The 62,514-nt window shown below is 48.2% G+C and overlaps 3 protein-coding genes and 1 long non-coding RNA gene across 10 annotated transcripts; all 4 read left to right on the top strand.

Moving 5' to 3' along the window:
• Positions 1 to 1,778: 1,778 nt before the first annotated feature.
• Positions 1,779 to 13,748, top strand: SUPT5H (SPT5 homolog, DSIF elongation factor subunit). Of its 7 annotated transcripts, none has more exons than XM_074218966.1 (30): positions 1,779 to 1,936; positions 2,680 to 2,784; positions 3,552 to 3,717; positions 4,220 to 4,285; positions 5,079 to 5,090; positions 5,597 to 5,666; positions 5,885 to 5,953; positions 6,049 to 6,114; positions 6,463 to 6,493; positions 6,592 to 6,660; positions 7,348 to 7,599; positions 8,088 to 8,177; positions 8,279 to 8,349; positions 9,011 to 9,116; positions 9,670 to 9,763; positions 9,851 to 9,987; positions 10,078 to 10,233; positions 10,325 to 10,471; positions 10,547 to 10,693; positions 10,779 to 10,904; positions 11,087 to 11,171; positions 11,268 to 11,381; positions 11,481 to 11,583; positions 11,703 to 11,830; positions 11,968 to 12,073; positions 12,174 to 12,332; positions 12,541 to 12,703; positions 12,825 to 13,028; positions 13,150 to 13,245; positions 13,389 to 13,748. In XM_074218966.1, exons 2-30 carry the CDS (start codon positions 2,701 to 2,703, stop codon positions 13,530 to 13,532), a joined length of 3,261 nt encoding a protein of 1,086 aa, XP_074075067.1. In that variant the 5' UTR covers positions 1,779 to 1,936; positions 2,680 to 2,700; the 3' UTR covers positions 13,533 to 13,748. The 7 variants fall into 7 exon arrangements, with proteins under 7 accessions (XP_074075067.1, XP_074075062.1, XP_074075069.1 ...); XM_074218961.1 differs by having other exon boundaries at positions 1,780 to 1,936; positions 3,549 to 3,717; XM_074218963.1 differs by lacking the exon at positions 1,779 to 1,936 and adding an exon at positions 2,107 to 2,270 and having other exon boundaries at positions 3,549 to 3,717.
• A 529-nt stretch (positions 13,749 to 14,277) lies between these two features.
• On the top strand, positions 14,278 to 21,152 carry TIMM50 (translocase of inner mitochondrial membrane 50). Its single transcript, XM_074218970.1, has 11 exons — positions 14,278 to 14,481; positions 16,439 to 16,595; positions 16,837 to 16,868; positions 17,120 to 17,141; positions 17,934 to 17,992; positions 18,297 to 18,416; positions 18,851 to 18,955; positions 19,051 to 19,149; positions 19,343 to 19,499; positions 19,713 to 19,819; positions 19,954 to 21,152. The coding sequence occupies exons 1-11, from the start codon at positions 14,320 to 14,322 to the stop codon at positions 20,053 to 20,055; spliced, it is 1,122 nt and encodes a 373-aa protein (XP_074075071.1). The 5' UTR covers positions 14,278 to 14,319; the 3' UTR covers positions 20,056 to 21,152.
• Positions 21,153 to 26,141: 4,989 nt separating this feature from the next.
• Positions 26,142 to 35,027, top strand: DLL3 (delta like canonical Notch ligand 3). Its single transcript, XM_074217292.1, has 10 exons — positions 26,142 to 26,210; positions 26,298 to 26,582; positions 27,625 to 27,706; positions 28,115 to 28,372; positions 29,211 to 29,455; positions 31,317 to 31,536; positions 32,145 to 32,856; positions 33,424 to 33,508; positions 33,753 to 33,964; positions 34,967 to 35,027. Exons 1-10 carry the CDS (start codon positions 26,142 to 26,144, stop codon positions 35,025 to 35,027), a joined length of 2,229 nt encoding a protein of 742 aa, XP_074073393.1.
• A 12-nt stretch (positions 35,028 to 35,039) lies between these two features.
• LOC141491762 (uncharacterized) lies at positions 35,040 to 37,159 on the top strand. Its single transcript, XR_012469755.1, has 5 exons — positions 35,040 to 35,204; positions 35,933 to 35,957; positions 36,202 to 36,255; positions 36,368 to 36,442; positions 36,764 to 37,159. It is a non-coding gene; the product is annotated as an uncharacterized LOC141491762 (long non-coding RNA).
• Positions 37,160 to 62,514: the final 25,355 nt, after the last annotated feature.

The following is a 62,514-nucleotide window of genomic DNA, read 5'->3' as shown; positions in this document are numbered from 1 at the left end:
TTTTTTTTTTTTTTTTGCATTTATTTATTTGGTTTTTGACAAGGTAATGGGGTTAAGTAACTTGCCCAAGATCACACAGATAAGTATTAAGTGTCTGAGGCTGTATTTGAACTCAGGTCCTCCAGACTCCACCACCTAGCTGCCCTTGATAGCTCTATTTTCTTCATTTGAAAATGGCCTTTTCATATTCGTTGACCATTTATCAATTGGGGAACAACTTGTATACTTAAATTTGACTCCATTCTCTATATATTTTAGAAATGAGACCTTTGTCAGAAACACTAGCTGTAAAAATTGTTTCCCAGATCACTGCCTGCCTTCTAATCTAGGTTGCATTGGTTTTATTTGAAAACAGCCACTTCTCAATGGAAAAAAAATCCAAGTTATCAACAAGCATATTTTTTTGTAAAAAGAAATGCCCTCAATTATAATTAAGGGATTGATGTAACTCTAGGGTTCCAATTCACACCCATCAACAGATTCGTAAAGGTGACCAATGTTGAAGGAGCTTTAGGAAAATGGGGATACTTATGGTACAGCTGTCCAGGCAAAAAAGGATCCAAGTCCTTAAAGTCACTAAGCCATACCTGCATAAGATTAGCCCCAGGGTACCAATACTAGGATCCCCCCAAAGAGATCAAAGGAAGAGGAAAAGAACCTTTACAGGCATCTCAATGTAAGCCATAACAAATGATGAAACTGAGGATTTCAGAGAAAAGATTGGAGGAGGGATGAAGAATGAAGTAAACAGATGATATATAACAACTTATACAATAATAAAAGCAGCCTAGGGACCTATACTTTTTTTTTTTTAGGTTTCTGCAAGGCAAATGGAGCTATGTGGCTTGCCCAAGGCCACACAGCTAGGTAATTATTAAGTATCTGAGGTCACATTTGAACTCAGGTCCTCCTGACTCCAGGGCCAGTGCGCCACCTAGTCTCCCCAACCTATTCCTTTGATAGATTGACCAACCCCATGGCAGGGAATTCAGGGCTTGGATAATGAAATGATATATTCTATGTTTTTTCTTGATGCAATCAAGGACCATAGAGAAAAGATATGAGTGTAGATTTGAACTCAGACCCTTTTGACTTCAGGATTGTGCTTCCTAGAGACATACATTTTTTTATAAGAACCTGGTAGAACTTTGTTTTGCTTGAATATGAAAATTTGTTACAAAATTTTTTCCCAAGGAGTGAAGGGTAAGAAAAATGTAAGTTTTAAGTATTAAAAAAAATCTATAAATAAAAATAAAAAAATAAAAATAAAAATATAGACGAAATGTCAAACATGACAACAACAAAAATCTCCCCAAAGGCAGTGGCTAACTGGAAAGGGGGCAGCTGCAAGGAGAGGAAAGATGCTCCGATTTTGTTAGAGAACCCCAGTTCAAATCCTGGCCGAACTCACCCTTTGCCTCAGTTTCCTCTTTTGTAAAATGTGGGGGAAGACATGACTGGTGTTACTTCCCTGGGTCAGAGGGTCGAGACTAGGGCCGCTCCCCAGCGTTAGGCGAGGAAGGGGAACTCGCTGCCTAGCCATGAGGGACCCCCAGTGGAGGGCGGGGCTCTCTGTGACGTCACAGCCCCGCCCACCCGGCTCCAAGGCCCCGCGGCGCTCCTCCCTCCCCCGTCTTTCCCCGCCTCTCTCCCGCGTCACATCCGGTTCCTTTGCCTCTCCTAAGATGGCGCCGCCCGGCCGGAAGTTGGGCTCCTTCGCCGCCTTTCCCAAGGTGGCGGCCGCGGTTCCGGTTCTCGCGAACTCTCGAGAGACTAAGCCGTCCCAGTCGCCTCGGCCGTCGCCGCCGCCGCCGCCGCCGCCGCCGCTTCGTCTGACGTCGCGTCCGCCGGGGCCGGGGCCGGGGCCGGAGCCGCGGGACCCGAGAGGAGGCGACGCCGACCCGCCCGGGGCGCGGGGCCCAGCGGATCCGCGCGTGTGCGTGTGGCGGGGCGGCCCGGGGGCGGGGGGCGCACGTGGGGTCGTGTCAGTGTTGTGGGGGGTCCGCGCCGGCGCCGCCCGTGCGGACGTGGCGGGGGAGGGGGAGAGGTGGGGGTTCTCTCCCTCCCCCTCCCCCTCCCGCCTTCCATCCCCTCCCCCACTCTCCCGCCCCCCAGCACCCCCCAATGTGCCGATGGGGCCCCGGCCTCCCCGCTGTGGCCTTCCAGCTGTTTGCAGCGGCTTCCATCCCCTGGGCCTCGGAGCGCCCCCTCCCCAGGCCCTGCTGATTGGCTGGCTTCTCAGCATCCCCTCCCCCGAAATCGCTTTATTTGTATGTTTCTGCCCTCCCTGCCCCTCCCCCTGCCTCCTCGGGTTGGGGGCGAATTTTCCTGATTCAGACTGTTTAGTTTGGGATTCTCGGGGTCTAGAATCGGTCCAGAAGCCTCTAATAGGGGCCTGAAAAGTCTGTCCCTCGCTGAGGCCGAAGGCAGTGGGGGGCGCCTGGGTGCTTCCGAAGTGCTCGGACCCGGGGTCCCTCTGGAAATGGTTTGTGGCCTTTCTGTGTTGGGAGAGAGAAGGGACTCGAGGCCCTCGGAAAAGGAGGGAGACTGGCGGCTGGCACGAAAAGGAATGGGGCGGGAGATGTGAAGGAGATGGGGCCATTGGGGGAATCCTTTGTTTTGCTGCCTGGAGTGGGGGAGCCCTTGGCCTTGACTCCAGCCCCATCTCCCCTTCTTTAGCCTGACCTAAAGACCTAGAAAATGTCTGACAGTGAGGACAGCAACTTTTCGGAGGAGGAGGAGGAGGACAGCGAGCACAGCAGTGAGGAGGCCGAGGAGGTTGAGGTGAGTGCTGAAGCAGTGTGGGAGGGGGCGTCCCGGGCTGGGCAGGTGCCCCTGGGGGGCCTCGCCCTCTTCCCAGGGCACCGCCTCAGAACCAGCTCTCAGACCCCCTCTGCTGGCTGCGTGGGGCTCTGCTGTGCTCATCCGGGTCCTTGGTTCCCAAGTTCCAAGGGAAACTTGGAAAATCTCCCTTCCTGGGCTGCAGCCCTATTGCCCAATCCTCAGATTTGAGCATTCCCAATATTGTCTGTCCTTGTGGCTGGTAGAGGAGACCAGTTGGAGTCTGACTGTAGATCTTCGAGGCATTCCTAGGGCCTTGGCTTGAGGGCTCTCTCTGCCCTTCCTCACAGTGGGACCTTGGCCTAGTCACTGCCCTTTTGGGTCTCACTCCCCTCATATGTCAAATAAAGGGGTTGGCCCAGATGCTCTTTTTTTAGTTGGTTTTTTTTTTTTTACAAGGCACTGGGGTTAAGTGGCTTGCCCAAGACCACACAGCTAGGCAGTTATTATTAAATATCAGGTCAGTTTTGAACTCAGGTCCTCCTGACTCCAGGGCTGCTGCTCTATCCACTGCACCACCTAGCCACCCCCAGATGCTCTTTGAAGAGCCTTCCAACTCTGTGGTTCTGTGAACCCCAGCTAGTTTGTTCACTCTTGAACCTCTCCACCTTCACTGACATTGGTCTGAGGAATACGGATACGTTTAGTGGGGGCTTCTGGGGATGGCTTTTCTTCTGGCTCCCCAACTGTCACCTCCATCCATCCAGCAGGTAGAGGAGGAGCGACGGAGTGTGGCGGGCAGTGAAAAGGAAGAAGAACCTGAAGAAGAAGAAGAGGAGGAAGAAGAAGAGGAATATGATGAAGAAGAAGAAGAAGAAGATGATGACCGTCCACCAAAAAAGCCAAGACATGGGGGCTTCATCTTGGATGAAGCTGGTGAGTGGGCCTGCACAGGAGAAAAATGATTGACTTAGTCTCTTGGATTGCTGCCAGGCAGTCTGGACAATGTTGAATTTTGCAGTTAGGAGTATCATTTTGGGAAAATGTGTTGGTGAACACCCCCCCCAAACTTGGCTTTTTCTGGGGCCTTTTTCCTACCCCTTTTTCTAAGGTTGATGTTCTTAGCCTGGGATCCACAAACTTGTTATTAAAACTGTCTGATAATTATTTTTTGGCATAATTGGTTTTCTTAGTAATTTTGTATGTTTAACATTAAGAATATGAGTGTCCCTAGACTGCCTGAGAGATCCATAGCACCAAAATGGCTCAGAAGTCTCATATTCTGAGAATTCAGAGTTAGGAGGAAGCCCCTCTTGTTGTGACTTGTACCCTGTCTCCCATATTGGACTGGACTTAATAGGAGAGAGGAGGGTCTGGTGGGTGGGCTATGCACTTCAACATCCCAGTTTCAGTCTCCTTTCTTCTGGGGCCTTTTCAGATGTGGATGATGAGTATGAAGATGAAGACCAGTGGGAAGATGGAGCTGAGGACATTCTAGAGAAGGGTAAGTGGCAAAAAGAGGCCAAGCCTCCTGTGTTCCCCCAGTTCTGTCTGGTCTGGAGAATTTGGGGAGTCCTTTGGTTTAGCAAAGGGCTGGGTCTGGTGAATGGGATGGAGTGATCATGATTTGGCCTCTACTTTCATGAACAGGATTGAGGAAGAAGGGAAGGGAAAGGGGTGAAGGGAGCAGGAAGGCGAGTATATCTGAGATTCTAAGATAGGGTCTTCATGGGGACGGGGATGGCCCTATCTCCCCTCCAGTCTGCTTCCTCCTTCTCTGTCACCTGGCTTCTTTCTGTTGCTGCCTGAGAGAACGGTTCTTGTAGCTTTTTCTTTTAGGCACTTGAATGGGGGGCCTTAGGGAGTAGGTATATTGGGGGTCTTTGGGAGTACTGGGACCCTTCCCCACAAACCTTTTCTCCTAGAGAGGTTTCTTTTGGGGAGTTGGGGTGGGCTGGGATACCTGGCCTCTCTGGGTTTCTCTTTTCTGACTGTGCCCTTAGGCCCACCCCAAGCTACCTCCCCTCAGTACCCCTTCCCCTGTTTTTTCGTGCTGTGCAATTCATACATTTCGGCTTTCCCTGTGCCTCGCCTTCAATTTTGATTTTGTCCTTCCTATGTTCCTTCACCCATTATTCCTGGTCCCTTCCCTGGCCTGATCCCACCCCACCTTGGTTGATTTTGCTGATATAATTTGGCTCATACTGTGTCTGCTCACCACCTCCACCACCACTACCACCACCACCACTACCACCACCACCACCACCACCACCACCACCTCCTCTTCCTCCGAGTAGAAGAGATTGAAGGTAAGAGTCAGGGGTGTTTTACCCCCCAACCCTTCCCCTTCCTCTTGCTGCCCCCCCACCCTATAGTGCAGCCTCCTAGTAGCAAGGGAGGGAGGAGAGTTCTGTGTCCTAGTTTGTGGGGGCTCATCAGTGCTGGGGAAAGGCTGTTTGATTTTTAGGTCACTGGGTTTTTTCTCTGTGTATTTTTTGAGGGTTGTGTGTTAACAACCATGGTCCAGCTTGCTAGCCTATGGGTGTTTGCTCTAGACACCCACTGGCTAGAGATTGGGGCCGGCTAGGCTTGAGGCAGGGGCGGAGACATTTCTAGCCTGGATTATCATCCAGGTTTTCATTACCCCCTTTCCCCAAACAGAGTCTCTGTCCTTTGCCCTTCTCATTCTCACTGCTGAGCTCAGCATTCATTTGCTTGGGGTGCAGGTAGTTGTGCCCCATCTCCCCCCATCTCTCACTCACTGTTTGCCAGTGTCCTGAGCTTCTGTCACACTGGCTTTTCATCTTTCTTACAGCTTCCAACATTGACAATGTTGTTCTGGATGAGGACCGCTCTGGGGCTCGACGCCTCCAAAATCTCTGGAGGTAATTTGAGTCCTGGGGGGCGGGGGGGCACTATTAGAAAAAGAGGTTAGAATTTGTAGTCAGGATTCATTTCCTGCTATCCATTCCCAGGCCAAATGATATCTCTAATCCCTAACTTCCTTATCTGCCAAATGTAGCCAAGCCCCCCTTCCAGCTAGTCTAACCCTGTGAATTCATTTATAACCCTTGTTTCTTCCTCCCAATCTTGTTCAACACAGGGATCAGAGAGAGGAGGAGCTTGGCGAGTATTACATGAAGAAATACGCTAAGTCATCTGTAGGAGAAACGTAAGCATGTTGAGACTGCAGGTTGGGGGTCAGAGGTCAGGGGTGGACCTGGACTTGGAGAGTGTTCAAGTTTGACCTCTTTCCTCTCCTCATAGTGTATATGGAGGGTCTGATGAACTCTCAGATGACATCACTCAACAGCAGCTGCTGCCTGGAGTCAAGTAGGTCGAGTTGGAGGGAAGGGATGTTGTAAAGGGATTCTTGGGGATCCTGGGTAGAGGCAAGTAAAAGAGAAGCCAGCCCGAGGAGCCTGGAGGGTCTAGCCCAGGGTGGGGGCTGGTCATAGGGATCTTTGGGATGCCTACCTTGGGACTCAGAAGGACCCTTCCATGGATCAATGACTGAAAGTTCTGGGTGTGGTGGGCCGCTCTGGGAAGGGTGAAAAAAAGGGATGTTTTTGGAGTTGGTCAAGTGGGAAAGAGGAGCTGCAGATGTAGCAGAGCAAACTTTGCTATCTCCCCCTTTTGGGGAGAGAGCCCAGGAATGTTTTCTTCCCTCTCTTTTCTCAGGGACCCCAATCTGTGGACTGTGAAATGCAAGGTGAGTCTTTTGGACTAGGGGATTCAGGGATTAGGGAGAAGCCCTGCTTGCTTTTATTTGTCTACCGCATCTTACCCTGGACTGTCTTTCTTTCCCAGATTGGGGAGGAACGAGCCACAGCAATTGCCCTCATGAGAAAGTTCATTGCCTACCAGTTCACTGACACAGTAAGTGGAGGCTACTGGGGACGACTGGAGGTGTAAGGAGGGGATGGTCAGTAATGGAGAATGAGGTGGTCAGTGAGCCAGTTCTTTTGGTTCTGTCCATCCTTCTTTATGTTGCCTCATGGAAGGGGAAACTGGATTGGGGTGCAGGAGTAAGGGCCCTTCCTTGACAGAAAGTCCCCTTTGACTCTCCTAAGTTAGGGCTGAGAGTGAACACTCAGGCCTTGGTGGGTGATGCCAAGGACAAGGCCCATGAGAGCCTAGGAGTCATTTCTGTAGTGGAATGTCTCGAACATGTCCTGCTGAACATTGAGAAGATGTTTCTGCCTGGGAATGCCTTCTCTGTCCCCATCAGACAGTAGATCTGCTGTCCTGTCTTTCTGTGAGGTATCTGAGGCAGTTTATTCAAATCTTGCTTCTTTTCAGAGGACTATGCCCTTTACAGAGGGCAGTTGTGAGTTTTCTGAGTGTCCACTCTGTGCTGATGATTAGCTAAACTGATGATTTTGTAGCTGTCAGGGCTGAAGGGGGTCTTGAGTAAGTAGTAAAGGGTTGAGGGGAGCAACAGGATGAGAGGGTGAGGGGATGACCCTTGGAGAAGGTCCTCTGGCCTGGGCAGGCAAGAGCAGCTCCCTCCTGGGGTCCTGAGCTGAGATGGAGTCATCTGCCCGCCATGTTTCCTCTCTGCAGCCATTGCAGATCAAGTCCGTGGTGGCCCCAGAACATGTCAAGGGCTACATCTATGTGGAGGCCTACAAGCAGACCCACGTGAAACAGGCCATTGAGGGGGTGGGCAACCTGCGCCTGGGCTACTGGAACCAGCAGATGGTGCCCATCAAGGAAATGACAGATGTGCTCAAGGTGGTCAAGGAGGTCACCAATCTTAAACCCAAGTCCTGGGTCCGTCTCAAGAGGGGCATCTACAAGGATGATATTGCCCAGGTAGCTGAGACTGGGGAGGGCTCTCCTGGGAGCTCTACCTGAACTTGGGTGGGTGCATGACAGTGTGGGCTTCAATCAGAAGACAGTAAACACTTTGTGGATGGCCCTGTGTCAGGTTTTGGATGTGTAAAGTCAGTGACTTTATGTTCTGCTGGTGTGTGCATGTATGTGTGGGGCACTATGCTTAGATGATAGGCAGTTTCTGCCCAGCCATGCTACTGTTTTCTTGGACTTGGGTAAATACTGACTTCAAGTTTGAAACTCTTTACATCCTTCCTTTGGTTCATGTGCCTACTGCAGGAATCATTAGCACATTTTACAGATTGGAAAACTGAGGCTCACTGAGGTTATTTGCCCAGAGTCCCAGAACTTTCAGGTGTTGGAGGCTAGAAGTCCAAAAGTGAGGATGCTGGGCTTGATACTTTCTGGGGCTTCTGAGACTGGGATGGAAGCCCTGGCATTGATCGCTTCCCCCCCCATCCCTCCAGGTGGATTATGTAGAGCCTAGCCAGAATACCATCTCCCTCAAGATGATTCCTCGGATTGACTATGACCGCATCAAAGCCCGAATGAGCCTGGTAAGGAGTTCCGCTGAGGAGAGGGTGACCGGGGTCAGGCCCAAGGTTCCTCTCCAGTCAGAATTGATAGTCATCATCCCTTCTCTCCTGCATCCTCACAGAAAGACTGGTTTGCCAAGAGGAAAAAGTTCAAGAGACCCCCACAACGATTGTTTGATGCTGAAAAGATACGGTAAACTTCCCCCTCTGGGACCTGTTTGAGGTGCCCCCCCCCCCCCACCTCAGGGCAGTGATCCAGTGTAGATCACTTCAGAGGCTGGCAGTCATGACCCAAACCTGCCTGAGAATTTCCTCTGGCTCAGGGGGCTCTTCACTGTTTTGTAGCTCGGACTCTGGGGTGGCCTGGGGCGGCCATGTTTATAAATGTGTAGAATAATTTTGGAACCTTAAAATCCAGCCCTCAACAGTTTTAAAGAGGAACTGATTTCCTTGTCTCAGTATTTAAGAACTCTTACTCTGGAACCTGCTTCCCAAGGAGGCATCCAGCCCTGCTTAAAGAAGTGCTGGGACGGGTGCTCATTACCTCCTGAGGCAGCTGGTCCAAGACTGCCCACCTGCCCCTTAGGGGGTCACGCCCCGGGTGCCGTGGGACATACAGTAGAGGCCGCTTAGGGAAGGGGGAGAGATGAGATTTGACCAGATCCCCTGAGAGTTGAGCAGAGAGCCCCAGGCTGACATAGGGAGACTGTCTACTTGGACAGAGCCTGGGAAGGCTTGGTGGGGTCTGCAGAAGAGAGGCCCGAGTGTGGAGGCCCATCTCTGCCTTGGTGGGGACTGTTCTGCTCGGGAGCCTCCCCTCAAACTTCGCTCCTCTCCTCGTCTGTCCACTTTAGTTCCCTGGGAGGAGATGTTGCCTCTGATGGTGATTTCCTGATCTTTGAGGGGAACCGCTACAGCCGGAAAGGCTTCCTGTTCAAGAGCTTTGCCATGTCGGCAGTGGTGAGTGTTTCCTGATTGAAGTGTTCTTCCTCCCTCAAACCTGGGCATTCTCAGGGCATGAGATGCTGCCAGGGCCATGTGCTCTATCTTGAGAGCCTGCTGATTGGCATCCGTGGTTAGGCCAGCAAGCACTTAGTAAGCGCCTCTTGGATGCCAGACATTGTGCTCTCTGCTGGCAAGCTGCCCAGGAGCTGGCAGTCTGAATGTGCTATCTTACCTTTCACCTGGAATATTCTAAACCACAGCTAGACTGCTGAGGCCCACTCACCTTTGTAAAACCTCACTTTTCTCTCCAATTTGTACCTTTTCCCCTGCCCCCACTCCATTCATTTGCCCAAGTCAAGGAAGGACTTCTCAGCACTTTCTTTCTTTGCACCTCTCTCCCCTGGGAGGGAGCTGTGAGGAATAAAGACTGCCTTTGCCCCAAAATGATTCAAGAGCATTTGTGGGATCACATCTTTTTTGGGGGGAGGCAGACCCCTCTTAACTGTGGCTGCCCATGTACATGCTCCTTGATGACCTGTCCCCCCCATCTTGTTTCTCTTCTCTTTAGATCACAGAGGGTGTGAAGCCCACACTGTCAGAGCTGGAAAAATTTGAGGACCAGCCAGAGGGAATTGACCTTGAGGTGGTGACCGAGAGCACAGGTACAAGCCCCACCCCCCTACCCTCAGGAGTGCTGGGCACCCCTGTTCCTCCCTGCTTCCCTCTCATTCCCTTCACCTTGTCTCTAGGGAAAGAACGGGAACACAACTTCCAGCCTGGGGACAATGTGGAAGTGTGCGAAGGTGAGCTGATCAACCTTCAGGGCAAGATCCTGAGTGTGGATGGCAACAAGATCACCATTATGCCCAAGCACGAGGACCTCAAGGTGGGCTTTCTGTCTCCTGGGGGGGGGGGATGGGGGGGCTTCCAAGGAGAGAACTTAGGCTCCTAATGGGCCTTTTGCCAAATCTCCTAGGACATGCTGGAGTTCCCGGCCCAGGAGCTGCGGAAATACTTCAAGATGGGGGACCACGTGAAAGTGATTGCTGGGAGATTTGAGGGTGACACAGGGCTCATCGTGCGTGTGGAAGAAAACTTTGTGATCCTTTTCTCTGATCTGACCATGCATGAGGTAGGGGCTGTGCCAGGGGTCCTCCTCTTCTTTTCATCTCTCCTCTTCATCCATCTCTCCTCTTCATCTCTCATCTTCTCTTCCTGCACAGCTAAAAGTACTTCCTAGGGACCTGCAGCTGTGCTCAGAGACAGCCTCAGGGGTGGATGTGGGCGGCCAGCACGAATGGGGTGAGCTGGTGCAGCTGGACCCCCAGACCGTGGGAGTTATTGTTCGTCTGGAGCGAGAGACCTTCCAGGTGAGTGAGGGAAGGCAGAAGGGGTATGCCTGGGGTGTTCCTTGGGTGCTCACTCTGGTTCTCCGACCCTGGTAGGTCCTGAACATGTATGGGAAGGTAGTTACGCTTCGGCATCAGGCAGTGACTCGCAAGAAGGACAATCGCTTTGCTGTGGCCTTGGATTCTGAGCAGAACAATATTCACGTCAAAGACATTGTGAAAGTCATTGATGGCCCCCATTCGGTGAGGACGGGCTAGGGTGCTTCTGAGGGGAGGGGGAGAGGAGTGGCGAGAAGAAGGGGTCATTCACTCTTTTCTCTCTCCCTAGGGCAGAGAGGGAGAGATCAGGCATCTATTCCGAGGATTTGCATTTCTCCACTGCAAGAAGCTGGTGGAAAATGGCGGCATGTTTGTCTGCAAGACCCGCCATTTGGTGTTGGCTGGGGGCTCCAAAGTAGGTCGGGTGGCAGGCTGGCTGAGGGGGGTGGTGGTGGTGGCCAGAGAGACCCTCTCTGAGGAGTCATAGCAATAGCCCCCATTTCAGAGGTCTTTTAAAGTGCAGAGCTTTGGGGATGGGAGGAAGATGGGGTTGGCACCCTCTCTCATTCCTCCGACCTTTCTCATTATCTCTCCTAGCCTCGAGATGTCACAAACTTCACTGTGGGAGGCTTTGCACCTATGAGCCCTCGAATTAGCAGCCCCATGCACCCCAGCGCCGGAGGTGAGCAGGGGAGCCAGACCCAGCAGTCTAGGGGTGCGGGGGCTGGGGAGAGAGCTCACGTGGGTCTCCCACACGCCTGTCTTCCTGTTTTTCTAGGTCAACGGGGAGGGTTTGGGAGTCCTGGTGCTGGTGGCATGAGCCGGGGCCGAGGCCGAAGAGACAATGACCTGATTGGGCAGACTGTGCGTATCTCACAGGGTCCCTATAAAGGTAAGTCTTGGGTGGTGTGGGGAGTGGGTAGAGGAGGTGGGCTCTTGAAGATGTAGAGTGTAGACAGCCCCCAACTCTTCCTATACCTTCCTCACCTAGGCTATATTGGGGTAGTGAAGGACGCCACTGAGTCCACGGCCCGTGTAGAGCTTCACTCGACCTGCCAGACCATTTCTGTGGATCGCCAGCGGCTCACCACCGTGTCAGTAGGGGAGAAGAAGCAGGAGGGGCTGGGGCTGTGTTGTATTTTCCTGGACTCTGGACTCTGTGTCCATCCACTGCCCATCTCTTCTCATCCTGCCCTCTCATGTTTACCCACAGTGGCTCCAGGCGTCCTGGGGGCATGACTTCGGCCTATGGACGTACCCCAATGTATGGGTCTCAGACACCCATGTATGTCCAGGGCTCCCGTACCCCCATGTACAGCTCACAGACCCCTCTGCATGATGGTGAGTCTCATCTTGGGCTTCAGGGCTGAGGAATTGGGAAAGCGGGTGTCTGTGTGGGGACAGGATCACCTCTGGCAAAGGGTTGAGGGCAGGCCAAATGGAGCCAGGGATCTGATGGACCCTCTCCTCCTATGCAGGCAGCCGCACTCCACATTATGGTTCCCAGACCCCCCTTCACGATGGCAGCCGTACACCAGCCCAAAGTGGTGCCTGGGACCCCAACAACCCCAACACACCATCCAGGTGAGGAGTGCCAGGGGAAGAGTCTGAAAGGGAAGGCCATTGACAGTGAATTATGGGGCAACCATAATTACCATTCATCCTTTATTTTCCTCTCCTGCAGGGCAGAGGAAGAATATGAGTATGCCTTTGATGATGAGCCCACCCCATCCCCACAGGCCTATGGTGGGACACCGAATCCCCAAACCCCAGGGTATCCAGATCCTTCGTCTCCACAGGTCAATGCCCAGTACAACCCACAGACTCCTGGAACTCCTGCCATGTAAGTGACAACCAGGCTGCCCCCTCAGGTGTCTCCCCTTCCCTTCCTGGCCCTTTTCTAGAGGTTGTAAGGCAGGGGCATCAGACAGTCTGGGGCTCCTTTTCTATTGGAGTTTGAAGCACCTGGTGGAAGGGGGCAGAGAGCTAACTCCTAGCCCCGGGCCTCTCTTTCCCTGCCCCAAGTGAGCTGTACATCCTTGTTTTCCCAGGTACAACACGGACCAGTTTTCCCCCTATGCAGCCCCCTCGCCACAAGGCTCCTACCAGCCCAGTCCCCAGAGTTACCACCAGGTGGCACCGAGTCCTGCCGGCTACCAGAATACCCACTCGCCTGCCAGCTACCACCCCACCCCCTCGCCCATGGCTTACCAGGTGCTGACCCTCCAGAGACCTGGGAGGGGGAGGGGCTGGAGTGGAATGGACAGGCCAAGAACATGACTGGAGGATGCCCACCCATTATCTTAAAGGCCCCTTCTTGGCTTTCTCCCTCTAGGCTAGTCCTAGCCCTAGTCCTGTGGGCTATAGTCCAATGACCCCGGGGGCACCTTCGCCCGGTGGCTACAACCCTCATACGCCAGGCTCAGGTATCGAGCAGAATTCCAGTGACTGGGTGACCACGGACATCCAGGTGAAAGTGCGAGACACCTACTTGGACAGCCAAGTGGTTGGTCAGACGGGCGTCATCCGAAGCGTCACAGTAAGTACCGGGGTCGTGGGCAGAAGGGCCTTGGTGAAGTGGCTCAGGAGGAGGGAGGTTGGGCCTTGTGGGGAGGGCCTGGAAGGGACCTGATTTTTGGATGTGTTATCCCCACCCCCAGGGAGGTATGTGTTCTGTGTATCTGAAAGACAGCGAGAAGGTGGTCAGCATCTCCAGTGAACACCTGGAGCCCATCACTCCTACCAAGAGCAACAAGGTGAGGGGGTCTTAGGGCAGTCCCCTGAGGTGGGCAGCCAGGGGCAGAGGAAGGCGCTAAAGGGAGGTTCCTTGCCAAAGAAGGGCGCCCCTGTCCCTCTAGCACCTAAACCAAGGTGGGACCCGACCCCTTCTCTTCTCCAGGTGAAGGTGATCCTAGGGGAGGACCGTGAGGCCACGGGGGACCTGCTGAGTATCGACGGGGAGGACGGCATCGTGCGGATGGACCTGGACGAGCAGCTCAAAATCCTCAATCTCCGGTTTCTAGGGAAGCTCTTGGAAGCCTAGCGGGGAGCCGGAGAGGCCCCCCACCGTGCGCCCCAGCCAGGCGCAAAGCTGGGGCCCGGGAGACCCTCGGCTGCTTTATTTTTGTTGGTTCCTTTTTGAGAATTCTCTGCTGCCCAAAGGCAGGACGGGGCTGGCCAGAGGGTCTCCCCGGCCCGGCCCGGCGCCCCCCATCTTGCTGTCCGTGGTCTTTGAATAAAAGATTGTTTGATCAGTGAAGCCTTTCTCTTTCTCTTGGCGCTGAGGGGGGGAGGGTGGTCGCGGCCAGCCCCCCCTTCCTGGCCTTGGCCGCCCAGGGGCGCCGGCCCTTAGGGGAGGGTCCCCACCCGGCAGGGCCGGTGCTCTCCAGGCCGGCCCTCGTCCATCCGCCCGGCGATGCAGACCCTCCCCGCGGCCCGCCCGCGTGGACACGCCGGCCCCGGAGCCCGGCGCGGACCCCCTCCCTCGGGCCTTGTGGTGGCGCGCGCCCGCGCGCAGCTCTTTTGACCCTCTCTGGCTCCCGTCGTGCCCGGCTCCGGCCTCGGAGCGCGCAGGTGTTTGGGGGCGGAGGCAGTGAGCGGCCGAGCCTGGGGGAGGGGAGAGATGTGGGAAACGGAGTCCTCTGATTGGCCGAAGCCGCAGGCCTCCCCGGAGTCCATTGGCTGCTCTCGGAAGGGGCGGGGAAGAGGGAAGCGTTGATTCTTCATTGGTCAAAGGCGAGGCCCCTTTCCCTGCGCTCATTGGTCGATCTCCGTGGGAGGGGACCGAACGGGGCGGGGCATAGCCGTGGCGGCGGTAGCGTCCGAGCAAGATGGCGGCGTCGGCGGTGGCGGTGGCGGTGGCGCTGCCCTCACGCCTGCGGGGCGGGCACTGGCTGAGGCTGCGGTGGCGGCTGCGGCCCCAGCCCGGGCTCGTGCCCCTGCCCAGGCCTATGTGCGCGCGGATGGAGGCCTCGCCGCGCGGCCCGACACAGGTGAGCACTGCGCGTGCGCGCGGGGGGCGCGCGGGAGGGGGCAGGTGTGGCGCGAGGCCGGGCCGGGGCTTCCAGGTGCCCCGGGTTCTAGGCGCCCCGGCCCCGCCCCGGCCCCGCCCCGAGCCCCCCGGCCCCCACGTGGAACCCCGCCCCCGGAGCCGCGTTCCCGTCTGGGCGTCCCGGCCCCGGCGACCCCCAGTGTCCCCCTGTCCCGGCCCCGGCGACCCCCAGTGTCCCCCTGTCCCGGCCCCGGCGACCCCCAGTGTCCCCCTGTCCCGGCCCCGGCGACCCTCCCCGTGTCTTGTGACCGGCGACCCCCAACGTCCCCCATGCCCGACCCCGGCGTGCCCCTCCCCTGTGCCCCCAGTCCAGGGTCCCACACTTCTACACCCCCGCCCTGCGCCCCCCACAGCCCAGCGCCCTCTAGGACTCCATAAACTTCCTTCAGAGACCCCAGCGTCCAGATCGAGCCTTGAACTTCTCAAGGGCCCAGCCCTCTGGCCCCCCCAGGTCCGCCAGCCTTCTGGGGGCACCCCCCCTCCCCAGACAAACCTCGGACTCAGCAGTGGCTCTTGTTATTGCTGGAGGGGAGCCGTGGCACATCTGTGCCAGCCGAGGTGGCACATCTGTGCCAGCCGAGGTGGCACGTGCAGAGAATAGTGTCCCCGGGAAGTCATCTTGGGGGGCATCAGGAACTAAGTCAGGAGGAAGGCGTTAAGATGAGGCCCGGAGCCTGGAGGGTGGAGGATGGAATGCCTCCCGGGCAGAGCCTAGGCAAAGGTTGGAGGCCGGAGACCAAGGACAAGCCAGTGGGGACCCTACGAGGCTGTTGGGGAGTCGTTGCTGTGCGATGCTCCTTTGTATTTGTCCTAGGGTGACCTTGGCTGGATTGGGGCGAAGAGAAGGAGGGACCATAGGAGCCCCCAGGCCCAGCCCTGGTGTCCTTCAGGGCCAGGACTGTGACTATGTGATGGGAGCCGGGCCCCAGAAAGCCTGGTCTTCTGCTGTTGTCATGCCCGGCTGCTGGGGGGCGCCAGAGCGCCTGCAGCCCGCAGGGGTGGCCCTGGTCCAGTCATTTGCCCTCCTCTCGGCACCCTCCAGGGTGGCTGTGGAGCCCCCAGCTGGGCCCGGGTGCGAAGAGCCCTGGGAGTGTGGGCCAGGAAGGTGCCATTGAACATGGGCTTGTTTCTGCCTGGTTTTAAATTACGCTTCTCGGGTTTTTACATTGTCTTCTTTGTAGACGTCTCCTTCCCTTGTGCCCCACCCATTGTCTTGTCCCTTGGAAGGAAGAATTAGAAAAGAAAGGGGAGCAGGCCCCACACTCCCACCCTGCCTGCTGCCCCCCCATGTGCATTCTCTCCAGGGTCTGGCCAAGCTTCCCATCATCCCTTGGAGTCGCTTTCAGTGAAGCTGGTGCACCGGGTCCGCTGCCCCATGTCATCTCCAATGGGACCCCCTGGACTCAGGCCGGGTTGGGGAGGAGGGAGAGCCTCCGCGCTCCTTGTGTTTAGTTCTTTGCTTTTGGGGGCACGTTTGGAGCCTTCCTTTCTGTCAGGGGCCTCCTTGGCGTTTGGGCCTGGCCCACCACCTTTGGGTCATGGTCCCTTTGGTTCTTTTTAGCATCACTCCAAATTACTTTCTGCATTGGGGGGTCTGGATTCCAGGCATCTGGCTCTGTCACCCCTGTGTGTCTCCTTCTTGGGTCACGCCCCACCACAGGCCACCAGGGGGCCGTGCTGGCGGCAGGCCTCTGTTCCTCCAGGACCCCCGGGCCCCGGCCCCCAGTCCTGGACTTCTCAAGTCTTGGTTTTTCAGAGTTAGCACAGCACAAGGCTGTTTGTCCTGGTGTCCCCACCAGGAGCCGGGATGCAGATCCCTGGCAAACTGTAGGGGCTTACTGAATGGGTACTGGCCGATCCCTGCCCCCGGGTCTGAGCCTGGTCTGTCTCTTCTGCAGAGTCATATGCAAGACCTGCCTTTGCCCACACATCGAAAGTCCCAGCAGCAGCAGCAGCAGCAGCAGCATCAGGGCCCCAGCTATGCCAAGAAGCTGGCCATCTGGGTGGCAGGCCTTCTTGGGGCTGGGGGGACCGTGAGCATAATTTATGTCTTTGGTAAGAGCCCCATCCCCCAAACCTGCTACCAGACTGGGGCTCCTCCCCACCTTTGCCTGGCAGCAGCTGCCAACTTTGGACAAATCTATACCCAGGCTGCCCTTGTGGCCTCAGCTGTGGCCACTTCCTTGGCTCCCAGGGTACAGTGGGAGGAGGGACCCCAGTCCTGCCCCCTCTTTGGGCCTGGGAGGGGGGAAGAAGAGGACAGGCATCTCTTGACCCTCCCACCTCTTTGTCTCAGGAAACAACTCTGTGGATGAAAATGGTGAGAAGGTAAGTGGGGGATGCACAGGTGTCAGGACTGTCCCTCCCTCTGGCTTTGAAGTGTCTGGCCTCTACCTCTCTTCTCTGGGGTGTGGGAAGGGCCAGCTCTGAGGTGTCAAGCCACCCCCCCCCTCCAGTCCCTTTGATGTCCTCCCCCCAGGGGGAGAAGAGGATTCTGGAATCCCCCTCATCTCTTCCTGGCGCTTGGGGATCCTCCCCAGCACCCCCCTCACCCAGCTCTCTCTATGTCTTCTCCTCAGATTCCAGACGAATTTGACAATGGTGAGTGCCCTGGTGGGAAGGAGGGGGGAGGGGGAGCGTGGGTTCTGAGTCCTGAGGTGGGGGGTGGGGACTCCCCCTTCCCCTTCTTCCTTTGATTCCCTTGTCCGGGAGCCCCTCCCCCAGCCCATCTGGTAGCTAAACCCCTCCCCCTGAGTGTTTGGGGCAGCTGCAGGGTCTGGCCTGGGGGTAGACAAAGGCCCCTTCCCATCCTTCTCTTCTCTGGCTGTCCTCCTCTTGGGGGGGCGGCTTCTGGAAGGAGCAGATGGTTGAGGCAAGCCCAGTGGATGGGGGAAGGAAATTGAGAGGTTTGGGGGAGGGACTGGCTACATGCTTTCTTGTCTTTTCTCTAGCCCCCCCCCCATGGAATCTCAGCGCCTTGTAGGCCCAGGTGTCTGACACCCTCAGCCTTTCTAGGATCCCCCTGATTCTCTAACCCCCCCCCCACCTTTCCCCATTCTAAGAGCAGGTGTCTGGGCCCTGTGGAGAGTAGAGGCATCTGATTGCCCCACACTGCCCCAGGCCTGTCCCCAGGGGCTCTCTGGGCTCTTGAAGGGAGCAGAACCTGGGCTGAGGGTGGGAGGAAAGTTTGATTCTGCCAGCCCTGAGAGAAGGGGATGCTTTTGGTCCTGCTTTGCTCGTTACTTTGCCAGGTTCCACTGAGGGTATGTGTGTATGTCAGGGAGAGTTAGCCTGGTGTCTGGGCAAGGTCTCTGGGTCGGGGCAGAAAATAGGGGGAACAATGATGCTTCTCAGGGACTGGCAGACAAGGTCCTTTCCCTCATTCCCTCCCAGATCCTGTGTTGGTTCAACAGCTCCGGCGAACGTACAAATATTTTAAGGATTATCGACAGGTGGGATGGTCCCCAGATTCCTTTTCTAGGCTCCCTACCCATCTAAATCCCAGAGATGTCTTTGAAGCCCACTTGGGTTCTTCCTCAGTCTCCCTCCCCTTCCCCAGAGACCTCCTGGAAGCCTCTCAGATAGGGATCCCCCAGACTCCTTTCTGCCCTCAGACCTGTCATATCATTTTCCTCTTGCCCTCCCCCTGTGTTGTTTCCATTTCTCAGAGATACCCTCACCACCCTGTAAAGATGTCCTGAGAAGTAGTCTTCTCTCAGACACCCCCAGATCTCTCAGTGACTCCCCCTTCCACAGATGATCATTGAACCTACCAGCCCCTGCCTCCTCCCGGACCCTCTTCGAGAGCCATATTACCAACCCCCATACACGCTTGTCCTGGAACTGACGGGTGTCCTGCTGCACCCAGAGTGGTCGGTGCGTTGGGCTGGGGGGCCCGAGGGGGCCATCTGGGGAGAAGGAAGGGAGGAAGTGTAGCAAGGTCTGGGAAGCGCTGCCCCAGAGCCCAGTTTTGGGGGCAGCATTCCTTTGTGGAGGCAGTGTTTCCTCCTAGATGGGGACCTGCGTGACCAGGGCCTCCTCAAAAATCCCAGCGACTCAGACCAAAAGGAGGATGGATTTTTTGGCCAGAACAAACCTCAAGACCAAATTAATCTGTTGATTGTTAAGCACATATTAAGTGCCTCCTGTGTCCTGGCCCGTGGAGTGTGTTCTGTAGTAGTGCCAAAGAGACCACCCCACGGACAAGGTCCCATGGGGACTTGGGGAGACAGTGGGGAGGTGCAGCTGGTGCAGCAGATAGGCTCCCCTGGGACCCTCTTTTCATCTGACGGGCTCCCCTCCCCCTGCAGCTAGCCACAGGCTGGCGGTTCAAGAAGCGCCCAGGCATCGAGACGCTCTTCCAGCAGCTGGCCCCCCTTTATGAGATTGTGATCTTCACCTCAGAGACTGGCATGGTTTGATGGGGACCGTGGGGGTGGAAATGGACAACTGGGGTTGGCCTTGGGAAGGCCAGAGAAGACAAGATACTGACCTCCTTGTTCCTTCCCAGACAGCATTTCCCCTCATTGACAGTGTGGACCCCCATGGCTTTATCTCCTACCGCCTTTTCCGAGATGCAACACGTTACATGGATGGACACCACATCAAGGTACTGCTAAGGGTGAAGGGTGAAGGAGGGTGGTGGCGAGGGAGACTCAAGAAAGAGACTGGCCCTCTCAGCTGAGACTGGGGGTAGGCTTTGGGAGTAGCTCAGAGGGCTGGTGGAGGGGAGGGGGTGTATGTGCACGTGTGTGAGTGTGTGAGGATGAATCCTCCAGGGAGCTCTTGCTTTCCCCTCCCAGGACATCTCATGCCTGAACAGAGACCCAGCTCGAGTGGTGGTGGTTGACTGTAAGAAGGAGGCCTTCCGGCTTCAGCCTAACAATGGGGTGGCCCTGCGACCCTGGGATGGGAACTCTGACGATCGGACGCTGCTCGACCTGTCTGCTTTCCTCAAGAGTGAGCTGTGCCACCTGCCCCTCGGCTTTCTCCATTGGGTCTTGCTTTCTGAGCTGGGACATTCAGACCTTTGATTCTGGCCACGAGGCTTCAGAGGTCTACCTCGATTTCCTCATCTGCAAACTAAGGGTGTTGAACTGAGTGACTTTTGGGCAGCTCCCAGCTTAAACCTCCTGGAGCCCTGAGCCTGTCTTCCCTCTTTCCTTCCCTTAGCCATTGCCCTGAATGGAGTAGAAGACGTCCGGACAGTCCTGGAGAACTATGCCTTAGAGGACGACCCACTGGAGGCCTTCAAACAGCGGCAGTCTCGATTGGAGCAGGTCTGTGTCTCCTGGGCATGCAGATCCATGGAGGAGGGAAACCACGGAAGACTTCCTGGAGGAAGTTGGGGGAGGGCTGGGGAGGGGAGCCTGGTCTCCAGAGGCCTCACCTTGTTCTCCCCCCACCCCCCCAGGAGGAGCAGCAGCGCAAGGCTGACCTGGCCAAGACCACCAAACAGAGTCTTTTCTTTAGTTCTCTCACCAGTCGCCTCTGGCCCCGCTCCAAGCAGCCCTGACCACCTCTGTCATGGTCTCCCTGGTCAACCTAACAATAAAGTCCGTCCTATAGCCAACTTGTCTGCCGGATTCTCGTCGTTGGGGGTGGGGTGGGGAGGGGGGAGGGGAGGAAGACAGAAGATGATCCTCAGTGAAGGCTGGAGACCAGGAGATGGGAGATCTCAAACCGGCCCAGCATGATCAGGAGTCACTGGGCTCAAATTGCTTTCCCTTTTCTGGCTGACCCTCCCCAGGCCTGAAGGTCCTTTCCAGCCCAGAGACACCCTGATTGTGTCCAGGGAAGGTCTTTAATCATTTATGTGCCATGGCCCTTTGGATGATGAGCTGTTGGGCAGGCTCCGGGTGGGTGCTCTCCGGCGACAGAGAGAGGGGCGGCCCCCGAGAGACCCAGCCAGAACGTTGACTCCAGTGGAAGCCAGGAGAAGAAGGAATTGGGTAAGAAGCTTGGACAGAGGAGGCAAAGTGACCTCTGCAGTTGAAGTGGTTGGCTTCAATTCCCAGAGGTCCACGGCCAAGTGAATGAAACTACAACTTCAGCCTCGTGGGACACCAGGGAAGCTCTCCCAGACCACCTGCTTTACTCTGAATTACTCATTACCCTGGCCAAAAAGAGGGAAGCTCCATTAATGACTGCAAAATCCATAAATGCCCAGAGAATTGGCCTTCGAAGGTACACTCAGCTGAACACTGGGCAGAACCAGAGACAATAGATGACCAATATCTCAAAATATATCACAATAAAAACCAAATTAATAGTAGCTCTAATGTAAAAGGCTTTATCATGAGGAAAAAAATAGACAATGGAAGGCGCTACCTTTCAAGTCTGATTTTGGAGAGAATTCATATCCAAAGAAGGGATAGAGCCAATCATCTGTAGAATGAGGAGTGGGGAGTGGGGGCTGAGATAGATGGTCTGTGTGCTTCCTTCCAGCTTTATCTCTGACCCCGTAAATAAGAAAAAAGAAACTGTCCATTGGGGAACCAACTACACCAACTTTCTCTGCTAAAGGTCTGGAATCCAAGATTTATAGCAAATTGATACAAATAGGTAAGACTTACGAGTCCTTTCCTAATAAATGATGAAGAATGTGAATGATTTCCATTTGTTTTTTTCTAAATTACGTGTAAATTTTCAACTTCCATTTTTTTTGTAGTTTTCTCCCTCCCACCCTAAAATAGCAAGTAACCTGCTGTAGGTTATCCATGTAGAATTGTGTTGCACACATTTCTATATTATTCATGCTATGAAAGAAGAGTCAGAACAAAAAGCTAAAACTGCTATGTGGATAAGACAAAAAAAATTTTTTTTTAAGTGAAAATAGTATACTTTGATCTGTGATCAGATTCCAGAGTTCTTTCTCTGGGTGTGGATGGTATTGTCCATCACAAGTCTTTAGAACTCTCTTTGATCACTGTATTGCTGAGAAGAGCTGTCTTTCATAGTGGATCATCGCACAATGTTACCGTAAATGTGTCCAACATTCTGCTGCTCACCTCAGCATCGTGAACAATTTTTGGGAAACAAAATATGTCAAAATCAACCTTAAGAAAGGTGCTCCAGGGTTGCTAGGTGGCGCAGTGGCTAGAGCACTGGCTCTGGAGTCAGGAGGACCTGAGTTCAAATCTGACCTCAGACACTTAATAATGACCTAGCCGTGTGGCCTTGGGCAAACCACTTAACCCCATTGCCTTGAAAAGTCTTTAAAAAAAAAAAAAGGTGCTCCAGGGAGGCCAAGTGGTGCAGTGTATAGAGCACTGGCCCTGGAGCCAGGAGGACCTGAGTTCAAAACCAGCCTAAGACATTTAATAATTGCCTAGCTGTGTGACCTTGGGCAAGTCACTTAACCCTATTGCCTTAAATAAGAAAATAAAAAAGGTGCTTCACATCATTATTCATAAGAGAAACGTACTTGAAAATAACCTAGGTTTCACTTCATACTCAGTAATTAGCAAAATGATAAAGATTGGACCAAGATAATGTTGGAGGAGCTGTGGGAAGATAGGCATCCTAAGACGCTATCTGTGGAACTGTGAACTGATATGCCCACTCCTAAAAACAATCAGGAATTATGCTAAGAAAATGATGATCTATGAATCCAGGAGGCCAAAGACAGAACAGTTTCTGTCTATACAAAACAATTGTGGTAGCCAAGAAACTGAAAACGGGGGGTGGTGGTGGTGGCTATGAATGGGGAGGTTGCTGGACAGGATCATAGATTTACAGCAGGAAGGGATTTTAGAACCATTAAACCAAACCCCCCACCCCAACTTTACAAATGAAGAAACTGAGGCATGGAAAGGATGGTGAAATGATTTGTCCAGGGTCACACTGTTGGTTAATTTGTGGTAGGATTTAAAGTCAGACGCTCTTGATGCCCAAGTTGTGTGCCTGGCAAATTTCTGCATATGAATGTATGGAATTTTTTTGTTCCCTAAGATAGAACAAATAGAAATCAGAGAAACCCAGGACGATTTGTTGGAACCTGACAAGAATATACTCATCAACTCCTAATTATATAAAAAGCAAACAAAAAAAATGACAGAACCTGTGGAATGGTCGATTGACTCTAGATGACTAATGATTCCCTCTTCTCAGTAAAGATGGGGTGGACTAGAGGGAGGGAGAAAGGAAGGAACTAACGAAACAAGTATTTATGAATAAGTGCTTACTGTGGGCCAGGCAGAATTTTTTCTTTTTGTTTTTGCAAGGCAATGGGCCTAAGTGACTTGCCCAAGTCCTGTAGGTAGCTAATTATGAAGTGAGGTCAAATTCAAACTCCAGGACCAGTGCTCTATTCATTGTGCCACCTAGCTGCCCCAGGTCAGGCAGACACTGCCAAGCATGTGCTAAGCTGATCATCACATCTGATCCTCACAACCACCCAGCGAGGTAGAGGCACGTACCCCCATTTTACAGCTGAGGGAACTGAGCACCGGGAATCAAACACTTAGTAAATGTTGAGGGCTGGATTTGAACTCAGGTCCACCTGACTCCTGGGCTGGTGCTCTATCCAGTGTACTTAGCTGTGGGCATGTGTATTCTGGAAATGGCATGGCTTGGGGAAGGGAAAAGAGAAAAAACTTGTGACAGGATTTTTTGAAAGAATCCTGGATTTTAAATCAGGGTTTGAGTTCAATTAAAAGCTGGCTACGACCTGGTCTACTCCCTGTCTGTCTCTGATGGTCAAAGTGAAGGTGAGACATTGCTGCCAGCTAGAGTCAGTGCCTTTTCCTGATAATGCAGTATGATCCTGGAGAGGACTCTGCTATCCATTGACCTCCTTCAAGGATAGATCATCTCATTCTGTCTCCAAACTGGTTTGGAGAACATTAGTCCTGAACATATCAGGACTAATAAAAGATAGTATGGGGTGGGGGTGGGGGGAGAAGAGGCCTGGAGTCAGATCCTGGTCCTGCCAGGATGCTCTGACTGGGATGTTGGGCTAAGTCACTGGATCTCTCAGCCTCTATTTCCTCACCTGTAAAATGAGGCTATGAGAATGGATGACCCTTCTGATTATGAGCTTTTCAAGTACGGTCCATTGTTCTGGCTTTCTTTGTATTCCTGGTGCTTACTATAGCAGCAACTGGCACCTTCTTGGTGTTTAATTGACCTTTGGGGTCCTTCTACCTTTAGCTCTAGAAACACAATGAGGTTAAAGGGTGAGGCATTGGCAATAGGGCACAAGGATAATCAACAGGTCTGTTTGGCACAACAGCTTTGTGTTACGGAGGATCCTTGGGTGGAGGGAGATTTTGCAAATGACTGATGTTGAAAAGAAAGGAAGAGACAGCAAGAGAGAAAGAGAGAGAAAGGAAGGAAGAGGAGGGTAGGAAGAAAGAGAATGAGGGAGGAAAGAAAGAAAGAAAGAAAGAAAGAAAGAAAGAAAGAAAGAAAGAAAGAAAGAAAGAAAGAAAGAAAGAAAAAAAAGGAGGAAGGGAGGGAGGGAGGAAGGAAGAAAAATAAAGACAAAGACTGAACTGAGAAAAAGGGTTGGAGATGGAAGAGAGAAAATGGAGAGATGTAAAGTATGGAGATGAAAATATGGAGAAGAATCCACAGACCGAGAGAGCACTAGACAGAGCCACAAGCTGGAGACATTTGGAAAGAGGAAACCAGAATTATAATGGAGTTTAAGGAGACTGACTGATTTGAGGGGATTGAAATATGTCCAGTTCTGGAGGTCTATCATGGCAGACCTAGGGAATTAGGAATATTTCGCTTGGAGGACTGTTGACTTGGGGGATAGATATAGCTGCTGTTTCCAACATCTACAAGATCCCTTTTGGGGAGAGGGTTAAGGTGTCTTCAGTAAGGGTTGCAGAGTAACCATGGAGCCATTCCACAGGAAACAAGTTTCAGCACCCTGTAAGAAAGGACTTCCTATCTCTGGACTCAACTTTGGGACAGGCAGCTTGGCAAGGTGGGGAGCTCCCTGTTGGAGGAATGACTGCAGAGGTCCCTTCCCAGTCATGCTACTGTGGTGGGGTCCCTGCCCGAGATAGCCACTGGATCAGACGGCTCCAAACAGCCCTCTCTGAGACCCTCGGATGCTCAGTGTATAGTGGTGGTCATGCGGGAGAGGAGAGAGCTTGGAAGGGGAGGCCATTCTGGGGCGGGGTTCAGTCCTTAGGAAGCTGAGTTAGCTGACCAGTGCCCTCCCTGACCAGTTGGTACCCGGGTCCTGCCAGCATTAACACCGCAGACATTTCCTGTCCGTTTGCTCCTCACACCTCCCCTGGAGCAAATGGAGACACCCCTCCCCCTTGTCATAAAGCCGGAGGGGGGGAGACCAAAGTAGGAAGGGGGGCCTCCGGGAAAGGAAGGGGCTGGCTGGGCTTGGGCAGCCTGGGAGGCAGATGGCCGGATTTACATACAGCTGGTAAGCCCCAGCCTGGTGGCAGGCTGGCCTCTGCTCTGGGAGTGGGGGGAGAACTCCATCCGCCCTACCCCCGCCCCAAACGTTGCTCAGAAACACCAAAGATTGTGACTGGGACTGCCCAGGGAGGGGGCCGGACCCCCCAGCTTGAGGGATCTGTGGTTGGGTTGGGGCAGGGAGTTGGTGGGGAACAATGGTCAATGGAGCCCCATGCAAGCAGCCACAGGCACAAAACGGCCATGTTGGTCACACAAGCCCCCCAACACAACCCCCTGTGACAAACATACACAAAGCCCCACAATCACTCTCAGGGCTCCGGGTTCCTGAAAGTCTGTGATCTCATTTTGGGGTGGGCACCCTCTCCAAGGTCTCAGCTCTTTCCTACCTGCCCTTCTTGGGAGCCTCTCCTCCCTGGGCTCCCATCGGTGCCCTCTCTGGATGCACGGGGCAAGCTATGACCTCGGAGCACTTGGCATGAGAGCAGTGACTCAGGAACAAGGAGACAAGGTAATGTCAAATAGGAGCACAACTAGGGCTGCCCACCAGGCCACACAACCACAAACTGAGTTTGCAGGTCGACCATCATTCAGTCTCACACACACATACGCTCACCCACACACCATACCATATACACACACCATGCAGACACACACCACCCACACTACACACATCAGACCCACACCACACACACACACACCCCCACATCACACACACCACACACATCACACACCACACACATGCAAATCACACATCACACACCACACACACCACACACACACACCACACACATCACACACACACACCACACACACCACACACATCTCACACACATCACACACATCACACACACCACACACACACCATGCACACACCACACACACCACACACATCACACACACCACACACACACCACGCACACACACCACACACCACACACACCACACACATCACACACCACACACATACACCACACACATCACACACACCACACACATCACACACCACACACCACACACATCACACACACATCACACACATCGCACACACCACACACACACCACACACCACACACACCACACACACATCACACACACACAGGCGCATTCCCCCTCCCCCCCAGGCTGGGCCGGGGTCTCCCGGGGCGGGGCCTCGCCTGGCCTTATAAAGCTGCCCTGGCCAGCCGGGCGCCTCAGCCCCTCCGCGCCATGGCCTCCTGGCGGCCGCCGAGCGCCCGGCTCCTGGCCGCGCTGGTCTCTCTACTCTGCCTTCCCAAGGTGGGAGCATTGGGGAGCCCCGGGGGGAGGCAGGAGGGTGGGCTTCTCGGCACTGTCTGACCTCTTGTGCCCCCATTGCTCCCCAAGGTCCGCTGCGCCGGGGTCTTCGAGCTGCAGATCCACTCTCTCCGCCCGGGACCCGGGTCCCCGGCTTCTCCGGACTCCCCGTGTGGCACCCAGGGGGCCTGCCGTCTCCTCTTTCGTGTCTGCCTAAAACCGGCGCTGCCCGACCGGAGCCCGGAGCTTCCGTGTGTGCTGGGGACTGCGCTCCTTAGCCCGGGGACCCCCGATTCCGGGGACCCCACCGATCCCGGGCCACATCTCTCCCTGGCTGACGGTCTCATCCGGATCCCCTTCCGTACAGCCTGGCCGGTGAGGAGCCCCCTGAGCCAACACAACTCTCCCTCCTCAGGGCCTTCTAGAACCCAGAACCCCATTTCCCGACTGTGGAAAGACCCCACCGGACCCTCTAGTCTTCCGCTCCCACCCGGTTCTAGAGAATCACGTCCCCAGATGTCCAGGAACGCCGCTCCGCTGCTTTAGTCCCCTTCCATCCAGAGTAACCCCCAGAGGAGGGGGGAGATCCATCCCCAGAACTGGGAGGCCCCCATTTCTAAAACACAGCCGTTCTGAAGGACAGCCCTCTCAACCCCCCCCCCCAGATTCTGATTCAGTAACTTCTGATTCTGGGCCCTCCGTGCCCAGACCAGCAGCACCCCCCTCCCCTCCTAACAGAGACCCACCCTCTGGTACCCCCCCACGCCCAGACCAGCAGCACCCCCCTCCCCTCCTAACAGAGACCCACCCTCTGGTACCCCCCCACGCCCAGACCAGCAGCACCCCCCTCCCCTCCTGAGACCCACCCTCTGGTACCCCCCATGCTCAGACCAGCAGCACCCCCCTCCCCTCCTGAGACCCACCCTCTGGTACCCCCCTCCGTGCCCAGACCAGCAGCACCCCCCTCCCCTCCTAACAGAGACCCACCCTCTGGTACCCTCCATGCCCTCTAGACATTCTACCTTTGAAGACCTCAGCCGCTTGACCATGGGGCTCCTTTCCTAATGGCCTCCTGGTGTGTGTGTGGGGGCTAACCAGACACAGCCTCCTTTCCCCAGTTCTGACACTTGCCCAGGGTTCGTGCTCTCACCCCAGCCTTCTCTCCCGACTCCAGGGACTTCTCAGACCCTCCCTCTACCGACAACACTTTCTTTCCCCAGACTCATATGAACTCCACCAAATTTTACGTTCTAGAAAAGCGATCTAGAAAATCCATCCTTCCTTCCCTTGCTCCAGTGCCTCTCTCCCCATAATGGGCACCTTTCCTGGCAACCTGATGCCCCCTTCCCTTCCTCATCGCCCATGCCCTGCTCTCACCCCCGCTGACTCCCGTGTCCCTTCTGCTCCCCTGCTCCAGGGGACTTTCTCTCTAATCATCGAATCCTGGAGGGAGGCACTTGAAACCAGGAGCAAGGAAGAGTCGGGGGAGAAGGTTCCAGGTGAGGGCCTGGGCGGGAGGGGGAGATGAAAGGGAAAGGAGGGTCCCTTTACCGGTGGGGGAGGGCTCACTGGGATGTGGGTGAAGCTAGATTGGAGGGGGTGGTTATTCTCTCCAAGGGGTGGGGGGAAACATAGTACAAGAACTCTTGTATCTGGGAGTGGGGGGGCAGTGAAGGGGGCGAGCAGGAAGAGCTGGGGGGTCCAAACCCTGCGGATCTGGTGTGCATCCGAGGGCTCCATTATCAAGGGGCCCCTGAATCACAGGTAGGAGGACAGTGGGCAGGGTGTGCTGTACCTTAAGGACTCCACTGGGTTCCCAACTCAAGGTGGGGTGCAGGCTTGAGGTGGGGGGTGCTGCTGGTCCATCCACAGCTCCCAGTTCCCACCCGGATTCCTCTCCCTTGCAGGGCCGGATCGGAGTCTGTTAAGCCGATTGGCTGGGCGGCACAGGTTGGCAGTGGGCAGCCCCTGGGCCCGGGATGCTCGGCAGGCCGGGGGCTGGGAGCTCCTCTTCTCCTACCGCGTCCGCTGCGAGCCTCATTACTACGGGCCTGCCTGCGCCCGTCTCTGCCGCCCCCGGGACGACCCCCTTGGCCACTTCCACTGCGGGGCCAATGGGGAGCGCGTGTGCAAGGACGGCTGGGCTGGAGACATGTGCGCCCGGCGTGAGTGGGCCGGCTGGGCTGGGGGCCGGGGGAAGCGTCAGCTAGTGAGATGGGGGCAGGTGACCCAGGACTCTACTCGCCCACTCAGGGGCAGGCCTATTCTCTTTTCCCCAGAATTATGTAGGCCCTCAGCCCCAAATACTTCCACTGTAGCGTTCCAGCCTTCCCCAACCCTTTCCTCTGCCCAGACTCGTGAGAAACCCCTGGGATGGGACCCCTCCAGACACCATTTCCAGGACTGGGGTAGGGTGGAGGCGGTGGCAGCCAGTGGAACTTGGGACTTACCAAGCGTTCTCCCCGCCCCTTTTGTGTCTCCCCCACTATGTTCTTTTTTCTCTATTGCCTAACACTGTGTGTTCCACCTGAAACATTTCTCTTGTAACCTCCCTCTGCCTATCCCTGTGAATCTCTCCCTTCCTTATCTTCCCCACCAACTCTTCTGCCAAGGTCTCCACCAATGGCTTACCTCTACCACATCTCCCATAACTCTGGCTTTTCCCCATCTTTCCCACAATCTCCATATCCCTCATATCTTCTACAATTCTCTCCCAAACTGCATGTTTCTCCCCTATTCTTGTGTCCCCCGCTATCTGCCTCATACTTTGTTGGCTTTCCACCCTCTTTTCCTCACCACTTCTATCCTCCACTCCCCCAATTCTCTTGTTTCTCACCATATCTCTGCCTCCTCCATTCTCTGTGCCCTTTTTCTTCTGGGCTTCCTCACTGTATCTGTGTCTCCTCCATCCTTCACTCTCTCTGCTGGGGTCCCTCACCATATCTGACTCCTCCATCCTTCACTCTCTCGTTTGCTGGGGTCCCACACCTCTTCCCCCCACAGCCATTTGTCAGGAAGGCTGCAGTGTTGAGCACGGTTCCTGTGAGAGGCCAGGTGAGTGCCACTGCCAGACAGGCTGGACTGGCCCCCTTTGCACCATCCGAGACCACGGCAGTGACTGCTCCAGCCTCCAGCCATGTGCCGATGGAGCCACATGTTCTAACCTCCCAGGATTCTCCAGTCGCCGATGCCTCTTCCCAAGTGGACTGTGCGATGGGCACCCGTGTTCCAATGGCGGCAGCTGCAGTGTTAGTACCGATCTGGGAGCTCTACCTTTGCCCTGACTTCTGGCTCTCCCTGACCTCTGATCTTCCATCAGGGACCCTCTTTCCCATATGCTTTAAAATCCAAATACTTCCTTGATGGGGCAGCAGGGTATACTACAGCCAGAGTAGGGAAAACCTGGGTTCAAAAATGGTGTCTGATCCTTGCCAATTGTGTGACTAGCAAATGGCTTCCCTTTTAACCGTCTTCGCTGCTCTATCTATTGGATGGGGGTGTAGAAACTGTTTTGGAAACTGTAAAGTCACCTTTCCCAGTAGTCCACATGGATTATTTTCCCCACTTGACAGATGAGAAAATTGAGGCTCAGTGAGGGGAAGTCACTTGAGGTAACACAGCTTGTTAGTGGGAGAGTCAGTACCTGAACCCAGTTTGCCTGACTGGCACTTGTGATGTCATCAAGATGATCCCTGGTGTCAATCCATCTGCAAATTGTCACTGAGTCCTCTGATTAGTCTGGGACTGGATTGGACCTAGGGCCAAGCCTTGGATTAGGGGAGGGGCCATGGCCATGGAAAGGAAGGGATGTGCAGGAGGCAAAGTTTGTAAAAGACCTTGGTACTGGGGTGTGGAGGACCTGGCAAAGGGAGAGTCACGTCACCTCCTTTTGAGCCTGTCTGTTCATCTGTAAAATGGGGAGAGGGAGGCCACCATCCTATAATTCATCCCAAGTAGTAGTCTCTCCCAAGACATCCTCAGAAACCAGACAAGAGGACAGACACATGGAAGTGATCCCAGGACTCAGAGTGAGAAGTGTGCTTTGACTCTGTTCAACTTAGCAAACACTTATTAGACACTTGCTGGATGCAAGTCACTGTGCTATGCTCCAGGGAGACAAAGACAAAATCCAAAGTCCCTGCCCTCAAGGAGCTCACACTTGAGAGACACATACAAGCTGTATAGGAATAAATCTAATAGGAGAAAGTTGAACAGGGGAAAAGCACTAGAGAGGAATGTGGGAAACGAGGTGCCTCAGCTGGGCCTTGACAGAAGACAAAATCTAGAGCAGATGAGGTAAGAGGGAATAAGTGCGTAAGTATGGGAGTAGGTTGGAATGCCAAGATTGGGAAGACTGAGACGCTCAGTTCAGTTGGAACTGACCCTAAAGATAGCCTGAAGGGAGCATCTATAAAGATGCCTTGAGGGTAGCAAATAGAAAGATGGCATGAAGGGCAGGATCTAAAAAAATGCAAAATAGGGCAGTATTTAAAAAGATACTGTGAAGGGGGGTATCTAGAATGATACCATGAAGGGAAGTATCTAGAAAGAGGCCTCAAAGGGCAGCATCTAGAAAGATTGTACCATGGTATCTATCTAGATACCATGAAGGGTAGTAACCAGAAAGATGTGAAGGGCAGTATCTAGATAGAAATCACGAAGGACAGCACCTCGAAAGATACTGTGAATCAGAGTATCAAGAAAAGGTGCTGTGAAGGGCAGGTTGGAAAAGACATGGAACCTGGCAGGTTCCTAGAGACAAGAGGAAGTCACTGAAGGTTTCTGAGTAGAGAAGTGTCATCCCTGATCAGAGCTGTGCTTTAGGACGATTATTCTGACAAAAGAAATGTAAAAGATGGAATAAAGAAGGGGAGAGGCAGGAAACCGGAAGCTCAGTTGTGAGGTTATTGTACCACTTCCGAATATGATGGCCAGATTTAGTTCAGTGGCCACAGGGGCAAGGGGATGGATCATCCCGGAATCTTTCCAATCCCTCATTTTACAGAAGAGGAAACTGAGGCTCAGAGAAGGCTTGCGCAGAGCAAGTGGCAAGACCAAGATTTGAATGATGACCTCTGATTCTTGACCCTCCCCCCCTTCTGTTTCCAGGAGGTGGCAGGGGACTTTGAGTGTACATGTCCACGGGGCTTCTATGGAAAGCGGTGTGAGGTCATTGGAATGACCTGTGCTGATGGGCCTTGCTTCAACGGCGGTACTTGTGTAAATGGTGGAGTCCCCGCTGGCTACACTTGCCGCTGCCCACAAGGCTTCCATGGGTCCAACTGTGAGAAGAAGATGGATCGCTGTAGCCTACAGCCTTGCCGCAATGGTGAGCTTGGGGAGGGCAAAGATGGGGGATTCAGAGGGGACCTTCAAGAGCCTGCAGATTACTCCTTTCATTTAACAGGAGGGGAAATCGAGGTCCAGAGATGAATGACTCATAGGCTTAAATCTAGAAATAATGTAGTCCGGGGCTCTCCTTTCTCCGATCAGAAAACCGAGTCCCAGAGGGTCCTCAGTTGAGCAAATTTCCCAAGAGAGTAGGAGACAAGACTGGGGTGAAACCAGGTTCCCTGACTTCTAGTCTTCCCATTGCACCATGGGGACAGGGAGGAGATACAGGAACATCAGTGAGGCTCACTCATAGGACCTAGAACCCAAAGTTCTTTGCCCTTTCCTTTACTGGGGAGTAAGATGAGGGAGACCAAGGAACAGAGAGGAGCAAGGAAATCCCTAGAGAAAGCCGCAGATTTCAGGGGGCTGGAGGAAAAGGAAAGCAGAGAGGACCAGACGGGCTGAGATTCTTTGGAAGAGAGACACTGAGGCTCCAGGCTCTCAGTGCCCTGCCTTGGTGCGCATCCCCAGAAGGGAGGGCACTGAGGCTAGGGGAGTTCGGACAAGAGTGGAGGTGATGCCGGGGCTCTCTCTCCCTCGCAGGGGGCCTCTGCTTGGACTTGGGGCGCGCCCTGCTGTGCCGCTGCAGGCCGGGTTACGGGGGGCCGCGCTGTGAGCGGGACTTGGACGACTGCGCGGGGCGGCCCTGCGCCAACGGGGGCACGTGCGTGGACGGCGCGCACAGCTTCCGCTGCTCCTGCACGCTGGGTTTTGGGGGGCGCGACTGTCGCGAGCGCGCCGACCCCTGCGATCCCCAGCCCTGCGCCCACGGGGGCCGCTGCTACGCGCACTTCTCCGGCCACGTGTGCTCCTGCGCGCCCGGCTACATGGGCGCCCGCTGCGAGTTCCCCGTGAATCCTGGCCCCACGGAGGCCGACGGCTCGGACCCCCCGCCGGCTCCCGCCCCGCCCCCTCCCGGGCCCCAGCGGGGGCCCCCCGAAGCCGCCCGGCGCAGGCACGGCCCTCTGCCCCCGGCCTTGGGGCTCCCCTTCGCTCTGGTGCTCCTGCTGGCCGTGGTGCTGGGAGGAGCCGCCCTCCTGCTTAGAGCCCGGGCCCGACGGCGCAGTCCTGGGCCGCGGCCCCTTCCCTCCTCCCCGGACCCTGCCCCCCCAACCCCTCCTCCTGTCGTCGCACTCAACAACCTCCGTGCTCCCGAGAGCGGCTCCCTGGTCTCCACTTTTCAGGGTCCGGGGAGCTTCAAAGCACCCAAGCACGACCGGACGCAGCGACTGCTGGACCACCCGTCGGGGATGAGGTGAGGTCCCAGAGAACAAAGGCCATTCAGTGTCCCCCGCTTCTGCCCATTCCATCGTCTGAGGGACGCGGGGCCGACTGATTGGTTCTCTAATCTGAGATCCGACAGTCCATTGGTTTTTTGGTTGTTTTTTTTTCCTTTTTTTAATTTATCTAAGGCAGTGGGGTTAAGTGACTTGCCCAAGGTCACACAGCTAGGCAATTATTAAGTATCTGAGACTGGATTTGAACCCAGGGACTCCTGACTCCAGGGCCGGTGTTCTATCCACTGTGCCACTTAGCTGCCCCAGTGGATTTTTTTCTTTGCTGGAGGAATGGAAGAGGCTGGTGCCCAGGGTTTGAGAATAAGGGGAGCAAAAAGGTTTCAGGTTTAAATTGAAGAACTGGGGCAACTGGCTTAGGAGCCTGTGTCTGGCGCCCCGAAAACAGAGCTAATCGTCCCTTCGAGTTTCCAGCGAGACAACCCACTTTATTTCTGAACCATTTCTCAGTCGTGGTGTTGGGGCGTGGGGCAGGGTGGGGGTGGAGGTGGGGGGGTTCCTCTCTCCAGCCCCATTTCCTTCTCCAGCAGGGCTGAAGATTGGTGTCTTCCCGAAGACAGCGACTCCGGAACTATCTATGTCATCCCAGACTGTTCACTCTACGGTAGAGAGGTGATTCTCCTCCCTTTGAGCCTCCACCTCCCGATCTGTCCTTACTGAAAATCTAGGATCTTCCTTTTTTGCTTCCCTTAATCTCTGGTTTCCCCCTTCGAGGAGTACGTGAGGGGGGAGGACTTCTACCCAGACTCTTATTGCTCTATTGGGTCTTGGGAAGGTTCCTTCATCGATGGTCCTATCTTCTCGTTTTCCTTCTAGGTCTGAATCCGTCCTTTCCTGGCCTTCTCCCTCTCTCCAGATTCCTCGAAGAAGAGACTCTAAGCATATTTATTATCTGATGCTGTTTCTGGAGACATTTCCCCTTATACATTGGGGTGGGGGGGGACTGAAGCGTACAGCAGACAGGAAGGTTGCTGCATTAATTCTCATTGTGGCTCAGGATGCCTATTCCCGAACAACCCAGAAGATCTGTACTGGGGAAGGCAAGGAGCTCATCTCCAACTCTGAATTGTGTAAAAAAAAAAATATTTCCAACAGTTCTTCCTCATCTCTGCTGATGCATCTATGAATGATGGTTATTTTACTCTGTGGGTGACCCCAGGACCCAGCTAGGGTTCTCTGCTATGGGCTTGGAAGAGGCATGGAGGCCAGCCTCAGTCAAGGTTAACTCCCAGAATGATCTTAGGAGGTTTGGAAGAGGGCTGACAAAGGATTTAGACACCCAGCCACCTCCCTTCTGCCAGCCACATTGGTTCTAGGAGAATCTTTTTGGGTGGTGGCACAGGGCCATGGGGAAAAGGCTGCAGTTTTCTACAGCCCCAGACAAGGACTGGTGTTCCTATGCAAACTGGTTGGAGGCAAGGTCACCCAGAGATATGTAGGAAGAACAAGCCATCTGCTCAAAGTCCACCAGCCCTCCCACTTCCCCTGATACTACCTTCTCTCCTTATCCCCAGAAGGACTGGGTTCTAGGTCTCACTGGGAGGAAGGAACCATTGGTGTCCAAAACTCCCCTTCTCCAGTGGCTGGCCTCAGACTTGAGGAAGAGAGGTTGCATTTGGATTCTAGGAATAATAATAAATGATTTTATGAAGTTATGAAATGACCTGCTAGTTGCTATATGGAGGATGGGGTTTCTCAGACTACCTGGGGGGAATTTAGGTATCTCTGAGTGTGTGTGTGTGTGTGTGTGTGTGTGTGTGTGTGTGTGTGTGTGTGTGTCAAAGTAATGCTGTAGGACAGCAGTCGAGTGTTGAATACTGCCGCTTCCATTTACTACCTGGGTGACCTCGACCAAGTACTTCACCTCTCTGGGGCCTCAGTTTCTTAACCCGTAAAATAGAAAGCTTGAACTAGGTGTCTAAGGGACTTTCTAATTCTCCATCCATGATCCAACGATTCCGAGAAGTCTTTCCCCGTTTGCCAGTGACAGTCCTCCATAAGGACAAGGGGCTGGTTGGGAAGACCTTTTTCCAGGGCGCCTCCCTACGCCTCACGTTTGGGTGATTACAGGTGTGTCCGAAAGCAATGTAACAGTTCTCTCACGCTGCCGAATTCGATTTCGGAACGGTAGTTGCTGGGCAGGTGACCGCCTCCGCCCAGAGGTATTAGAGGGGCGCCGCGGCCCGTTGGAGCCCATGGAAACTGATCCCTGCGCCCCCGGGGAGCCGCCCCCCTCACTAGTCTTACCAGACCAGCTCAGCGAGAGTCCCGATCAGACCTCTCAAATTCAGATTCGGGTCATTTTCTGGTAAAGGAGGCCTCAGGCCCCATCCCCTACCCCTACTCTAGAGCAATGGCAGCGAGCTGGGGTCACGGCTCCCCAGGAGGATTCTCCCTATCTTTATGAGATAGTGTCTGGGAGGATGCTCTTAGAGTCTCTTGGTGTTTAACCTGCCCCACTGGGGTTTGCCCTTCTCTGAGAAGAGAGACCTTGGGTTATGGCTAGAGATGAGACGGAATCCCACTTCTGATTCTTGCTGGCTGTCCTATCTCTCAGAGGCACAGTTAGTTCCCTCTTTTCTAAGATGAGAATTTTATCCGTAGCATTTGCTTCACATGTTGTGAGGATTAAATCCAATAATATGTATTCAGAGTGATTTGCAAATTTATCGTTTTTAGTTATTAGGAAGGGCAATAGAATGACATATAAACGAGTCTTGTTTTTGTTTTCTTTTTATCTCCCCCCCTTCTTCTTTGACATCTTTATCCCTGTCTGTCTTTTTCATTGGACCTCACTGTTTCCTGTTTCTCTTTCTCTCTCCATATTCCTTTCTTTTTCTATCAATGTCTTCTTTGGCTTTGTTCATCTCTTCATCTCATGTATTTCTATCTCTGGTTATTGTATCTCTTCTTTTATATCCTCCATCTCTCCTAATTTCTGGTGTCTCTTTTCATACATCTGATTTCTCTTTGGGTGGGATACTTCTCTCTGTCTCTACCTTTTTGTCGTTGAATTTGTCTCTGTATCTCTTCTAGCAACTCCTGAAGTTATCATTTTAGGGTGAGTAACTTTTTTCTTGGATAGTGTTCTTTGATGAAGGTGTGTGTGTGTGTGTGTGTGTGTGTGTGTGTGTGTGTATGGTGTGTGTATGTATGTGTGTGTGTGTGTGTGTGTGTGTGTGTATGAAAGAAAGAGAGAGAGAGAGAGAGGTGATGAGGATTTACACCTGTAGTCCTTTGGAGGAGGCAGAGATTTCCAACCTGGGGTGCCAACCCTTGAGTGACTTCCTTTTCTTCATCTCTAGTTCAACCGCCTGAAAAAGCAGCTGAATGGGATTTTCCCAGAACGGCTAATCTTTGTGAGTAGATCCTTCCCAGGCAGGATGGAGGGCACTTCATTCCCCTTCTACTATGGTCCCGGCCTAGATGACTCCATGCACATAAGCCTTTCACCATGTCCCTCTGACCTAGGTTGAAGAACTGGTTTCCCAGCCCTCTGAGCTTTTCGAGGTCTTTGTAGCAGGCAAGCTGGTGCATTCTAAAAAGGTGAGATTGGACCTGAAAAGTTCCCTGGCTTGGGAATCAAGGGTATGGGTCTGAGTTCCAGCTTGGTCACAAAGCATGACCCCTCAGGACAAGTCCTTTTCTCTGGGACTCTATTTCCTAATCTGGAAAATGATTATGGTAATATATTCCCTAATTGCCCCATTGGCAATTAAAAAGCTTAAATGGGAAATTTGGGAATTATTTTTGTTTCAGGCTGAAGGGAAACAGCTGGGAATGGTGAGAAGCATAGCCAGGGACTGGGGCAGAAGCTGGGGAAGACTGGTTGAGGGACACTTTGGGTTGTTCCTTTCGGTTCCTCAGGGAGGAGATGGCTATTTGGATGGCTACTTCAATGAATCAAAATTGCTCAAAGTCGTGGCTCAGATCCGGGATATGCTGAAAGACCTGTAACTTCACAGCTGGAACAATACAGATGAGGATGTAAGGCTTCACCCACCCTGTAATGGGAGGGTTTGGCTCAGACTCTGGGGAATGGGGATGAAACAGGAGAGCTCAAGCTTGGAATTTTAACTCCTAATCACCTTCCTCCCAGTTTAATTTATTCCACCTCCCTCTGCTCAAATCTGGGGCAACCTCCTCTCTCCCTCCTGCTTCAGTTTAATGATAGGAAAGATGGAAAATGACCCCGAAGCTGAATCCTTCCTTGATGGATGCTGGGCACCATGGGAGAGAGCTTTAACAACAATGCGCACCTTTTATCTTGTCTGTCTTTATTGAAAATGGGTAGGGAAACAGTATTTGGGGATAGTGGTGGATGGGGAACAGGATATGGGGGTCAGAGGGCCTGGCACAGATCCCAGCTCTATTCATTTATTGTGAGCCAGGAGATTTCTTCTGTGGACCTCAATTTCCTTATCTGTCACAAGGGGGTTAGCCTATATACCCTCTAGTCCCTTACAGATGTTAATGCTCTGAGACCCATGAAGCTTGGAAGCTAATCAGGAAGGATGTTTTATGGGAATGAAGGATCTTGCTAGGAGGCTCAAGCAACAAATCATCTTCCTGGGAGGGTTTGGGAGCCTGACCTTGAGACCAGGATGTTGCTGCTGCCTCAGTCCCTGGGATGATGCTGGTGCTGAGGAGGACAATACCCACCTCCATGATCCAGACAGGCAGGAGCCTAAACTCAACCCTTGGATTCCTTGTGCCATAACTCAACAAAGAGTAAACATTAAAAAAAAGTTTCTATGAACTCGATTAAATACAAAATGGGAATGAGGAGGATGAGAATAAGTCCAGGAATGATAACCGTAGCGCAGAGGGTCTTCACTTTTTCGTCCTGAAACATAATTTTTCCTAGGCAGCAAGGTGATACCGTAGTGCACGGAGCAATAGGTCTGGAATCAAGAAGACTCTTCATCATGAGTTTAAATCTGACCTCAGACACTGTTTAACTGTGTGACATTGGGCAAGTCATTTCATCCCGTTCTGTTTCCTCATCTGTAAAATGGGCTGGAAAAGGAAATGGCAAACTTCTCCAGTATCTCTGCCAAGAAAAGCCCAGATGGGGTCAGGAAGAAGAATCAGACATGACTGAATAACAACAAAAAATGACCCTCTGAGACTAGTCAATATTAGTAAATCTGGTGATATAACACTGCTTCTGGGGGAACTTCTGGTCAAATGGTAACAAACTCAAGTAGAAATGGAGGATGGTGAACAAGGATCCCTGTAAGACACACATTGGCTTAAAAACCAACATATTAACATTATCTATGTCCCCTTGTATTTTTATCTTGTTAAATATTTGCTAATTATATTTCTTTATGGGACAATGGGTTAGTGACTTGCCCAAGATCACACAGCTAATAAGTATCAAATACAGATTTGAACTCAGGTCCTCCTGATTCACTGCACTGTCGTTCCCATTTACTGCACCATTTAGCTGTCCTTCCCATTTACATTTTAATCTGGTTCACTACATGTATACTTCTACTCTGGTCTCCCCAAAATCTTTCTGTCATTTCCCAGTTGGGATGGTTCTGTCCTCTACAGGAGATTTGGATTGCTCACAAGGAAATTTCTTCAGTTGTCCAATCAGCTTTCTGTTGACTGTCTCTAGACACTTTACTTGGTTCCATTAAGTTTAATGGTAGGCTTTATCCCAATTTCCTATTGTGGGGCCAACACAAAGGGCCCTCCAAATCTTGTTGTCATTGGTCATATTTTGGTCTGATCTCAAAGAATTCTTTTCTCTGTGTTCCCATTGCCAGTCCACAAGAAACAGGAACATATGAACAGCTCATAATCACAGAGCTGATTGTTAAATTTTCAGTGTTTGTACTTAAACCTTGGAAATTGGCAAATGCCATAAATTAGAGCTTCGTGTATTATTTTGCTGATTGTCTTAGACTTAAAATGTTGCAGGAAACATTATAGTTTTACTGCTGAAACACAAGGAGGATTTTCTACCAAATCTTGATGATGGTGCTTCTATTATCCATAGAAATAGAAGCATGGAGGTTTTTTACCATTTATTTTTACCATTTATACCATTTAATTATTTTATGACTATTGAACCAAAGTGAAAACCAAGTCGATTTTACACTCTTTTCCCTTTTCTGGATCAAGACAAAAATCTGTCCTCTCCTTCTCAAAGTTGAGTCTATTTGTCCATTTTTGGTGAATCTTTGAATTCTTGAATTAAGAGAATGTCATCCTTCTGTTTTGTTCCTAGAAATTCTAACTACTTTCAACACTGTCCTAAATTTAATGTCATCCATTCCCAGGAAATCATGCAGATTCTTCTCAAATTATTCAATATGTGTGAAAATCACTTGGAGCCTTCTTTGGAACTAATGTGTCAATAAATTTAAAGGTGTAGTGTAGGATTGAGTGGGTGGGATCAAGACCTTGACCGTTGGTTTTGTTTCCTTCTGTGCTACACTGACTTATCTCAGATGGTTCAAGAAGATGATTTAGGGAAGCATTGCTATTTTCTGAATCTCTTAACATTAGAGATGTAAAGGTTGGAAGTTGACTGCAGGGAATTACCACTGCCATGTTTGTGGTAGCTCTCAGTGAACTTTGTTTACATTTAGTGATGTGGTGTCAGTTGGAGAATGAATCTGTTAGGCTAAAGGCAGGAACCGGCTCTATCTGTCTGTCTCTCATCCATGTTCTTTCTGTCTGAAGTTATATATATATATATATATATATATATATATATATATATATATATATATATATATATATATATATATACATATATATACAAACTACTGTGCTCTGCCATTGTGCTCTGATTGTGCTTTCTGATTCCAGACCCAGGCCAGAATGGACCCTAGTACACCAGGAGATACAAGAAATTAGACAAGGTCTAATCAATGTGTTTGGAGAAATTTGTTGAGATTGGGCTCTTGGAATACAATAGAAAGAGCTTTGGACATGGATTAAAACATTCAATCATCTTCCGAAACCCCATTTGCCTCCTAGACTCAAGATTTGGGTTCAAATTCAATCCCTGTGAGACCATAAGCAAGTTACTTCTCTAATCGTCTTCTCTAAAATGAGGAGGTTGCCCTACATGGTCTCTGAGGTCTCCTGTAGATCTATGATTCTATGATTTTCACTTGAGAGCCTCAGGGAGGGCTGCTTAGAGTATGTGGCACCTGAATAAAGGGGCCTTGGTTTAATTTTTGGATCCTCTATGTCTGTCATGGTTCTGATGCAAAGCAGGAGCTAAATCTATGTTGAACTTGAATCAAGTATTGAAACTTCCCATAGAAGTAAATGATTAGCCTGGGGTTATAGCAGGTAAGAAGGGGAAGGGTTGAAATTGTAACCTAGTTCCTCTGATGCCAAATCCAGTGATCTGCACTGTTTTCCTCCAAATCTGAAACTAAGAATCTTGATCAAATCCACTCTCTCATTGTCCTTGGATAGGGTGTGTCAACTTCCCTTGTGTGCTTTCACATAACAATTCAGTAGCTTTCCAGACCAAAGTGCCTCTCCTGGTCTATTACCCCTCCATTTTATTTCCTTCCTTTGAATGTAAACTCCTTCAGGAATTTGCTCTGCTCTTATAATTTTAATCCCAAACTCAGAAAATGCATTTTCCTTCATTGTTTTAAAAAATTCAATTTTCAATTCCAAATTCTCTCCCTTTCTCTCCCCTATTGAGAAGACAAGAAAAACAAAACATGTTATAAATGTGCTTAATCAAGTAAAACAAAGTCTCATATTATCCATGTCAAAAAACAAGGAAAAGAAAATATATTTTGATCTGTATTATGAGTCTATCAGTTTTATTTCTGGAAGTTGGTAGGATGTTTCATCATGAGACCTTGGAATTATAATTGGAAATTGTGATGATTGCTACTTCTGTTTTTGTTTTTATTTTCAGTTCCTAATTTCCTCCATCCTGCCTCCTCTCCCACCCAAGAAGGCAAGAAACATATCTATTGTACATATGAAGTCAAGCAAAATATATTTTGCCATTATCCATGTTGTGAAATAAAAAAGGGGAAAGGGAAAAAAAAACTGCTTCAGGCTGTATTTAGGATTCATCAGTTCTCCATGGGTTCTTTGGAACTGGCATGGATTATTTGTCTTGGTCAGGGTTACTAAGCCTTTCATAATTGATTATTATACAGTTTTGCTTTATTATGTGCAATGTTCTTGGTTCTGCTCACTTCTTGTTGCATTTACTTATATGTCTTCCCAGGTTTTTCTGTAACCACCCATTATTTCTTATGGCACAGTAGTAGTATTTCAACACAATCACATACTGCAACTTTTTTAGCAATTCCTTTATTGATAGACATTCCCTCAGTTTCTAGTTCTTTGCCACCACAGAAGGAACTGCTAGAAATATTTGGGCACTTTTGAGTCTTTTCTTGTTTTCTTTTCTCTTTTTTGGGGTATAGACCTAGTAGTGGTATTGCTGTATCAAAGGGTATGCACTCATTACCTTTTAGTCATAGTTCCAAATTGTTCTCCAGAATGCTTGGACCAATTCACAACTTCTCCAACAATGTATTAGTGCTTTCCACATCCCCTCTAACATTTGACATTTTCCCTTTTTCTATCATGTTAGTTAATCTGATGGGTATGAGGTGGTATCTCAGAATTGTTTTAATTGACATTTCTCTAATTATTAGTGATTTGGAGAATTTTCATTTGACTATTGATGAAATTAATTTTATCTGCTGAAAACTGACCATATTCTTTGACCATTTATCAGATGGGAAATGACTCTTTTTACCAATTTGACTCAGTTCCCTAAATATTTAAGAAATGAAACCTTTATCTCTTTAAATTTCTATAAAATTTCCCCTCCCCCCCCCAGTTTCCTTCTGATTCTGGCTGAATTGGTTTTGTTTGTGCAAATTTTAAAAAAAATTTATTATAATTGAAATGATCCATTTTACTTCCTATGATTCTATCTTTTATTTAGTTATGAAGAGTTCCTAAATCGTTCAAAGTGGACTATCTTTACAATATTGCTGTTATTTTATAAATTGCTCTCCTGGTTCTGCTCACTTCATTTTCTATCAATTCATGCAAGTCTTCCTAGGTCTTTCTGAAGCCATCTCTTGCATCACTCTTACAGCAATGTATTATTCCATTATACTCTCATACTGTAACTTGTTTAATCATTCTCCTATTGATGGACAGCCCTTCAGTTTCCAACTCTTTTACTATTACATAAAGAGCTACTCTAAGTGTTTCTGAATATTCTGGTCTCCTGCTCCTTTTTTTTTTTATCTCTTTGAGGGGTGGGGTGTGAATAAATCGAAGAGCTATACTGCTAGGTCAAAAGTTATGTATAGTATACAGCTTTTGAGGCATAGTTCCAATTTGTTTTCCAAAATGGTTAGACCAGTTTATACTAGTGAAATAAAGAGAAATAGGGCAGGATAACAGAAACACATTATATAATACCTCAACGATAGTGCTGAATTTTCTCCTTGTCTATTAGCATCATTCTCTTTATAAGGAAGGAGTGGGAAACAAAGAGAATAAAAAGTATAAAAGAATAGGATGGAGGAAAATAGAAAATTAACAGTTATAATTCTATATGTGATTGATATAAACTCAAAGTGGATGAAGAAAAAAAGAAACACTTGAAATAGAAAGTTACATAGTTAAAATGAAGGGCAGAGATAGTAATCATTCTCAGACAAAGCAGTATAAAAGATAGACAATTACAGGAGATAAGCAGGGAAACTACTTTTTGCTGAAAGGTACTATGGTTGGTTGATTCTTGTCCTTTGTTATCAAAGAAGGCCAAAATGACATCACAGTGTTTGAGACAAATGACACGACATTGGCTGATCAGACTAATATGAGGTCGGAAGCTCTACCACAGGTTGGACACAAATGGTCCATGTGAACACTTGGGGTGGGTACTCTAAACTTAGAGATGTCATGTTTCCTTTGAGCTGCTTCAGGTCAAAGGCTGGGCAGTCTTGTGTCAGTGTCTCCCACACCATACAATTAATTCTAATTCTTTAATGAAACCTTCAGGGTGTCTCAATATAGCTTCTTCTGACTCCCTTGTGAGCATTTGCTCTGTATGAGTTCTCCATAAAAGACCTCTTGGCAAGCGTATGTCTGGCATTCTAACAACATATCCAGTCCATCATAGTCACACTCTCTGTAGTAATGTTTTGGCATTGTGGCTTGAGAAAGGACCTCAGTGTCTAGTATCTTCTCCTGCCAGGTGATCTTCAGAATCTCCCTAAGACAATTTAAATGGAAGCGATTCCATTTCCTGACATGGCGCTGATAGACTGTCCAGGTTTCACAGGCATACAGCAATGACATCAACACAACAGCTCTGTAGACCTCCAATTTGGTAGTCAGTTTAATCCTTACTAGCAAAGGTATTATGGATAATACAAATAGTAATATTAAACATTTAGTCACCAAATGCCATAACATCTAAAAACTTAAAGGAAAAGTTTGATGAGTTATAGAGAGAAGTATGAGTGGGAAACTTCAATTTAGCCCTCTAGTCTAAATAAGTCTAACCAAATTACCAATGTGAAAAAAATAGCTAAGATTTATATAGTGCCTACAATGTATCAGATAATTTACAATTATTTCACTAGATCCTCATGAAAGCCATGGGATAGAGGTTATTATCCCCATTTTTACAGTTGAGGAAATTGAAACAGGCAGAAGTTAAACTGCCAGAGGTCACACAGTAGTAAGAGTCTGTGGTCACATTTGAACTCAGGTCTTCCTGACTCAAGGCTTAGCACTCTTGACCATTGTTAACCATCTAGCTGCTTCTGTTTCCACATTTATTTTCATTGTGAGATACTTCACATTGCATTCTATTTCCTCCCTCTATCTTTAATTTCTCCATTTTCTAGATGGTCAGGAAAGACAAATGCTGCAGAGATATCAGAAAGGATAAACCTTGAGAAAATGCCAGTTGAAAATGCCAGTGAGGAGGTCAAAAACAAGAATGCAGAGCATTTAGAAGAAAATGAGAGGAGATAATGCAGAAGCACCAGTAGATAGTTTGCTCTAGGAAATTTCAGCCATGAATGGAAGAAAAGCTAAAAGATAAAAGCTAGGGAGGATGACAAGATCCACTGATGATTTTTCAGGATAGATGGAGTCCAGGAATATTTGTAGGAATTAGATAACAATCTAGGAAATGGAAAAATTAAAGATAAAAGAGAAAGTAGGAATGTTAGAAGAATTCTGTTTGATTAGACACAAGCAGAGATCAAAGATGGTTGTAGAGGGGTTTACCTTGACAATGAGAAGGGCTACCTTTCCATCAGAGACAAGAGTGAAAGTGGTATAATAGAGGAAAATGTCAAAGTTATATGAAATGAGGAAAAAGAGAACTCATGCCAAATGGCCTCACCATAGGATTTTTGGGGGTGTATGTGGAGAAGTAGGAAATGGGCTATCATGACGGGTTTGAAGAGAAGCATATAGGAATGGAGTATCAGCCGTGGAGAGTGGGCTAATCAGTCAGGGAGGGATGGAATGATTTCCGAGTAGTAGGGCAGGTCCTAGAAAAGAAATTTTAGTGGGATCGATCAGAACTGTTTGATCATTTCCTCCAATTCCATTCAAAACCACATGAAGTTTGGTTGTGAAGGGAAGGTAAGATACAGGATGAATGGGGGAGGCTAGGTGGCGTAGTGGATAAAGCACTGGCCTTGGAATCAGGAGTACCTGGGTTCAAATCTGGTCTCAGACACTTAATAGTTACCTAGCTGTGTGGCCTTGGGCAAGTCACTTAACCCCATTTGCCTTGCAAAAACCTAAAAAAAAAAAAGGATGAGTTATGGTTGGGTCAAGCAAAAGATTTTTAAGGATGAGGAAAATCTGTTTGTGGGAGGCCAAGAATTGACCAGTGGATATGGACAGGTCCCAAGTTAGGGATTGAGAGGGAATGACCAAAGAAAGGGCCAAGATCGATCCTGAGGGAAATTGGAAGGGATGAGATCAAACTCCAAGTGGAGGGGTTGGCACTGGCAGGAGGAGGTTCTTCCTCCTCCTAGACTGGAGCAGAGAAGGAGAGGGAGGTTAAGATGGAGATGATTGGAGGTGTGGAACTGAGGAGAAGAGAGCACTTTCAGTCCATTCAGGCCACCAGGTTTTTCTCAGGAAAAACAAAACCAAACCTCTGCACTTTATCTGTGACTTCTCCTGAACTTGATTTTACAGACCACCTTATAAGACTTTTCATTTATCACTATTGAATTTCATCTTTCTAGATTCAACACATTGTGAAAGTTCTGGGAATCCTAACTGTCTTTCCTGTGTGTTAAATAATCAGGAACATTGGCTTCACATCCCATCACTTGACATGCAGAGGTTGTGTGGTCCTGGACAAGTCACCTAACTTCCCAGGGCTCAAGAATATCTAAATTGCAGAGAAGATGCTAACCTGAAATAATGGCAGGGGCTTCCTCAAGAGAGAGTTCCTAATACTTGTGAAATGATAGGTTCAATCCCTATCCCTATCCCTAGAAATGCTGGCAATAGGAATGAGAGAGCTGGTTGGGTGGTTGGTGTTCTCTATGCTATAGGAGGACCAAGATGGAATCGTTATGTTGGTGTCAAGATACAGTGTGTCCAACTGAGGCTGATCAGACCAATACAAGTTCAGAAGACTCTGTCACAGATTGGGCACAAATAGTCCACATAAACTTTTGGAGTGGAAATGGTTCTAAATTTGCACATAAGAGAAATAAATAAAAGGCATAAGCATAGCCACAGATGATATAAAATTATATCTATTTGCTGATGACAGGGTGGTTTATTTGGGAAACCAGAAAATCAGCAATAACAAAAACCCAAGAGGTTATTTAGACAATAGCTTCAGTAAGACAGCAAAATAAAAATAGATCCACAAAAATCAATTGCCTATATAGATGGCAATAGCAGAATCCAGGAGACAATAGAGTAAGGGAAATCCCATTCAAAAAACTACAAAAGGCACAAAATATCTAGATAGACCAATAGAGTATTTATTTAGCACTTAGAGAAAAAAGGAGTTATCTAGTAATTTATTTGTCAAGGTGGTAGTGTCATACGTGTATCGCAGAAGAATTTGTCAGAATATCTTTTTCTATTTCGATGCTTACTGTAATATCAGAGCTAATTATTCTTTAAATTTTTGATAGAATACACATGTAAATTGATCTAGTCTTGCAGTTTTTATCACTGGAATTTCACTTATGACTTGTTCATCTTTTTTTTGAAGACTGGGTTAAATTCATTATTTTTCAATGAATATAGGCCTTTTATATTTTTGTAAATATTCATACATTTCATTTAGAAGGTCAGCCATAACTGGCTGAAAATCTGTTTTATTTTTCATTCATTATGAATTTTTTTTTGCAAGGCAATGGGATTAAGTGACTTGCCCAAGGACACACAGCTAGGTAATTATTAAATGTTGGGGGCAGAATTTGAACTCAGGTCCTCCTGACTCCAGGGCCAGTGCTCTATTCATTGCATCACCTAGCTGCACCTCATTGTGAATTCTTTAGAAAAAATTTAACACTGGTCATTTGTATTCTTTATTTTAATCAATGTTTATCCATTTGTTTATTTTTTTTTAAAAAATAGCTCCCAGATTTATTTGTTAAATGAATTTTTCTTTGCTTTCAGTTTTGTTACTATCGTTTTTTATTTTGGCATTTAAATGGTGTTTTAATTTATTTGTTTTGTAGTTGCATGCCCAATATGTTGATCTCCTCTTTTTTTTAAATGAAACTGTCACTGCTTGGCTGCCACTCATTAATTTTGGTATGTTGTCTCATTTTTTTTAAAGAAATCTTTGATTATTTTTCTGCCTTATTCTTTAACCCATCAGTTCTATGTGATTAATTTATTTGGATTCAAATTAATTTTTAGTAATTTCTCATTGGCTTTTTACTGAATGTTTTATTTTTGTTTTTGTTTACTCATTTCTGTCCTTTCATGAGTTTTCTTTTCTTCAAAAAATCCCATGTGCTAAGTGGTTTCTTAGTTTTCTCCCTAGTTGCTGGGTTTAGATCTTTATCAGCTGCTAAATCTAAAGAAAAAACTTAGCATTTTCTTGTAAATTCTCAATCAAAAACCAGAAAGAAATTCTTTAAAATGACTCCTTTTAAAATATTATAGCCTGGAGGAGTCTCACCCTGATTTATCAGTTCCCTGCCTTCCCCCCCACCCCCCCCAGCAAATAAAGGCCATATCCTAAATATAAAAACAAAATACAGACCAAAACATGCAGAAACCAAAGTTGAGATAAAAATTATTTGCTTGGGAGAGATTTCTACCCTGCTTTTTAAATTTACCCGTCTGCTTCCTATAGCCATATCTCAGAAATTCTGTCTCTCTGGCTTTTCATTTATGTGAGGTTTTACATTCCACCAGACTAGGACCCACCTGAAAGCAGGACCTGGGCCATCTTGGTTCTTTTCTTCCTTCATACTTGCAGCTGGATAATAAATGCAAGTTGATGAAATGGGTGAGACATACAGACCCCTACAAATCCCAGGCACAGAACTCCCACTTGTAGGCACAGACACCCAATCAGCCCCTCTCACTGGAGCAGAGGCTCCGGTCTCTCAGGGTAGGTGCTTAATGAGAACCATAATCCACAGGCTCATAGGTTGGACTCAAGCTCACTCTTCTTCTCTTCACCCTTGCAATGATATCTTCACCTAGGGATCATCCCACCATTTCTGGAAGGCCTCCAGTGAGGGAGGATGAGCTCCCCCAGCAGCCAAAAATCAATGGAAGGGAGATGAGTAAAGAAGGCTGGGGAGAGGCCTAGACTGTCCCCTCCACAAGGTTGAAGGAGCCCAAGATGGACTGACACTTCTCTCATTTACATTTTACCCCGTCTCCTTCCATCACTCACATATGGTTCACAACCAACTAGGAGTGAGCCCAGAGGAGGGAGGCCAATGGATAAGCTTTGGAGTCTACTTGAATTCAGCCACTGAATCTTCTAAGTGAATGGGTGAATCACTTTACAAATCTGAAGCTCAATGTTCTCAACTACAAAACAAATGTTACAGATTTTCTATAGATCTCAAGGAGGACCAGCACCTCTGGTATGAGGACTGCTGACCCCTTTTCAAGGTTGCACATTCACCTTTGGTGTCAACTTCCCATCTAACTCTTACCTATAATTCCAAGAAGCTGGAGCATGCCCACTGGCCACATCTTGGTAAACTGTTTTGGTAGATACACTAAACCAGGTTGAGACATGCTGGGGGGGGGGGTGGGGTGTCTACTCCAAGCATGTGAAGACTTCCCCTGGTGGAATGGACAGAAGAGAACAATTTGTTCAAGGGCCATGAAGGCTTTAGCTGCCTAAGTGCTGTGGGACACTTACAACTTGGTCAAACATTGAGGAGGCCAAGGCCCTCTGATGCATCCTGGGCCATTGTTCTGATTGTTTTGTCATTGGATTTTAAGGACTTTGGAGAGAGAGGTTGACTAGTCACGCACTCTGCCTCACTTAAACACCATTCACACACTAGTCAGGTCATTTCCCTGTAATATCATTGGTCCTTTTTGAAAATGAAGGCTGGGGGTGGCTAGGTGGTACAGTGGATAGAGCACCAGCCTTGGAGTCAGGAATACCTGGGTTCAAATCCGGCCTCAGACACTTAATAATTACCTAGCTATGTGGCCTTGGGCAAGCCACTTAACCCCATTGCCTTGCAACCCCCCCCCCCAAAAAAAAAATGAAGGATTAACAAGTCAAGATCAAGTCAGTTCCTTGGTAATTTAGGTTCAAGATTGAAATGAAATGAAATAGCATCTAAGAGCCAAAGGAAATTTCCTAAACTATGTGTTTTTTGGTATTCAGGCACAAGTAGATAGTCAAGAAGCCAAATCAATGGACAGAACCTTTAGTTGTCTGAACTAATCATGTCTGAAGGACAATTCCAATAGTCCTTAACTAGCCCAGCCCAGCTGGGAGGTGACTTTAGTGGATACACCTCCTGCCACAGGAATGGTTGTGAAATGAGATCACGTCAAGTACTTTGCAAATCTTAATACGCTCTATCAATGCAGGCTTATAGGCTGTGTGGACATCACCTCTGGTGAATATTCCATGTGATGCTTGGGATACTTGCCATTGTATAAAGCAACCCATATAGACTTGGGTACCAACTTCCACGTACTGAAAGGCAAAATGTCCCTTTGTTTATTGCTCATCCTTCATTCTGGAAGAGGACTTTTATTCAATAAGCAGCAAGAAATGTATAAATTGTTCACCAGATAGCACTATACCCAACCCAGAGGTCTAAGAAAGGTGTCTCTGACATGTTTAGGAGAGATGCCCTCTTCCCAACACCATGACAGCTTGGGTAAATTGGAGGGAGGGAAGAAAACCAATAGCCAGATTCAAAATTGATCTGAAGTAGGCATTCTTAACCTTTTTTGTATCATGGACCCCTTTTTGTAGTCTGATGAAGTCAATGGATCCATTATCAAAGTAATATTGTAAATGCATATAATAAAAGACAAAGAATTATCAAAAATTATTTTGGAATATTATTTTATATACATAAATGTATAGATATACACACATTTTTTTTTTAGGTTTTTGCAAGGCAAATAGGGTTAAGTGGCTTGCCCAAGGCCACACAGCTAGGTAATTATTGGCTGTGACCGGATTTGAACCCAGGTACTCCTGACTGCAGGGCCAGTGCTTTATCCACTGCACCACCTAACCACCCCTATACACACATTTTTAAAACAAAATCAACTCCAGGTGAAGAACACCTGATCTCAGGGGTGATGTGGCACATGGTTGGAGAATGATCGAAAATCAGAAGAGGTTTTTTTCAAGGCAAATGGGGTTAAGTGGCTTGCCCAAGGCACACAGCTAGGTCATTTATTAAATGTCTGAGACTGGATTTGAACCGGGATACTCCTGACTCCAGGGCCGGTGCTCTATCCCCTGCACCACCTAGCTGCCCCCATTTGAACACTTTTGAGACAAATGATTATTTCTCTCTTGCATTTAATAATCAATTATTAAATTAGAAACAGGACTTTTTAAGAAGCCTATAAAGTTGTTTAGTCTTTGAAAAAACATTGTTGATGAATGAGATTGCCCAAATCTCCAGGGTACATGACTTTTGATCCTGGGTGGGAGATCCCACTCAACTAGAGAACCTTACAAGGAATTTAATCTAAGGTGAATTCCCATCCATTGTCTTCCACTCAGCCCGGGCTGAGTAAAGGGTTTTGTCCTAGACTGGCTTAGTGTGGATAAGAGAGAGGTCTCTTGTCTAAGACTCTCAATCCTCCAGCCCATTAGAATTCATTAAAAACAAACAAACAAAAAAGAATTTGGGGCAGTTAGGTGGCACAGTGAATAGAGCACCTGCCCTGGAGTCAGGAGGTCCTGAGTTCAAATCCAGCCTCAGACACTCACTAATTACCTAGATGTATGACCTTGGGCAAGTCACTTAAACCTATTGCTTGCAAAAGAATTAATAAAGGCCAGGAGGACTGGGGGAGGGATTAACAACCCGGAGACTCCATTCATTAGAATAAGTCCATCTCTTATTGTAATATTAATTATTCTCATTAATTCTCATTAATTTTTAACCAGAGTTGATCACTATCCATAGTCCATTTTTCAAAGGACATATAAATATCAATAATCCACTATGGTCTTTCTTCGGCATTCAGGTGCGCCATTGGTCCCTTTTATTATCTGCTAGCATGATTAGCAAAATAACTAATTACCCTGATACTATGTCTCTCCAACTTTTTATACATCATACTTTGAACCCCAGTTTACGTATCTGGATCATTTCAGTTTTAAATCTCACATAAATATAGCAGGGGCCTGATCAAGGATCGCAGTCCTATAAGCAGGAGTCAAAGTGCTCAGCTGACATAACTGGACATATAGACAAGATTAGAGAGTCGTCTGGGAAGGATGAAAGATGATACTGTAAGAGGAAAAACCTTTGATCCTTTCCACATTGGCCTCATCCAAAGCCAGTATGTGACCCATGAAAATGGATCTTAGATCTTTGCCTTGATTTCTTTTAGGTATGGGAGATGATTATAACCTTGAGTCCTTTGATAGGTCAGGAAACTGAATTCCCCAGAATCCTGGAATGGAGCCTAGAGAGCATGCAAGGTTTGCACTTGGGCAGTATAACTCTCGAGGTCCTGAGGATTGAAGAGCCAACCTAGTGTGACCCACCTAGTAGGAGCTGAAATAAAGACGTATCTGTCAGTAGGTAGCCCAGCCTTGAGAAATAAGGAATCACATTTGGGGCCCACCTCATCCTGGCTAGATGAGGCCTTTTTGGTCAAATGGATCTGGGTGCTGGTCACTGATGGTTAACAGTGGGGAGACCACAATGGAGAAGGGCCTTGGGTCAATGACATTAGAGGACAGAAGATAGCTTAATCCCTCAGATACCCCTAGAACGCTGAAATGGAGGTGAAGACATCCTAGTCATGGGGATAGTGAGCCATATTTTTTATTTCAATATTTTCCAATTACATGTAAAATGTTTTTAACATTTTAAAATATTTTGTGTTCCAAATTCCCTCCCTTCTACCCCTCCCCACCCTTTAAAAAGACAAGCAATAGGATCTCTATTATACACGTGGAGTCATGCAAAGCACATTTGCAAATAAGCCAAGTTGCCAAAGAAAACACATACATATATATATATAAAATTTAAAAGAAATTGAACTGTTGTCAATCATCTCCCCAGAATGAGAGTTTGCCAAGCCCTCTCAGCTTTTCATATTTGTGGAAGGATTAGGGGGAGAAGTCACCAATTAATGATTTTCCTCAGAGTTCAGAATTTACAGAAAATAGGAAGCAAAGGAACTATGACAAGAGGATGTCCTCCTTCTGTCTCTCTCTGATGAAATTAAAAAAAAACCCCTATTCTCACCACAGTGAATTAATTCAACCTTATAAGACAAAGTAAATGCAAAGTAATAGTGGAGGAGACATCAGTTTTGGGAGGGATACTGAGAAAGGCTTCATTTAGGAGGTGGCCCTTATTAAGCTAAGCCTTGAAGGAAGATATGTTTTTTTTTTTTTTTAGAGGAAGCAAAGAATATGTGTACAATGCAAAGGCAAGAAATGAAATATAAAAACCAGGAGAATAGCATGAAGGTCATTTGGGTTGAACCAAAAATTGCCACAATGGGAGTGATGTGTAAGGAGGCTGGAAAGGTAGGAGCGATGTTGTGAATGCCAGGGTCCACTGATGGTCAGTCACTTGAGCTAGGAATAACATGGATTGTGGATTAGAGAGGGAAGATATCAATTAGGAGGTGAATAGTCGAGAGCAGAAGTTATGAGACCTAGATGAGGATAATGATTGTGTGAGGACAGATACAAGAGATGCTTTGAAAATAGAATCAGCAAGGCTTGTCATCTGAGTGAATATGAGGAAGTAGAGAAAGGGGCATAAGGTCACTGGTTTAGAACTGGAAGGAACCTTAACAATCATCTAGTCCCACCCTTCTCAGTTTACAGAACTGGGGTTCAAAGTATGATGTATATATAAAAAGTTGGAGAGACATAGTATCTGGGTAATTAGTTATTTTATTAATCATGCTAGCAGATAGTAAAAGGGGCCAATGGCGCACCTGAATGCCAAAGAAAGATCATGGTGGATTATTGATATTTATATGTCCTTTGAAAAGTGGACTATGGATAGTGATCAACTCTGGTTAAAAATTAATGAGAATAATTAATATTACAATAAGAGATGGACTTATTCTAATGAATGGAGTCTCCGGGTTGTTAATCCCTCCCCTAGTCCTCCTGGCCTTTATTAATTTTTTTGCAAGCAATAGATTTAAGCGACTTGCCCAAGGTCATACATCTAGGTAATTAGTGAGTGTCTGAGGCTGGATTTGAGAGTGTCTGAGGCTGGATTTGAACTCAGGACCTCCTGACTCCAGGGCAGGTGCTCTATTCACTGTGCCACCTAACTGCCCCAAATTCTTTTTTTGTTTGTTTGTTTTTAATGAATTCTAATGGGCTGGAGGATCGAGAGTCTTAGACAAAGAGACCTCTCTCTTATCCACACTAAGCCAGTCTAGGACAAAACCCTTTACTCAGCCCGGGCTGAGTGGAAGGACAATGGATGGGAATTCACCTTAGATTAAATTCCTTGTAAGGTTCTCTAGTTGAGTGGGATCTCCCACCCAGGATCAAAAGTCATGTACCCTGGAGATTTGGGCAATCTCATTCATCAACAATGTTTTTTCAAAGACTAAACAACTTTATAGGCTTCTGAAAAAGTCCTGTTTCTAATTTAATAATTGATTATTAAATATAAGAGAGAAATAATCATTTGTCTCAAAAGTGATCAAATGATTTGTTCAGAGTCTCACAGATAGGAGGTATCAGAGAAAGGATTTGAGTGCAGGGGCTTTCCACTTAGAGCCAAGGTTCTTTCCATTGTATTAATTTGACTCTGAGGCTTCCAGTCTAGGTGACTTGAAAGATGATGATGTGCTTAATAGAAATAGGGAAATTGGGAAGACTTTGGGCAAAAGATGCTGGATACTATTTGACACATGGTCTCCTCTATTATATTATATGCTCCTTGAGGTCAAGAACTGTCTTTTGCCTCTGTTTGTATCCTGAGTGCTGAGCACAGTGTCTGCTACATAGTAGGCACTTAATAAATGCTTACTGATTGATTCTGTTCTGGACTCGTTGAATTTGAGAATCCATTGTTTGTTGGTCAGGCATTTTTCAGTCTCCATCTAGGGCTGTCTTGACAGAGACACTGGAGTGGTTTTGTCATTTCCTTCTCCAGTTCATTTTTTTTTAAGAAAGATTTTATTTATTTTGAGTTTTACAATTTTCCCCTTATTCTTGCTTCCCTTCCCCCACCCCCCACAGAAGGCATTCTGTTAGTCTTTACATTGGTTCCTGGTATACACTGATCTCAGGTGAATGTGATGAGAGAGAAATCACATCCTTAAGGAAGAAAAATAAAGTATAAGAGATAACAGAATTACATAATAAGATAATGGTGTTTTTTTCCCTAAATTAAAGGGAATAGTCCTTGGTCTTTGTTCAAAGTCCTCAGTTCTTTCTCTGGATACAGATGGTATTCTCCATTGCAGACAGCCCCAAATTGTCCCTGATTGTTGCTCTGATGGAATGAGTGAGTCCATCAAGGTTGATCATTGCCTCCATTTTGCTGTTAGGGTGAACAATGTTCTTGTTCTGCTCTCACTCAGCTTCCCTGAATTCCCATCCCTCCTGATTTCTAATAGAACAATAGTGTTCCATTGACATAATCCAGCTCATTTTAAAGATGCGGAAACCGAGGCAAACAAAACAGGGTGAAGTGACTTGCTCAAGGTCACACAGCTAGGTCATTATTGAGTGTCTGAGGTCAAATTTGAACTCAGGTTCTCCTGAACTCATCACTTCTTGCCGATTCTAGGTATTATGGTGCCACCTAGCTTCCCAAGAGGACCTAAGGCAGTTGATCATGTGGAAGTAGATCTCAGGTAGGTGACCCAGTGCTGGACGTCTAGGCTCCTTTAAGCAACACCAGGGACAAACTAGGTGTCTCAGTGGATAGAGCACAGGTCCTGGAGTCGGGAGGACCTGAAAGGTCCTGGACCCAGATGGCTGGTGACTTAGCACAGGCCCCCCCCCTCACTCAAATCCTATTCATGTGCTGGTCATAGCATCATCTCCCCTGATGTTCATGGTCTTCTTTGAAAATGAAGGATGAGGGGGTGGCTAGGTGGCGCAGTGGATAGACTCTGGAGTCAGGAGGACCTGAGTTCAAATCCAGCATCAGACACTTAATAATTACCCAACTGTGTGACCTTGGACAAGTCATTTAACCCCATTGCCTTAAATAAATAAAATAAATTTTAAAAACTCCAATCAGTAAGTTTAAAAAAAAGAAATGAAAGTGTAGGACAAGGGGCAGCTAGGTGGTGTAGTGGATAGAGCACCCATGCTGAAGTCAGGGGGACCTGAGTTCAAATGTGACCTCAGACACACAATAATGACCTAGCTGTGTGACCTAGGGTAATTCACTTAACTCTATTACCTTGCAACTCCCCCCCAAAATAAAACTAAACAAAAAAAGAAAAGGAAGGATAAGCAACAACAGAATGGATGACTACTTTCAGGCATGGTAAAGTAGGGAATACCTTTTGGATGTAGGTTGGATGTAGGTACCTTTTGGGGGGAAGCTAGGTGATACCATAGTTCATAGAGTGCTAGACCTGGAATCAGGAAGCTTCATCTTCCTGAATCAAATCCGGCCTCAGACACTTACTAGCTATGTGACCCTAGGCAAGTCACTTCACCCTGTTTACTTATTTCCCAGCTGTAAATTGAACTGGAGAAGGACATGGCAAATCACTGTAGTGTTTTTGCCAAGAAAATGCCAGAAAGGAATCATAAAGTGTCATATATAACTGAAAAATGATTAAACAACAATAAACAAAAAGGTTCCTTCTGACTTTTCAAATTCTGTGATTTTGGGGGTCCTGGTTTAAGTACTGAACTATTAGAACCCACATGAATGGATACTCTATACAATCTCTGAAACCAAGATGCAAGGAAGTATGAATTTGAGAGAAATTACTATTTCTACCTCATATAGATAAGCAGTTACTGAATTAGGAACAGAACTTTTTCAGAAGCCTATAGATCCCTCCAGTCTCTGAAGGACATTGATGATAGAGACTGAATTAACTTTGTCCTTAATCTAGTTTAGAGCCCTCCCAGGTGGGGAAGGCCATTGTACTCTGCTCAGGTTTGGGTGGGGATAAATTCTTAGATTAGATTGCCCACTACTGGGCAATTTAGAAATAAATGACATAATCAGAGTTACTTCTCCCTCCTCCTTAGCCCACTCCAGTCCTTCATTACAATCTCATTTTTATATTCTTGCTAAGCAATCAGAGTTGATTGCCATTCAATGTTGTTTGCCCTTCATTTTTGAAGAAGACCACAGCAGGGAGATGATGCCATGACAGGCACATGAAGTGAATTTGAGTGAAGGGGAGCTGTGCTAAGTCACCAGCCTCACTTTCTCCTCCAGAACCATCTGGGTCCAGTGGCAAAATATGAATCAGAACACCTGGATGCTAGGCAATCAGGGTGAAGTGACTTGCCCAAGGTCTTGCAGCTAGTCTGAGACTGGATTTGAATTTTTGCCCTACTGACTCGAAGGCCAGTGCTCCATCCACACTGCACCACCTAGTTGCCCTGTATTCAAGGGCATATAAATTGTGAGACCACCATCATGATTTGTCTTTGGCATTCAGAAGTATCACTGACCTATTTTGTTAATAAAATAATTAATTTTATTAATAAAATGCTTAATTACTCAGAAGCTATGTCTCTCAAACTTTTAAGATGTCACAGATTGATTCTCTCCCACGTGTGTTAAGTTTGGTCCACCAATTAACACTGAGAAGACTCCACCAGCCAGCACCATACTATCCATCTGATAAACCACTGGTTTTAGCAAATGAAAAACTATTGAATACTATAAGTTTACTTACTTTGGCAGAATAATTTCTAGGGATGCACATATTGACAATAAGGTTGACACTCGCATTGCCAGAGTTAGTTCAGTGTTTGGGAGGCTCCAAAAGAAAGTGTGGGAGAGGGGCAGCTAGGTGGCTCAGTGGATAGAGCACCAGTCCTGGAGTCAGGAGGACTTCAAATCCAGCTTCAGACACTTAATAATTGCCTAGCTGTGTGACCTTGGGCAAGCCACTTAACCCATTGCCTTAAATTAAATAAAAAAGAAAGTGTGGGAGAGAAGAGGTATTAGATTGACTACTAAACTGAAAGTCTACAGAGTCATTGTGCTGACCTCATTGTTGTATGCTTGTGAAGCCTGGACAGTCTATCAGCACCATGCTAGAAAATGAATTGCTTCCATCTGAAATGTCCTAAGAAGATTTTGAAGATCACCGGGAAGAAGGCACAAGACTCTGAGGTCCTTTCTTGAGTTGAATTACCAAGCATTTAAACTCTACTGCAGATGGCACAGCTCTGATGGGCTGACTTTGTTGTTGGAATGTCAACATTCACTTGCCAAAAAGACTATTTTATGGAGAATTCACAGGGCAAGGGCTCACATGAAGGTCAGAAGTGCTATAAGGACACTCTCAAGGTCTTTCTGAAGAATTTGGAATTGATTGTGGAATGTGGGAAACACTGGCACAGGACTGCCAAGCATGGCATTTCCCCACTAAAGAAGGACTCTAGGAGCAAAGCAGAATTACAGTGGCTCAAAAGAAACTTGAGATGCACAAATTTAGAGACATCTTGACTCTCAATGTTCAGTTAAACTATCTGTGCCCAATCTGTGGTAGACTCTTCAGAGTGCATATTGGTTTGATGTGCTATAGTTGGACACATTGTACCTTGACCCCAGCATAGTGAAAAATCATTTCGGCCCTCTTTGAGAACCAAGGGCAACAGTCAATTAAAACCCACAGCTCTTGACCACCCACCTTCCCATCTGGTGATGATGATGTTTGTCCTTCATTCTTTAAAAAAAAAATTTTTTTTATTTATGGCAATGGGATCAGTCCAGGGACGGTGTATTGGCTGTACCACCCAGCTGCCCCTGTCCTTCATTCTTTTTCTTTTTCTTTAGGATTTTGCAAGGAAGGCAATGGGGATAAGTGGCTTGCCCAAGGCCACACAGCTAGGCCATTATTAAGTGTCTGAGACCGGATTTGAACCCAGGTACTCCTGACTCCAGGGCCGGTGCTTTATCCACTGCGCCACCTAGCTGCCCCAGCTAGATAATCATTAAATGTTTCGAGGTCACGTTTGAACTCAGGTCCTTCATTCTTGAAGAAGACCAAGTGATGCCTTGACAAGCAAGTGAACTGGATTTGAGTGAGGGATGTTGGAAACCCCCCTCCCCCAAAAAAAGAATTGGAGTTCCTTAAGAGGAGGAATTTTCTGGCTTTTTCTTATATTTTTTCCCCAACAAGTACTCTACTGCTAGACACCTTAAGAACACGAATCAAATAAAGTGTTTAATATGAGCCAGATGTAGGCAGCATGTGACATTTGTTGAATAATAAATATGTGACAATACTGTTGTATAAGCTGTTGACATGTGAGTTGCCTTTTTTTAAACCTACAGTAAGGTGGGGGTGCTCTCAAAAAGGGGGTGCTATACCTGAGTTGCCCACCAGGTGGTAGTATGCTCAAGCCACCAACTGACCGAGTGGGCCCACTTCTGGACTAGCCTTCTTCTAAAGCGGGTCCCCACAGGTATCCTGGCACTGCCTACTGCTAAACTGGCAAGGCTCTTATTTTAGATTGGGGAATTCTGAACTATTACTCAAGGATATTTGAAGCCATTCCCCCAGCTGGATTCTCTCCTCTCAATCAGTGCACTCATAGAATCAAACTCAATTCACAGCCGCTACCATTTGTTAGATAAAGCAAAAAGCGCAAGGAAAATGGTGAAGGACTTTGAACATGGGGAGCCTTTGCCAAACCATCTCCTGTAACACTTCCCACTAGCACTCCTTTCCCTCAGGTGCCTCAAAAAGGTCATAACGTACCTGCATCCAGAGTGAAGGTAGCCACTGTTCCTTTTTTATCTTTGTATGCCCAGCTCTTAGTTTTGGGAACATGTTTGGCATCATGAAGACTCAGGTATGATTGAAATGACTGGATAAGTTGTTAGACCCCCATCACTCTCGGTGCCTCTGGCTGACCTGTACTCACAAGATTGATGCTTGGATACCTCAGTCTCAAAATATTCATCTGCTGAACATCAAGAAAGAACACATTCAAGGAGGCAAAAGTAGCCTCATGCTTACAGTCCTTGGGATGCAGTGGAAAATATGGTGGCTCTCCTTGGGAAAAGGAAATACTGAGAGGCAGGCGGGTCACCTCTTTTATATGTACAATTGTGAATGTGACTACTCAGTGGTTCCTGAGTAATTCTGGGTCTACAATCAGTTAGAAGACTTGTTATCACTTCATAGCTAATCCTGAATTCCTCAGGGTTAGAAACCAGATTCCCGAAGTTTTCAATGGTTGGATTAGAAAGAGGCAGAGAATAGATGAGTTTATGATAAAGATCAGCCCCCAGGCTGCTCCTAATACAGGTATATAATAGCTAACTGCATCTAATTTGTTGTCCAGAAGTTCAGTCTCCTGGTGGTGGATCATTTTGTCACTCAGCATTTATTAAGCACCTACTATGGGCCATAGCTGCTGACTCTAGATATCCAAGGATTGAAATCATCTCTACTCATAAGTGGTTTATATTATAATGGGGGAGACAACAAAGAATAGGAGATAGAGATGGCAAAAATAGAAACTGAATAAATACAAATATGTACAAAATAATTAAATACAAGACAATTTTTTTGTCACTGAAATTAATAGGAGTTGCAGGATACCTCAGTGATCAACAGTGTTGCCTATCTGCATTTGTCTTAGGCAGCCAGTCCTGGATTTATGTATTGAGGAATGAAGTGGAGTGAGTGAGCTCCTACTGATATCCCAGAGCTGATTTGAGTGTGAGCATTTACAATGAAGAAATTAGCAATCACTACAAATCAAGACTTGATTTGTGTTTTATTGATTGTAAAAAATGTTGATAGTGCAGATTAAATTTAAAAATGTCTAGGGGTGGCTAGGTGCAGTGGATAAGAGCCCTGGAGTCAGTAGGACCTGAGTTCAAATCCAGCCTCAGACACTTAATAATGACCTAGCTGTATGGCCTTGGGCAAGTCACTTAAACCCACTATCTTGCAAAAAAACCCTAAAAAAATGTCTTGTATGTACTTTTTCAGAGCACTAGGTGTGAATATATTTCCCAACACATCACTGGCTACCTCTGGAACAGAAGAATAATTGGCAATTACAGAGACAGGACCCCAAGTCCAAACTTCCCTTTACTATTTGGAATCATTCTGGGGCAAATCTCCCCACACCATCAATGCCCTCAGACAACTCTCCCTAAATTAAAAAATACAGTATACGAGAGTTTATTATATACCTCTATTAGGAGTGGCATGGCCTGATCTTTATCATAAACTTATCTATTCTTTGCTCTTTCTAATCCAACCATTGAAAACTTTGGGAATCTGGTTTCTAACCATGAGGATCCCCTTCTCAGGGAATCCCCAAGACCTTTGAAGAACCAGGTCTTGACCGCCCCCCAAAAAATGCTGCTTAATATTGCATTTATGAATCTCCTTTTTTAAACAGGATTAATAGAGACTAGATCCTGCAAAACCAGGCAAGGTCAGGAAGCTCTGGACAGATGGGCTCTGGCAGAATAGAGGCTCTCGAGTGACCCCAGGCAAGCATGGCTCCCATCAGGACTAGTAGGAGGAGCTGGGGACCCAGCTGCTCCCTAATGGTCTTTTGTGTGGCCAGCAAAATGGCCCAGCAAAGAAAGAAACAAATGTACGAGGCTGGATGGGAACAAAAAGACAGAGGACAGAACAAAGAGAGAGAGATGCCTTCTGTGGGAAAGGGGGAGGGGGTGTCCAGGAGGACTGGGTATCTTTGAGTTTAGTGTGGAGATGTGTGGTATGGAGGACACAAGAGAATTCTTTATCCCTCAAGGCAGGTTTGCCAAAAGAGAGTATGTGTCTTTGTCCCTTTTCCTCTCCTCATCTTCCTTTTTCTCCTTCCTCCTCCTCTTCTTCCTCCACTCTCTATGTCTCTTTCTTTCTCTCATTCTATTTCTTCTCCTTTTCTTTTTCTACTCTTCCTCCTGTTTTTCTATCTTTCTCTTTCTTTCTCATACTATTCTGACTTTTCTTCTCCTCTCTCTCTCTCTCTCTCTCTCTCTCTCTCTCTCTCCCTCTCTCTCCTTCCTCTCCCTTCACCTTTTCTTTCTTCCTTCCCTCTCTGTCTCCCTCTGCTCAGAGACCTTCACTCTTTCTGCCTAGCTAGAACTATCCATGAACAGTCTGGGAGGGGTCTTGGGGAAATGTGCCTTGTCTACTGTCCTTCTGAAAAAAAAAAAAGCAAACAAAAAAGCCCCCTGCACCCTTCATTTCTGCCCCTGCACTGAATCTGAGTATGGGTAATAATTGTAATAACTGGGGCAGCTGGGTGGCCTAGTGGATAGAGTGTTGACCTTGGAGTCAGGGAAACCCAAGTTTAAATCCAGCCTCAGACACTTCCTAGCTTTGTGACCCTAGGTAAATCACTTCACCCTGTCTGCCTTAGTTTCCTCATCTATAAAATGAACTGGGGAAGGAAATGGCAAACCACTCTAATATCTCTGCTATGAAAACCCCAAATGGAGTCACAGAGGGTTGGAAATGACTGAAAAATAACATTATGTAATTTTATATATATATATATTTGGTTTTTGTTGGACAGTGTGTTTAAGTGAGATAGTATCAAGTGTTTGACACTGAGTTTTGAACTCAGGTCCTTGTGACTCCATGGCCAGTGCTGTATCTACTAGACCACCTAGCTGCCCCATTTATCCAGCTTTTTAAAGTTTGCAGAGTACATTTTTGGTTCACAAAATCTTGTGAGGATATTATATTACTACGGATTTCTCCATTTTTATCAGTGGGGAAACTGAGACTCCCCACCATCCCAACAAACTTTGAGAAATTAACTGTCACAAGATCAGAGGTGGAATTTGAAGTTGGGTCTTTCTGACTCTGAAGTCCAATATTCCAGTATCTATTGAAAGCTGATTGTCCATCTCCACCCCTATCCTGCAGGCACATCTTTTCTGAGAGTGAAATTGCTGCCACTGGTCCCACAGCTTGAGGTCCACCTCACACATGCACATGGACAGGTAGTAGCTCTCCATGGTACCTAGCTCCACCTTGGGTGGCTGCCCATGACAAAGGATGAAATGGCACTAGTCTGTCTTGTTTTGTAACAAACTATGTACCCATGAGCACAAGACTGTGATGCTGGATTCTGTTTTCTAAACCATGACAAAGTTTAGGTAATCCTCCTCCTAAGACTGGAGATGAATCTACATAAAGAATCAACACGGATCTATACTTGCTCCATTTCCAATCCAACAATGAGTTATTGTCATTATTATAGTGTTTACTAGGAACTTTCTAGGTGTTTGGGATAGAAATACACAATTAAAAATAGTTTCTTCCAATTTGAAATTATGCCCAAAGGGCAACAAAAGTGTGCATACCTTTCGATCTAGCAATACCACTACTGGGTCTATACCCTGAAGAGATGATGAAAAAGGGTAAAACATCACTTGTACAAAAAATATTCCAAGCAGCCCTGTTTGTGGTGGCAAAGAATTGGAAATCAAGTAAATGTCCTTCAATTGGGGAATGGCTTAGCAAACTGTGGTATATGTATGTCATGGAACACTATTGTTCTATTAGAAACCAGGAGGGATGGGAATTCAGGGAAGCCTGGAGGGATTTGCATGCACTGATGCCAAGCAAGATGAGCAGAACCAGAAGAATATTGTACATCCTAACACCAACATGGGGGTGATGATCAACCTTGATGGACTTGCTTATTCCATCAGTGCAACAACCAGGGACAATCTGGGGCCCTCTGCGATGGAGAATACCATCTGTATCCAGAGAAAGAACTGTGAAGTTTGAAC

Source organism: Macrotis lagotis, chromosome 1, assembly GCF_037893015.1.
Source record: "Macrotis lagotis isolate mMagLag1 chromosome 1, bilby.v1.9.chrom.fasta, whole genome shotgun sequence".
Lineage (NCBI taxonomy): Eukaryota > Metazoa > Chordata > Mammalia > Peramelemorphia > Peramelidae > Macrotis > Macrotis lagotis.
The sequence above is the reverse complement of the archived record's forward strand: the minus strand, read 5'-3'. Positions and strand labels throughout refer to the sequence as shown.

Excerpts from the sequence above, each read along its gene's own strand:
- TIMM50 (XM_074218970.1), top strand. The coding sequence starts at position 14,320 with ATGGCGGCGTCGGCGGTGGCGGTGGCGGTGGCGCTGCCCTCACGCCTG. Across the intron at positions 16,596-16,836 it reads GAGCATAATTTATGTCTTTG|GAAACAACTCTGTGGATGAA; the intron begins GTAAGAGCCCCA and ends TCTTTGTCTCAG. Across the intron at positions 19,150-19,342 it reads TGGATGGACACCACATCAAG|GACATCTCATGCCTGAACAG; the intron begins GTACTGCTAAGG and ends TTCCCCTCCCAG.
- DLL3 (XM_074217292.1), top strand. The coding sequence starts at position 26,142 with ATGGCCTCCTGGCGGCCGCCGAGCGCCCGGCTCCTGGCCGCGCTGGTC. Across the intron at positions 26,583-27,624 it reads CCTTCCGTACAGCCTGGCCG|GGGACTTTCTCTCTAATCAT; the intron begins GTGAGGAGCCCC and ends CCCCTGCTCCAG. Across the intron at positions 28,373-29,210 it reads TGGAGACATGTGCGCCCGGC|CCATTTGTCAGGAAGGCTGC; the intron begins GTGAGTGGGCCG and ends TTCCCCCCACAG.
- SUPT5H (XM_074218961.1), top strand. The coding sequence starts at position 2,701 with ATGTCTGACAGTGAGGACAGCAACTTTTCGGAGGAGGAGGAGGAGGAC. Across the intron at positions 3,718-4,219 it reads CTTCATCTTGGATGAAGCTG|ATGTGGATGATGAGTATGAA; the intron begins GTGAGTGGGCCT and ends GGGCCTTTTCAG. Across the intron at positions 10,905-11,086 it reads TGTTGGCTGGGGGCTCCAAA|CCTCGAGATGTCACAAACTT; the intron begins GTAGGTCGGGTG and ends TATCTCTCCTAG.